Raw genomic sequence first — 72,089 nt, forward strand, 5'->3', positions numbered from 1 at the left:
TATGTACTGGACACACATTGGTTATGTACTGGACAAACAGTTGGTTATGTAATGGACACACAGTTGGTTATGTAATGGACACACAGTTGGTTATGTAATGGACACACAGTTGGTTAAGTAATGGACACACAGTTGGTTAAGTAATGGACACACAGTTGGTTATGTAATGGACACACAGTTGGTTTTGTAATGGACACACAGTTGGTTATGTACTGGACACACATTGGTTATGTACTGGACAAACAGTTGGTTATGTAATGGACACACAGTTGGTTATGTAATGGACACACAGTTGGTTATGTAATGGACACACAGTTGGTTAAGTAATGGACACACAGTTGGTTAAGTAATGGACACACAGTTGGTTATGTAATGGACACACAGTTGGTTTTGTAATGGACACACAGTTGGTTATGTAATGGACACACAGTTGGTTATGTAATGGACACACAGTTGGTTATGTAATGGACACATAGTTGGTTATGTAATGGACACACAGTTGGTTATGTAATGGACACACAGTTGGTTATGTAATGGACACACAGTTGGTTATGCACTGGACACACAGTTGATTATGTAATGGACACACAGTTGGTTATGTAATGGACACACAGTTGGTTATGTAATGGACACACAGTTGATTATGTAATGGACACACAGTTGTTTATGTAATGGACACACAGTTGGTTATGTAAATGACACACAGTTGGTTATGTACTGGATACACAGTTGGTTATGTACTGGATACACAGTTGGTTATGTAATGGACACACAGTTGGTTATGTAATGGACACACAGTTGATTATGTAATGGACACACAGTTGGTTATGTAATGGACACACAGTTGATTATGTAATGGACACACAGTTGGTTATGTAATGGACACACAGTTGGTTATGTAATGGACACACAGTTGATTATGTAATGGACACACAGTTGGTTATGTAATGGACACACAGTTGGTTATGTAATGGACACACAGTTTGTTATGTAATGGACACACAGTTGGTTATGTAATGGACACACAGTTGGTTATGTAATGGACACACAGTTGGTTTTATCACTTTTCCACAGGATAGGTGACAAATGTCTGATCCCTGACACCCCTACCTCTGTAAACCCAATCACTAGAACGGGGGTCCCGAGCCCCCTTTTCCTCCTCCCTGCATGACCGCAGCGAGGAGAACTTTGAATGAAGCGTCAGTTGAGCATGCTCGGGGCCGCTTTATACAAAGTCTATGGGACTGATGTAGACAGCATAGTACAGCGGCTGTTTCTATTAGCCCCATAGTTATTGAATGGAGCGGCAGGGCGCATGTTCAACCACCACTTCATGCACGCTCCTCCTCACTGCAGGTTCTGGCGATTTGTGGGGGTCTCAGGGATCAGACATTTATAACCTATCTTGTGGATAAGTTCTAAATGTTGATATTGGGACAACCTCTTTAAGGTGCAAATTGTAACTATAATTAAAATAAAATACTGGGGCAAACTGACTACTGTTACTGACATGAATAATATATTCCAAATTATTTTATTTACTCCAATATATCATTAGAAAATATGTAAAACTCTCCACACTTAAAAAAAATCATAACTGGAGTAGCTGGAATCTCATACAAAACACAAAAACTGTGTAGTATGTATCTGTCAGTATTTAACCTATTGACATATTGTATAATGAACACTAACATGTAACCATGGGACTGTAAGTCTCTGCAGATCTGATGTCTAGTATTATATATAACTGACATCTATACAGGGCTCGGAGAAGGTATTTAACTGTTCATTACAGTTCCTATTGTTGTATATTGGTCTAATTATTGCTTGTACAGATGAGGAAATGTTTCAAAATGCTCCATTGATTTTCCAAAATGTAAATCACTCTGACTCTGGTGAATCTCTTCTTCCATCTGTAATCACATGTGGATCATAACCAGCATTTCACTGTGATAACATCATGCTATGTCCATGGTCAGCGTCAGCCCCAGGCCATACCTGGACTTCAAAGACTCCAGATAATCTACGCAAACATGCTCTATGTTTCAAGCCAAAGATGGAATCAATAGGAGGCCCACTATGATTCTCTGTTGTTCAAGAGCCCACATAGATCTCGAGTCAGTCCTAATGCCAATAGTGGTGGAAAAGTGATGATTTAGGGATGTTTTGCTGGACCTGGAAAACTTACCATTATTAATGGTGCCACAAGTTCTGCACGCTTGGGACCCTTGTTATAGTGATCCGTGGAGGGCCCGGAGGTGGGGGTTCTAGTGGAGGCGGTCTCACCGATCAGACATTTATCACCTATCCTTTGGCTCTCTCCATTAATTGCTATAGAAGTACTGGAAAAAGTCAAGTGGGACACCCCTTCTCGAGATAGGGGCTTGTCCAAGAGCTGGATATCCCATACATATGTCATAAATGGCTAAGGTGGGAAAGACCCTTTAATAGAGCGAGAATTTGTTCAGTCTCGGTTACAAAGAAAGTCTTTTGCCAGAGAGTCTCAATGGCAACTCATTGATATGAATGGGGAATGTGTAATGCTTAATTTCCCCTGTGGTGGCGCTGCAGGAAAACGAAACATTTACTGCCAGGTTTCCCCACAGATTACCGATGATCGCTGGGGGTCCCATCAGGGGGACTGTTTGTGATGAGCTTACTGTCAAGGGACCAAAGTAGGGATTGTCCAAAGCAGAGAAAAGCACATTGTTTTGGATTGGTCTAGTCAAAGTTCTGATTTGACCCAATAAAGGTGCTGTTGTAGGACCTGAAATAAACAATTCATACATAAAAACCTAGTAATCTGTTTAGATTAAACTACTTCACATGGAAATTCTAGGAAATGTGGTTTCAATAATTCATCCAAAAGTGATCTTTTGATATATCATAGGCCGGTTCCATAAAAGTCATATTGGTGAAATAGGTGAGTTCAGACCTCTACTGGGTCCCAAAAACTACAGAGCACCATAATAAGTTTAACAGGAGATCGTTCTTGGCTGAATTTCCTCTTTAAAGGGGGCAGATACATTTCTACATGAGTGATATACGTGTAAGGGTATGTTCACACGCAGTGTTTTCAGATGTAATTCGGGCGTTTTACACCTCGAATTACGCCTGGAAAAACGTCTCCATTACGCCTACAAACATCTGCCCATTACTTTCAATGGGTTTTACGATGTTCTGTTCCCACGAGGTGTAATTTTACGCGTCACTGTCAAAAGACGGCGCGTAAAAAGATGCCCGGGAAAAAGAAGTGCATGTCACTTCTTGGGACGTTTTTGGAGCCGTTTTTCATTGACTCCATTGAAAAACAGCTCCAACAATGTCCGTGAAATACGCAGCGAAAAACGCGAGTAGTTAAAAAAAAGTCTGAAAATCAGCTCCGTAATTTCAGATGTATTTTGCTAAGCCGTGTGAACATACCCTTAGATAACGTTCTACCTTATAGGGGATCATCCATAAGCCTGACACTAGAGCGGTTACATAAAGTGTCTCTCACTCTGGTGGACCTGGGAACTCTGTGCATTACATGAGCGGTCTATTAATTTAAATGGGAACCATGTAATTCTTCAAATTTCCGTATGGTGGCGCTGCAGGGAAATTTAACACTTGCTGCCAGCTTCCCCATGTATTAAATCAGATCACTGGAGGACCCAATAACCCTATGATCAGTCTACCATTTAAGGATTTTTTGAAGAAAAATGACGTGTCCAAAGTGAACAGCCCCTTTAAATAAATCTGAGTTCCCTTTGTCTGATATTATGTATTAAAAAGTAAAATACAAATCATTCAGTGTGGCAGATATAAAATAATATGGGACATCTAGGAGGGTGCAAATACTTTTTATCATCACTCTCTATTTTAAACCTTTTCTTCCACACAATATATTCTGTGTCTCTGGAGGATTTTATTTTGCAATGTATTCAGTGGCAGAGACAGTAAAATTACAAAGACAGATATACTTAGCCGCAGCAAAATAAATATTTTGTTAAGACTTTAATAAATTCCACATGGCTCACACATTTACTCTCTGCAAAAGACATATTGTCTATATACAACAACTTTTTTTCGCTTAAATGGCTCAAATCAAAACAGATTTTCAATAATTTGCTGTCAGGGGTTGCAAATCTTCACAAAAATTTGCTGATTTAGGCTTAAAAAATATTGCCTGCTTCTCGAAGCTATTTGCTTCAATAAATGGAGCTTGCAGCAGACCCAGCAGCATTGTTGATGTTAAACCTTTGTTCTGGCGATAATGATCTAGTCTAAGATACCTATTGTGCTGTTAAGAGCTGAAAATTCTCAGCCTCCGAGTCACATCTGTCAAATACAAGCATGGTAATCTGTGGAGATCTCTCTCCAGCACAGTATTGGCTTTGTAATTGCAGAAGGATGAGAAATATAAAGCACAAACTAGTGATCACTTACAATTTGAGGCAAGTACTCCTTGAGAATAATTAAGTTGTCTTAAAACACCCTGGACAATACTGTGTAATACAACATATGTTTCAACATGGAGGGTCTTTCAAGGAGATCAATGGGATCTTAATGCTCTAGTGCTCATAACTACGTTCCTCGGGGAGGTATCTTAGAAATGTCCAATGGACATACATCTTGGTGCTGGTTCATGCCACCACATCCTCACCGCTACCATGTCTGCTTGACTCAGGAAAGCTCTTGCATTCTTAAAGCCCCCTCCAACACCTTGTCAAATAAAGAGTAGGACCCTAAGACCATTTTTTTATCACTACTTTTTGACAATTTTGCTGAATTTCTCCAATTTTGGAGAAGATTAGCCAGTTTATGTGCCAGTTCAAAACAACCATCGAGAAAGGAATTCGACAGTCTGTTTTGAGGCCGAATGGAGAAGATAAAGAAAGAAAACGTCTACAATCAGAAAATATATCACCTGTGAGTCACTGGATATAATAGTTATTTAGTGCAGTATTTAAGTAAAAAAAAAATATTGGCACAGTCCCTATAGTAGATGTAGGGACTACTTCTGATATATGTGGTATATTCTTCTAATAACTGTTTGCTATTGATTAGCAATAGAAGGGTAAAAATAAACCATGCAAAAATGCCCACCACACAAGTAATATAGAAGAGGGTTGGTAAGGCAAGAGATTTAATATATGGTTGCACCTTTTTTTTTTACAATTTGTAATATACCTCAATTTAAGTTACTTACCTTTTCTGAAGTCTCAGGCCTTTATGCTAAGTCTAGCCTACAAATCTATGAGTTTGCACATGCCACCATCCAAATTAATTGTGTTGGCAGATCAAGTTTTCTGCAGGGTAGTCCTAATATTTGTTCCTGAAGAGAGTTGAGATAAAAGCGGGAGGGAATGGACCCTATGCTGTTCCTTCTAGCATTTGGACGTACCTAACATTATTGCACTAGTTTCTACCTGGATAGCAGCTTTTTATTTTGCCAACCCACCAACACTTAAAGGTTTTTTTTCATCAGTGGCATTTATGACATATCCACAGGATATGTCATAAATGTCAGATAGATGCGGGTCCCACCTCTGGGACCCGCACCAATCTCTAGAACGGGGTCCCCTTAACCCCGTTCTAGCATTTTGCGCTCATGCTGCCTCCCGGCCACTTACTGATTACATGGTCGGGAGTTACGGAAACAGTATAACTCGCTGAGCTATGCTGTTTTCATAACTCCCATAGAACTGAATAGTAGTTACAGAAGCAGCGTAGCTCGCATGCTATGTTGCTTAAGGAACTGCTATTCACTACTAAGGGAGTTACGAAAACAGCATAGCTCAGCGAGTTATGCTGTTTTTGTAACTCTCGACCATGTAATCAGGAAGTGGCCGGGAGGCAGCGTGAGCACAAAAAGTTGGAACGGGGTTTAGGGGACCCCATTCTAGGGATAGGTGCGTGTCCCAGAGGTAGGACCTGCATCTATCTGACATTTATGACATTTCCTGTGGATGTCATAAATGCCTCTGATAAAAAAAACCTCATGGGAAAAAAAAAACCTTTAAAAGGCAAAGTTATATGTCTAATGTAAAATTATTTTATCTTTAAATTTCCACATTTTGGCCTAGAAGTTTATTTTAATAAGGAAAGCCCAGTATACCGCCTATCAGTGTATATTTTATTGAGACAGCCTATCTTCCGAAGGATGAAATCCTACAATCATGTCACATTAACATTCTACATTAGAGGTTGGCAATCTGTCGATCGTGGTTGACAGGTCGATCACGGATGGGTTCAGAGTAGATGCTTGGCCAAGCTCCAGTTTCAACTCGGCCCCCTTTCGCCCTAACACTGTGCAGCCAGCATGAGTATGTCGCTCTGCTCAGCAAAAATTCTGCCTACTCCTGCCCCCACCTACATTTTTTAGTTCAGGTCAGTCCGCACTGGATGAATGTAGCGCTCTGGAGCATTTTTTTTGGCACTGGTCTGCTAGAGGAGGCTGGGGCGATTGGGTGTGCTTAGTCGGGCAAGTGTCCCTTTTTGCTTTTATTAAATGTTTGGAGGTATGACTATGGGGCACTCTGATGATTTTGTGGATATTTTGTATGTGCAAAATGAGGACAATATCTGCACAGTTGAGTCGTGGCCAAAGAAGTGTTTTCCTGATGATCTTGGCCGAATGGAGAAGATGAAGAAAAAGAACATCTAGATTCAGAAAATTCATTACCTGTGAGTCACTGAATGTAATGGCTATGTAGTGCAGTATTTAATTTAAACAGAAATATCCATCCAGGGACAGTGACCTTTTAGACCCTACCAATGCCCCTGATAAGTTACACACCATTCCACCACATGCTCAAGTTGCAACTCGATACTAGGTAGATCTCAAGACCATCCCAAGTTTTAACACCAGATCTCCACCTCTCTATGGTTGCCTACCCCTGTGCTACATATTCATAAAGTCATGTGCAAGACGAAAAACTTTGAGCAACTAAACCGAATGACTATGTCAACAGAACAAATCTGAAGTGAGCTTAATGCTTTGCATTGCCATTGGTATTCAATATAACCAGATACTCTACCTTGAATAACCACTGATGGACATTGATTTTGTCTTTGCTCTTCACAGCACAGCAAAATTAATGTGAAAGTCAGGGTCAAATGAGTCCCAGCGGTGTCCTAGGCTCTGTACTGAGAAGCACATCTCAAATACTAAAGAACTGGCAATCAACTGAGACCCATCATGCATTGTTACAATTAATGGATATGAATAGATACCACAAGGGAATGTAATTTACCTTTGTATCAACTTTGGAGGTTAGATTCCTACAACACTTGATTGTGCGGTATGATTTACATGCTCTTCAGCCCGGCGTATCAATGTAATATACTTTTATTTTCCTGACATGTCAATCTAACACTTTTCCCCATTTGACCTTGGCTATGCCACTTCCTATGCCACGTGCATTACGCTAAGGGATTTATTGCTACACTAGGCCAAGAGCTTACCCACACGCTTATTCAAGTATAGTATTAGCCCTAATTAAGAACACATCTTTATTAAAAGCATTAATATTCCAAGCTGCAAGAGTGAACTTCTTGGCTTTAAAAACCGTGAAACTTTCAGAATTGAAATTTATGCCTTAAATGATTATAACAAATGTCCATTAGCAGTCAAGGGTGATAAAGTTGCCGCTAATAAATATGAACTAATTTAAAGAGAATATTCCATAATTGCATTAGCCCCGGTATCTTAGTTTACATTCTGTTTGCATTTTCCTTTTGATTTAATGCACAGTCTATGTATAGCCCTGAACATCATCAGATTTGTTTGGATAGAATGGGTATAGCCCATTAAGGGTTTATTTGGACAATTTAAGGTACTCAGAAATATATAGCATGTTTATAGTATGTAACCATTCGGGTTGTCACAGAGTTAAAGGGCTTATCCAGGTTTATAAACACATGGCTGTTTTTTCCCCCAAAAACAACGCCACCCCTGTCCGCAGGTTGTGTGTGGTATTGCATCACAGTCCCATAAACTTCAATTTAGCTGAGCTGCAGAACCAGACACAACCCACGGACAGGCATGGCACTGTTTCTGCAAGACAGCAGCCATTTTTTTCTAATACTGGACAACCCTGCTGGTTTGTACCATTTAACGGCTTGTCATTCTGAGCCAGATTGCTGCGGTCCATTAATTAGGAACCCCTACAAATCTAAACCTTGTCCTAGTCTTTAAAATCCTTTTTTTAATTAAAGATTTATAGCGTATGTGAGATCATCCCTCCACTGACTCTGTGGCCCATGTCTCGCTGATTTTTCTCTGTAAAATTTATAAAAAATAAAAAATACAAGGGAACAGATTTTCTAATCCAAATGCCCAGAAATCGAAGTAAAATTGAGCCAGAACTCTGGTTCACATGCCATGTACCACGTTTATAAAGTGTTTTAGACACTTTTAGCAACTCATTCGACAAGGGAGGGTGGGTTTGCGGGAAAATGAGCGTGGTTTAACATGCATCAAATTGCGCTAAAATTTTTGCGCACATTTTTGGCTAAAGTAAGAGGTAGGCAAAAATGTCTGAAGATGTGTCAACATTATCATCCGGCATGAGCCACCGTAATAAATCTGGGGCATCTAGTCTAACTCTAAACTGTCTAAATTCATAAGTGTATAAGTGATCTGCCACAATGTCTTCTTCTGTGTCTTTTAATCTTCTGTTTACTTCTTATATTAGTCTCTTACATGGGTAGAAGAGGTGGCAACCAGCAATTGCAGCCACTAAAGTGCCCACAGATGTTGTCACTATTGGGCTTCACCATTTACAGAATTTGTATGCAAGAGGGATGGGGACACACATAGTCATAGTACGTTTAGACCAAATGCACATGATGCGTATTACGTGCAGATTTGCTGTGCGGATTTTCGAGCGCCAAATCCAGGTGTAATACAGTACAGCAAGGTAAATGGGACTTCAAGAAATCTCAGCTATAGGTTGCAGATTGTTTCTGCATGTAAATTGACCTGCAGTGTTCATCTTAACCCCTTCCCGTCGTAAACAACTTTCAGATTTACATTTTCGTTCTTTCCGACCCACCTTCCAAAAGCCATAACTTTTTTATTTTTCCGTCGATATAATCCTATGAGCGCTTGATTTTGCGGGACGAGTTGTAGTTTTTCGTAGCACCATTTATGTGCCGTATAATCTAGTAGGAAGCGGGAAAAAAATTATTTGTGGTGTAGAAAATGAAAAAAACAGCGATTCCTCCATTGTTTTTTGCTCTTCGTTTTTACGGAATTCACAGTGCAATTAAAACATGATGTTAACTTTATTCTGCGGGTCAATGCGATTACGGCGATACTAAATATATATCTAGTTTTTTCTATATTTTACTACTTTTCCAAGTAAAAAACAAAGTGTAAAAATGTTAATTTATTTTGTGCTTGTATTGTGTGCCAATTTCTGAGAGCCATAACCTTTTTATTTTTCCGTCGATTAAGTGGTATGAGGGCTTATTTTTTCGAGATAAGTTGTCGTTTTTAATTATATCATTTTGGGGTTCGGGCGTTATTCCGTTTTTTGTGGGAGATTAGGTGACCAAAAAATAGCGATTCTGGCGTTTACAATTTTTTATTTTATGGCGTTCACCGTGCGGGTTAAATAATGATATATTGTAATAGTTCAGACTTTTACGGACGCGGCGATACCAATTATGTTTATTTTTATTTTTTACTATGCTCTAGGGGGAAATGGGAAAAGGTTTTTTTTTTAACTTTTAATTTTTGTTATTTTTTTTTACATAAAAAACTTTATTTTACTAATTTTTACTTCTTTTATTTGTCCCCCCAAGGGGACTTCAACCAGCGATCGTTGGATCGCTTGCACGATATACTGCAATACCAATGTATTGCAGTATATCATCTTTCTGACAGGCTGAGGCAGGGCTTAATAGGAGCACAAAAATGTCGGACCTTGGGGCCTTCATTAGGCGTCCCTCCTTCACCGTTCGGTCCAGCCTCCGTGGATGGTGCTGACAGCCATGTGACCGCTGCAACCTGTAATTGGCTGCAGCAGTCACATGGGATGAAACGTCATCCCAGAAGGCCGGACTGGAGGAAGAAACAGGGAGTTCTGGGTAAATTTACGTGTATTTTTTTATCTGAGTTGCGATTTTTGCGGGGGTAACACTGCGATTCCGCCGTAAAATTTGCAACACTTGGCTATTTGTTTTGGGTTTTGTATCCCCATTAAAATCAATGGAGAAAACCAACAAAAACGCAGCTTAAATTGAAATGCTGCAGATTTAAATTCCGCACCGCAGGTACATTTATTAAAGTTTTTGTTGCGTTTTTTTTCCACAGCGTGGGCATGAGATTTTCAAAATCTCATCCACTTTGCTGCTACTGTAAATGCTGCGGAATTTCCGCACAAATTGCTCTGAAATTTAAAAGAAAGGTGTGAAATAGGTAGATAAATCTAAACCGCCCCTATATTTGTGTGGATTCCTCCTGCAAAACTTCTGTATAAAGAATATGAAGTTATTAATAGATGTGTTTATTGGATGTGTGATGGTCAGCACTCCTCTGGATCAGGGCTATCAATCATGTAAACTATGATAAGGACATTTAAATGTCAGTTTAATTTGGGATTGAGCTTGAGATTATCTTCAGCATTATTTGTTTATCGGAGATCTGACCTATCTCATTTTGGTTATGAGAACACATGGAGGACGATTAATATGCAGGATCAGTTGTCAGTTGTCAAGGTTGCAAATCTAAAGAGTCAGATCTTCTGAGAGTAAAAAGTCAGAGGTTTACAAAACAAATTGGAGATGCCATAATAGTGAAAGTGTAATATTCGAGAATTTATAACCCATCAGACTCCCTACTGAATAACCTCTGCAATGGCCGAGCTTGCGAGGCTCCGTCTGAATGACTTTGGGTAACTGCATTGCTACAAGCTGCCATAGACGACCAAGCCAGGCCTCTGTGTTCTTGTAAAGATTTCGGGATAAAATTTCATATTCATGGCTGGTTTTGTGGAAAATTGGACCTTCGGCAACAAGCAAAGTAGACCCCCCCCCCCATGTCAATTATAGACAGTTTATCACATAACTTCAGCCCACATAATACCACCTTACCGCCATATAGTTCTAACATAATGCAACCATATACAAGTACCATATAGTGCCCAAATAATATATAGTATAGAAATAAGACTTCCTTAACTCCTTTGCGACATGCACTGTATATATATATGGAAAAAATCGAGCAAAGAAGCAGCACTCAATAGCAAAAAATGAAATTTATTCACCCAACACAGCAACGTTTCACTTCCTCCATGGAAGCATTTTCAAGCAATTAGTGAAAAGCACACACAGGTATATATAGGGAGCACAAAGCTCAATTAACAAATCATCTAAATAGCAGCAATTATACACTTCATATTGAAAAAAATACCCCGTGTAACAGTGTAACAAAATATTACATATATGTGTACAAGAGTCAAACATTGACAAATGGTATGAAGAACTTTAAAATTCCAACGAGTGTAATACGTGCCTATAAAATAGTGTAATGCATTAATTGCATATTGATTAATAATCACATTATAATACACAATAGCTGGCACTCACCAATCTGGAGAAACAAGGACATCCTGAACAGAACATGTGTGGAATTAAAATTTCCGGCGTTACAAACGATGCACAGCGACGCAACAGCTGACATGATTACATCACTAGCAGAGGCCCATCAAATCGCACAGTCGTGTTAGGGTCAATGCAACATAATACGCCATGTTTGTTAAGGGCAAATATGCCAGAACTACAGTTTACAGGGTAGAGATACCACTAAAATACCTCTAATGAAGTCGTGAATAACACATTCCGCTAGTCAAGAAGGAGTGTATGAAAACTGTGTATAAGATGCACAGTGGTAGGTTTTGCTCAATTGGAATACCTTATGTCCCAAGAGACAAGAGAACGCCCGCTCACATAGCGTGCAGAACTCAAGTCCCACGAAGAAATACTCAACCAATGCGATGATCTATCATCAACACAGAGGCGCATAGTATTACTCCTATTAAGGGATCTCTGGAAAATGAGCAAAAACCTGTACCTTCAAATCAGAACTCCCCCGTTGCGGAGCTATCATTCACGGCTCAAAACATATATATATAAAAAGAGTCAATAAGCAACCCAAATGATACTGAACAAACATAGATGGCAGATGTTGTGGAGCTGTGCAAAATCAACAACATTATTGCAGTTCACATAGACAAAGAAAAATCTAAATAAAAATTGAAATGAATTTTTTTTTTATTCAATAACACTCTCCTATGACAGAAAAAAAGAGGCCACATGTGTACAGAATTCCTTGTTCCAGTTGGCAAGTGTCTTCCAATATCAATATCGAGACTTCAATCTATAAAAAAGAAGAAGAAAGAAGAAGTATATTAAAAATTACAGTATAATAGCTTTCCTATTCCTATACATCAGACAATATCTAGAGTAGTGAAGGGATCATGAACAGATATCATTAGGCAAAGGAATCCCCAAGGAACGCCGCAGAGGCCAAATCTAAAGGCTGTACATGAAGAGAATGACCTCTCAAAACCATCTGGACCACAATGTCCTAGATGTAATAAAATACTTATTTGAATACATTCAAGGGGTAATCAATATTGAGACCGTTAGGGTAGAGGGAATTTAGTCTATTGATCCAATGAACCTCCCGTTGTTTAAGTATCAATTCCCTATTCCCTCCCCGTTTGAGGGGGGGGGGAACCCTATCAATGATGCAAAATCTAAGTTGTTGTACACTATGACCCATTTTCACAAAATGTCTCGCTACAGGGAGTTCTACCTTCTTTGTACGTATGCTAGACTTATGATTGTTTAATCTAAGTCTACATTCAGTTGTGGTCTCCCCCACGTAAATCAAATTACAAGGGCATTGAAGAACATAAATAACATAGTCACTTCTGCATGTATAGTAGGAGGTAATCTTATAAGCTCTACCGGTAGTAGGATGCAAAAAAGAACTGCCTTTGAGAATAATCGCACAACTATCACAGGACAGGCAGGGAAAACAACCGTTCCGTGTCGAGTCCTGTTGTCTACCTCTGCCCTGAATATTCCTTGTACTGACATCCGTCACGACCAATCTGTCCCTTAAATTGCGGGGTCTTCTGTATGAAAATAAAGGAGGGGATTGAAATTCTATCACTTTATCATAGTAGTTACTCAGAATTCCCCAATGTTTTCTGATAATATTTGCCACATTAGGACTGCATACACTGAATGTGGAAACCATAGGGAGTCTATCCATTTTCTGCTGAATCTTCTTCCTATCCTGCCCTAGTTGGGCCCTATCCACTCGTTTAACTCTTTCCAGATGTGTCTTAAGAAGACGCTCTGGGTATCCTCTGTCTATGAACTTCCTAACCATCGTATTGAGTTTATGGTCTAAACTAATGGGATCATCAACAATCCATTTAACCCTCAATAGCTGACTATACGGTAGGGATTTGATCATCCCCTTAGGGTGATGACTGTCAAAGCTGAGTAGATTGTTGCAGTCCGTGTCTTTAACAAATAAATCAGTTACAAGTTTATTATTTTGTATGCTTACCAAGGTATCAAGAAATTGGACCTGACTATCAGAAACAACCATAGTGAATTGAATGTCGGAGTCTATCAAGTTTAAATGCTCAAAAAAACTGTTCAAACCAAGCAGGTCCCCTGTCCAAATGAGGAAGACGTCATCTATGTATCGCCACCACCCAAGTACCGAAGTGAAGTGGTGGGATACATAGATCGACGTCTCCTCCATGTCAGCCATGACAATATTGGCATACGTAGGGGCCACATTGGACCCCATAGCCGTTCCATGAAGTTGCATAAAATATTCATCATTGAACAGAAAGTGATTACAGGTAAGTACTATATCCAGCAAGCCCATCAAAAACTCTTTGCACTCACAGGAAAATTCAGTTCCATCAAGTGGCACTTGAGGGGTTGATCCATCACGGTGACCTCATCATCAAACCTGCCGATAAAGGGGGTGCGGTCGTTGTTATGGACCGATCCCTTTATTTACAGGAAGTTTATAGACAGTTGAATGACACAGCTGTACATAGGAGGATTTCGATAGATCCTATGAAAGATATTCAGAAACGAATAAGAGTGTTGGTTGACAATGCCTTTGCTAATGATATGATAGACAGGGATCTGTATACCTTTTTAACACCTGCATATCCGATAACTCCTATACTGTACTGTCTGCCCAAAATACATAAAAGTATTGTCAACCCCCCAGGGAGACCCATAGTCTCAGGCAGGGAATCGCTTCAAAGCCCCCCTGCCATTTTCCTTGATAAGGTTTTGAGAAATTTTGCCGTATCTGCTAGATCTTATATTAGGGATATGGCGGATTTTCTGAGCAGAATTAGAGATATTGAGATTCCTAATGGGGCTTTGCTGGTCTCATTTGATGTGACCAGCTTGTACACTTCCATCACCCATACGAGGGGTATGATGAGTGTGAGCAAAGCACTTGATAGAACTGAATTTTCCCGTGAGTGCAAAGAGTTTTTGATGGGCTTGCTGGATATAGTACTTACCTGTAATCACTTTCTGTTCAATGATGAATATTTTATGCAACTTCGTGGAACGGCTATGGGGTCCAATGTGGCCCCTACGTATGCCAATATTGTCATGGCTGACATGGAGGAGACGTCGATCTATGTATCCCACCACTTCACTTCGGTACTTGGGTGGTGGCGATACATAGATGACGTCTTCCTCATTTGGACAGGGGACCTGCTTGGTTTGAACAGTTTTTTTGAGCATTTAAACTTGATAGACTCCGACATTCAATTCACTATGGTTGTTTCTGATAGTCAGGTCCAATTTCTTGATACCTTGGTATGCATACAAAATAATAAACTTGTAACTGATTTATTTGTTAAAGACACGGACTGCAACAATCTACTCAGCTTTGACAGTCATCACCCTAAGGGGATGATCAAATCCCTACCATATAGTCAGCTATTGAGGGTTAAACGGATTGTTGATGATCCCATTAGTTTAGACCATAAACTCAATACGATGGTTAGGAAGTTCATAGACAGAGGATACTCAGAGAGTCTTCTTAAGACACATCTGGAAAGAGTTAAACGAGTGGATAGGGCCCAACTAGGGCAGGATAGGAAGAAGATTCAGCAGAAAATGGATAGACTCCCTATGGTTTCCACATTCAGTGTATGCAGTCCTAATGTGGCAAATATTATCAGAAAACATTGGGGAATTCTGAGTAACTACTATGATAAAGTGATAGAATTTCAATCCCCTCCTTTATTTTCATACAGAAGACCCCGCAATTTAAGGGACAGATTGGTCGTGACGGATGTCAGTACAAGGAATATTCAGGGCAGAGGTAGACAACAGGACTCGACACGGAACGGTTGTTTTCCCTGCCTGTCCTGTGATAGTTGTGCGATTATTCTCAAAGGCAGTTCTTTTTTGCATCCTACTACCGGTAGAGCTTATAAGATTACCTCCTACTATACATGCAGAAGTGACTATGTTATTTATGTTCTTCAATGTCCTTCTAATTTGATTTACGTGGGGTAGACCACAACTGAATGTAGACTTAGATTAAACAATCATAAGTCTAGCATACGTACAAAGAAGGTAGAACTCCCTGTAGCGAGACATTTTGTGGAAATGGGTCATAGTGTACAACAACTTAGATTTTGCATCATTGATAGGGTTCCCCCCCCCCCCTCAAACGGGGAGGGAATAGGGAATTGATCCTTAAACAACGGGAGGTTCAGTGGATCAATAGACTAAATTCCCTCTACCCTAACGGTCTCAATATTGATTACCCCTTGAATGTATTCAAATAAGTATTTTATTACATCTAGGACATTGTGGTCCAGATGGTTTTGAGAGGTCATTCTCTTCATGTACAGCCTTTAGATTTGGCCTCTGCGGCGTTCCTTGGGGATTCCTTTGCCTAATGATATCTGTTCATGATCCCTTCACTACTCTAGATATTGTCTGATGTATAGGAATAGGAAAGCTATTATACTGTAATTTTTAATATACTTCTTCTTTCTTCTTCTTTTTTATAGATTGAAGTCTCGATATTGATATTGGAAGACACTTGCCAACTGGAACAAGGAATTCTGTACACATGTGGCCTCTTTTTTTCTGTCATAGGAGAGTGTTATTGAATTAAAAAAAAAATCATTTCAATTTTTATTTAGATTTTTCTTTGTCTATGTGAACTGCAATAATGTTGTTGATTTTGCACAGCTCCACGACATCTGCCATCTATGTTTGTTCAGTATCATTTGGGTTGCTTATTGACTCTTTTTATATATATAAGTTTTGAGCCGTGAATGATAGCTCCGCAACGGGGGAGTTCTGATTTGAAGGTACAGGTTTTTGCTCATTTTCCAGAGATCCCTTAATAGGAGTAATACTATGCGCCTCTGTGTTGATGATAGATCATCGCATTGGTTGAGTATTTCTTCGTGGGACTTGAGTTCTGCACGCTATGTGAGCGGGCGTTCTCTTGTCTCTTGGGACATAAGGTATTCCAATTGAGCAAAACCTACCACTGTGCATCTTATACACAGTTTTCATACACTCCTTCTTGACTAGCGGAATGTGTTATTCACGACTTCATTAGAGGTATTTTAGTGGTATCTCTACCCTGTAAACTGTAGTTCTGGCATATTTGCCCTTAACAAACATGGCGTATTATGTTGCATTGACCCTAACACGACTGTGCGATTTGATGGGCCTCTGCTAGTGATGTAATCATGTCAGCTGTTGCGTCGCTGTGCATCGTTTGTAACGCCGGAAATTTTAATTCCACACATGTTCTGTTCAGGATGTCCTTGTTTCTCCAGATTGGTGAGTGCCAGCTATTGTGTATTATAATGTGATTATTAATCAATATGCAATTAATGCATTACACTATTTTATAGGCACGTATTACACTCGTTGGAATTTTAAAGTTCTTCATACCATTTGTCAATGTTTGACTCTTGTACACATATATGTAATATTTTGTTACACTGTTACACGGGGTATTTTTTTCAATATGAAGTGTATAATTGCTGCTATTTAGATGATTTGTTAATTGAGCTTTGTGCTAACTATATATACCTGTGTGTGCTTTTCACTAATTGCTTGAAAATGCTTCCATGGAGGAAGTGAAACGTTGCTGTGTTGGGTGAATAAATTTCATTTTTTGCTATTGAGTGCTGCTTCTTTGCTAGATTTTTTCCATATACCTTACTGGGAGAACGTCACTCCCTGTTATTTGAAGCTTAGCACCAGCTGTTTTTGTTTTTTTGCACAGTGCTGCTCCTATTATATGTTTGTTTCTGGTATATATATATATATATATATATATATATATATATATATATATATATCCAAGAAAAAGAGAATGAAGCAGCACTCAAAAAAACTTGGGTTTATTCAACTTGGATGAATAAACCCAAGTTTTTTTGAGTGCTGCTTCGTTCTCTTTTTCTTGGATATATGTTATACTAGGAGGGGTCACTCCTTGTTTGGAAGCGTAGCACCGGCCTTCACAGGCAAACAATGACAGTGCAGCTCCTACTTTTGTATATACTGTATACAAAATCTGTCATATAAGTACAAGACAAGATGGCACGGGTTCAGGAGCTGGGCTCACTCCATCAGCAGCGGGTGTCAGCTCTAACATCCTGGCCGTTAGTTGCGGTATCTAAGCAGGTAGACAGAGAGAGGGGTCTCCATCTGTTACCCCATCAATTGGAGGTGCTGTGGCAGATGGAGGTCTATCAATGGCCCCTAGGTCTGTCATATGCAAAAGCCCCATATGACCCTAATCAGCCGCCTGCCAGTTTTACACCTACAGGCATAATACACTGCAATACAGAAGTATTGCAGTGTATTATTTTAGCGATCAGAGGATTCCACATTCAAGTCCCCTACTAAGACAAAAAGAAAAAAGTTAATAAAAGTAAAAAAAAAAACAGTTTAGGAAAAAAAATTTTTTTCCAAAATCTCCTTTTTTCTTTTCTTTTTTGTAATTAAAATGAAAACATTAAAACACACACATATATATATATATATATATATATATATATATATATATATATATATATATATATATATATATATATTAGTATCACCGCATCCGTAACGACCCATACTTTAAAACTTATGAATTATTTTTCCTGCATGGCAAAGGCCATAAAAAAACAACTTATAAACAATGCCAGGATAACTGAGTGTATCCCAAAATGGTATCAATAACAATGACAGCTCGCCTTACAAAAAGCACGCCATCATAACGGTCCAAAAAAATTTACAAAATGTAAAAGTTATGACTCTTGGAACACATTGCTGCAAAAACAAAAAAAATCCCCAAATAGTTGCGTGTTAAAGGGTCTAAGGAACACATACTACTGCAAATAATATTACCATACAATGCAAAATAATACTGGGGTCTTGTTTGCTCCTGGGCATGCCATCCTTGGGAGAGCCCTAGCAATCAGGGGCTATGGACCTGACTCCTTCCCAGAACATCCGTCCCATGCACTTTGTAGAGAAACATAGCCGCCAGTCCCCAGAACTTGAGCAGGGACAATATTTAGCTGCTGGGGATTTTCGTTAATCTCAGTGGAGTGCCCTATTCTACTTATAGTTAAAATTTAGAGGCTCAAGCCTCCCACACTAATTTCCTGAAATAATCTGTGCTGCTGCTTATTCTCAAATGATCTAAATGACAACAAGTTCTTATTACCGGGTTTAATAAAAACCAACTGTGGCATGAAGATAATTATTGTCTAAGTCATCATCTTGGACGCGTCTTACAAATTAAGCAAACCAATGATCCTTGAACAGGACACTTCATGGTAGTCACACATTTTACAATATAAATGAATAATTTATCTTTATATTGATGGTATAGATTTTATTTTTATATGTAGACTTCGTATGTACAGAATTCATAACAAATGCAGGAATATTACAGTATGATTAATACATGACCTAAATAAGTCTCTTCCTATATATTATATTTGCTTTATATGCAGATCATTATGTTCCGTATGCAAAACCAAAAACAGATTTATTACAAATTCCCATTGACTTTCCCATATATAAGAGAGCAATACATGTTAATTGTTCAGCATCTGAGGCTTTGTTCACATCTGCATCGGGACTCCGTTCATGGTTTCCGTCTGAGCTTTCAGTCAGGGGAACCAATGAACGGAATCCAAACTGATGATCCAGTTCAAAAGGTTTCCGTTTGTCACCATTGTGTAAGGGTTCCGTTGTGTTGACAGAATGAATAGCGCAGTCGACTCTGGTATTGATTCAGTCAAAGCGACGGAACCCTTGCACAACGGAGACAAACAGAAACCATTTGCACCGGATCCGTCACCATTGAAATCAATTGTTTCAGTTTGAATTCCGTACATGGGTTCCACTGACGGAATGTTCAGACGGAACCCATGAACGGAGTCCTGACACAGATGTGAACAAAGCCTAAGACTGGATTCCCACGGGGCGGAAACACTGCATAAAAATCACGCAGTGTATCCGACCTGGAACCCGCAGCACATTCCTTCTAAAAAATCACACCACTTTGTGGTGCGGTTTTTCAGACCGAATATCCGCTGAGGAAGAAAGCCGTTCATACTTATCCCCTCCCTCCTCTGACGTCCGCTCCGGCCCCCCTGGATGACGTTGCAGTCCATGTGACGCTTGAGCCTGTGATTGGCTTCAGCGGTCACATGGGATGCAACGTCATCCCAGGAGGCCGGACTGCAGGAAGAAGGAGGCGTTCTGGGCAAGTATGATTTTTTTTTTCTATAGTTGCGATTTTTGCGGCGTAATCGCTGCGAATACGCCTCAAAAGTGGCAAGTCATTGAATTTAATGAGGAAAACTCACGACAGAAAATCAATAAAAACGCTGCATAAATTAACATGCTGCGGAAATAAATTCCACACCAAAGGTCAATTTTATAAAGTTTACGCTGCTGTTTTTTCCCCCATCGCGGGCTTGAGATTTGCTAAATGTCATCCACTTTGCTGCTACTGTAAATGCTGCGGGTTTACACAGGGAGACGTGCTGCCAACAACCATAATATTTTTTGCTGCATAAACTATACGATCAGCCAATTATGGAGTTTGCCAGTTCATTGGCTGATCGTTGCCCTGTTTACACAGTGCAGGGATCGGGAACGCTCGTTTATCCGATAATTTTCCCGTATAAAAGGGCCTTTACAGTCTTCCCGGCAGACAACCGTTTCCAGTGCAGTAGATAAGCGGCTGCCCAGGAGCGAGTATAATTAATAAAAGCTGAACCTAGCTGCTCAACCAAGATAAGTACTGCCTGATGTGTAGATATATTTCCTTGTACAGTTTCATGTGATCCTGGGCAGCTGCTTCCCTGCAAGCAATGACTGTCTGGCTTGCCTGCCCGGGGAGAGATCAGCCTCTTCAATACCAATTGTTCAGGTCCAAAAGAACAGGATTCCATAAAAAAATCAATTTTAATGTCCACCTTTAATAATATAATCTTAATAGGATTCATTTTTTTAAAATGTACCCATAAAATTAGTAAAAAAAACATTGCTGTTTTCTTCCATTTACTTGAATACAGCTTAGGTGCCATACCAGACATAGACCATGGAAAAGAATAGCACTGTTTCTGGAAGAGGGCAGCCGTGCTTTGCTAATCTCATACATCTTTATAGCGGATAGAGCTCTGTTTTTCCAAAAACAGTGACACACCTGTCAACAGGTTGCGTGTGGTATTGCAGCTCAGCCCCATTCACTTCAATTGGGCTGAGCATCAATACCAGTCACAACCCATAGACAAGTGTGGCGCTATATCTGGTCGACAGTGTCCATGTTTTTCTAATCATAGACAACCCCATTAAATGATACAATTATGCCACCACTAGGGGGAGTTTAGGAATTTACTGTATACTGTTTATATATTGATCTCAATAAAAGCACAGTATGCAGTAAGCTCATGTGCTCCCTCTGGTGGTAGCAGAATTGTATCCTTTAACTCTTCAGCTATGCTGGGGATTTGGAGCTCTGACCACTATAAAGATATATTAAGAAAATTAATCGACATAGAATATTGGACCTAACATGATAAGGTGTTAGAAGGTGGACATTTATTTTAGTTTGTTTACTCATAACAAACAAGTGTACTTTTTATTAATTACTGATAACATACAGATTGTGAATCTGTCCACCCGTGTTTTGACCGAGATAGAAGTCATAGTTCTCAAAAAAGGTCTATAATTTGTACCAACCGAGAAGTTTGATCCCTTGGTTTGGACTAAGGACATTTCCCTATTCATTAGAAAGCTCCAGTGGTTTAAATACTATTCCGCAATGGATAGACCCGCTTGCCTTGAAAATAATCTGGAGGCAAGCGATCTACCTTGGGACCTTTCACTAATTTAAAACAAAAAAGTGTGTGCATGCCACCACAGGCAGATAACATAGACATTTTCCAAAAACTGGTGAACCAGGATTTGGAGGCATTAGAAGGAAAGACAAGGGGTTCAATCATTTAAATAGACTGGAGAGGGAGGCTTCGGCTAATTTGGAAAAGGACAGGACCATCACAATTAAACCCTCAGATAAAGGGGGGAATGTGGTGGTCCTGGACTCCTCAAAGTACAAATCCCTATATCTGGAACTATTGTCAGATGCTACATTCTATAGGAAGTTGGACATGAACCCGACCAGTGCTTTCCTGAAGGAACTTGATGGACTCCTTCGAGGAGCCCTGTCCTCCGAACTGATCAATAAAGAGGAGTATGACTTCTTGTTCCCAAAATTTCCAGTTCTGGCCACATTCTACTCACTTCCCAAAATCCATAAGGGGATAGCACCCCTAAAGGGAAGACCAATTGTATCGGGGATGGGGAGTATAAACCAGAACATTGGAACGAATATAGATGTCATACTACGCTCCTTCGTCAATGCATTACCCTCGTACATCAGGGATACGTCAGACCTATTATTAAAACTAGAGTGGATACAGTTGAAGGACACTATGTTGTTGGGCTCTATAGATGTAAAGGCTCTCAATAGCTCCATCCACCAACACCTTGGTTTGGGAGCGGTAAAATACTATCTGCATACTAGAGAGATACATCTACAGGCACATAATAAATTTGTGCTAGAACTACTGGAGTACAATTTGACATGGAATTTCTTTGTGTTTGATGGCCGATGCTACCACCAGCTCAGGGGCACTGTGATGGGGAGCCCTTGTGCTCCTACATACGCAACTTTGCTCCTGGGTTGGTGGTAGGCCAATGTCGTCTTCTCTGAGGACCTCAGCCGGTGGCAGGTACACATCTGCCTCTGGCTGAGATTCATAGATGACATTTTTGTGCTGTGGAATGGCACCAGGGACTCTTTCCTGGACTTTGTTGCGCAAATTAACTCCAATGAATAGGGTCTAAAATTTACAGCAGAAGCCGATAAACATGTACTGCCCTTTCTGGACGTTCTCATTGAACGTGATCCTAAAGGATATATAAAAACAGAGGAGTTTCGGAAAAGTACTGCAACGAACAGTCTTCTGAGGTGTGAGAGCTCACATCCATATGCTCTTAAAAAGGGTAAATCTAGGGAGCAATACCTCCGCCTCAGGAGGAACCTCAACGTTCAAGAAACAGGCTAAGGATCTCCGTAGTCGTTTTAAAACTCGGGGATATCCTGATCGCATTTTGCGGGAAGCATTTGAAATGGCTGTGGACAAGGAACGTAATTCCCCATTGGTCCCGAAATTTAAAACAGAACAAAAAGATAGACAGTTCAGGGTAATTGGGGTCTTTGATGAGGCTCATGGAGAAATTAGAAAGATCCTTGAAAGACATTGTAGGATTCTGTTGCATGACCAGGACCTGGGTAATATCCTGAGCCCAAGACCTCAAATTACCTTTCGTAGAGGGAGGAGCCTAAGGGATCCCATAGTCAACAGCCATTATGCCCCACCACAGCCACAGGATAATAGGCTATCCAGAAAGCCAATGGGGACATTTAGATGTGGAGCATGCCCGGCCTGTGACCAGTTATTGCCCTCACGCACATTTACCAGCTCAGCAACGGGTGAACAGTTTGAAATCAGAGATTTCATTAACTGTAAATCCAGCGGGGTTGTATAACTGGCTAGATGTGAGTGTCCGATGGACTATGTTGGTAAAACCAAGCACGAATTTAGACGGAGGATGCGGGATCCATTTAATGATATCCAAAATGAGAGAGATACACCAATCTCACGACATGTCCATGCGGTACATCGGGATAATCCTGCTTCTATGTAATTTACGGGAATCCAGGTTGTTCCCAAAAATTGTAGAGGGGGTAACTGGGATAAAAGGATTCTTCAGGTAGAATGCAGATGGGTCCACAGGATGAAATCTGTTAGTCCAGCAGGACTTAATGAGAATGTCAGTTTTGGCTGCTTTTTGTGAAGTGTAGGAGTATAATAGGAGTCCAGACCTCTCCATCATTAGCATAATGCAGCCACTCTATTTTGCGTTGATCCACAGACAGGCATTCAATTTGACCTGATAGTGTCACCCGCAGAAGTGAAGCAAATGGTTTTTGAGATTTCTCTGCTAGAATGTTTCCTGAGCTGTGGGGAAGCCATGTTTGGTCGCCATGGTTACTCTATCTCACACGCCCAGCTCTCGCCCCTCTTACATCAGAGAATAGGTGGCGCTGAGCTCTCTAGCCGCGCCTGTCTTGCTCTTGATTGGATACAGGGGGGGGTGTGAACTGGGAGGGGGTGTGGCTATGAGTATATAGCAGCAGCAATCCCGTATTCTGGTTGCCATTGTCATTACTAAACCTGTCCTGTTATGTTGCCAGTTTGCTCCCTGAAGAGCCAGTAAAAGAGGCTGGTGAAACATGTTGGAGCAGTGGAATGAATATAGGGACTATCTACCAGAGTAGTATAGAAGCTCTGTGAGTCTGGAGGCCGCTCTTGTCAGAGCAAACCAGCAGCTTCCAACATATACAGAGGAAAGGACTACAACGCCCACACAATCAACAGGACTTGTGATCAGGGTCCAGGCTGTGTGTGTGTGAATTGTATAGATGTTAGTCGGTCCCTAGTGCACACAAACAGAAAGTGACACTAGTGGGTACAGTCCTGAGACTCTAAACACTTTCACACCAGGGTGTTTATTTATTTATTTTATTTTTTTGTATATTTTTAAACAAATTCAATAAAGGTTACTTTGTAGATTAAGGGTCATGTCCTGCCACTTTTGTATATTACTTTTTATTACTGCCATTAAGCTTGTTATGTGAAATATACTGAGAGTTGCTTAAACAGCAGATTCTCAATGCAATAATTTGGGATAAATGACTCATTATATGCAATATTTCTCATTACGAGGCCACTCATTGGTTATAATTAACACATAGAGAAATAACAGGGCATTTTGTGCTAGTTATGGCCACGGCGGCTCAGCGGGAGACTGTCAGCACCGTCTGTTATCAGTTGCAGAGAACAGGATCAATCAGGAGAAGTCTGTAAGTCTGTTTGGGATCCAGACAGTATTATTGATGAATCTGTGTCCTCAATTTCTAAAAGACTGTTTTCTTACATTTCCTGAGCCAATTACACTAAGTAAACTCTTCAGTAATGTCAATTCCACTATTCAGCTGAACAACTGGTAAAAGTGCAGGTCACTCATACTAAGAATTTTCTATGTTTAGAGAAAATGTGAGATGTTTTTAAAAGTGCACAAATCCTATATGTCTTATTCTTTTGGAAATGGGCAAAATGGCCAGAATGCTCCCATATCAGACACAATTCCCCCATAACAGTGACAGCCACAGTGCCCCCCATAAGTATTCCAGACACAGGGCCCCTATAACAAACACTGTACCTCCATATCTGTCACAGATGCAATGCATCCCTAACTGTGTCATCCACAGTGCCCCATTGACAGCCCCATTGCCTCCATATCAGTGACAGACAAAATTCCCTCATAGCAGTGACAGCCACAGTGACTCCATATAACTGAAAGCCATGGGTCCCCAAAACAATGACTGCCACAATACCCCCACAAAGTTTCCAGCAACAGTGCTGCTATAACCGACACTGTGCCGACATATCAGTCACAGATACAATGCACCTTTAACAGTGTCATCCACTGAACCCCAGAAAAGTGACAGCCACAGTGCCCCTTTGACAGCCACTGTGACCCCATATCAGTGACAGTCTCAATACCCTCATAACAGTGACAGCCACAGTGACCCCATAAAACTGAAAGCCAGAGTGACCCCATAAAACTGTAAGCAACAGTCCCCCATAACATTGACAGCCACAGTGCCCCCATAAGTGTTCCAGCCTCAGTGCTGCTATAACAGATGCTTCACCTCGATATCAGTCACAGATACAATGAATCCTTATAGGGGTTGTTCAGTTTCGGGGCAGTTTTTCATACTGGTGGTCTGTTCACAGGAGAAGTCATCAGTATATGATCGTTGGGGGTCCGACAACCAGATCCCGCACCGATCAGCTGTTGCGGCTGTTTCCGGATGCCAGAAGCTATGCAGTGGTTGGTGCCGGAAGCAGAAGGCTCTGGTCACAGTATAGCTGCCGTGCAGCAGTACTGCGGTGCTGCTCCTATTCAAGAGAATATGAGCAGATCTGCAGTAACCCAGCACGGCCGCTATACAGTGGTCAGAGCCTTCTGCTTCCGGCACCAACCCTGCATAGCTTCCAGCGTCTGGAGGCAGCCGAAAAAGCTGATCGGTGCAGGGTCCGGGTGTTGAACCCCCACTGATCATTTACTGATGACCTCTCCTGTGGACATGCCATCAGTATGAAAAACTTCCCCGAACCTGAACAACCCCTTTAACAGTCTCACCCACTGCGCCCGCATGACAGTGCCAGCAGGGGAGCAGCTATAGAGGGTGCAGAGGTAGCAGTCGAACCTAGTTTCTAGTTCCTTAGACACCAATATTATAAATGGCAAGTGGTAGATACGGGCCCTGTTATAGATTGTGCGTTGGGGCCCACAAGCTTCACGTTATGCCTTTGAAATTTGAATCCACCGTGCCATCATAACAGTGACAACTACAGTGCCATCACAGCAGTGCCAGCAACTATAGCTCTATAACTGCCGCAGTCCACCCCTAACAATGACAGCAATTAGCTGCCCCTTAGCAGTAAATGCCACATACCTTATTCATACTAACAAGCTGTTGTGCAGGACTATAAACAGAGGAGGGAGCACAGAGGACGGATAGCCCCTTAATGAACTTAAAATGGGCACTTCTTCTCCGTGCCTGTTCTTGCCCATGGATCTGTTGCCTCTGAATAAAAAATTACACAGCCTTGAGGGAGGTGGAAGGAAGAGTGTATCTTGATGCCCTTCTCCCATTGGTCCCATAGCAATGGCATGCCCGTCGTCTATGGTGGATACAGTAGACCACACGCATTGTCTGTAAGCATCGGAGAAGAAAACCCCTTCTCAGGCCCCATGCACACGGACCATAATTACAGACTCATTCATTTCTAGTGCCCACGGACAGCTTCCCATATATTTAAGGGAAGGTGTCCGTGCCATAGAAAGGCTCTGCAAAATATAGGACATGTCCTATTTTGTGCTTTTTACAGACCGTGATACCATACTTTATATGGAAGCATGGCCCGCAAATGTGGTTGGCTGTCCGCGGCCGTCAGCGGCCGGCCGTGCCCATAATCAAGGACCGTGATTATGGGCACGGTCGTGTGCAGGAGGCCTCAAACCTACAGGCACACTTACATTTCATTATATAAGTATTGACTTTGTATATTAATATTGATATATTTATGTTTCGGCAAAATATAGGGAAATATCTCATTATAAACTAAATTAACTGTATTCCCGGATTTAATGTAGATACCTAACATCGATAAAAGAAAGTTACCACACAGAGAGCATGTGCCAATTTGACCATTATTTCCAGTAAGCATCAGTTAACCAATTAAGTGCAATTTCATTTTTCATCCAGGCAGTTTGTTCCCAAGCAATGTCTCACGTTCCAATACACAAATGTTAATTTTGGGCAACGGAAGCTGATTTCGTGTAAATGTATAATTATCACCACTATCGGAATTGTGGTGACTGCCTTAACACTTTGTGGTCCGATCTACTAGGGTCAACTAGAAGCCTAGTTCCTTGGCAAGCAATTGGCTAACTAAAGGGTTAAACCAATATTAGATTTCCATCATGAAAGCAGGAAATTCAATTGATTGGTATTCTGAAAGTCATTTACTGCTTGCATTACCAATTACCCTGTAAAATTTGTAGCAGGTGCATGGTACTTGAATTTTTCATGGGTGATATAAGAATCAAAGATATTCTATTTTTACATTTTCAGCACATCTGTTGTACATATCAAGAGGATGTGAATTTTAAATCCATGTTAATTATCTGAATAGTGAATAAACATGTTATTATACGACTATGAGGATTGCAATCAAATTACGTAGAGTCTTATAAAGGCTGAGAAAGGGAGAAGATGGTAATTGTGTCTTTTTAGTTTGTATAGTCATACAGTAAACTTTCAGCTTTCTTCAAGGCTCCTTATTTTTGGTTCTTGGTCAACCTTGTATAGAGTGAGGTCATGGCCTTGCTATAAGAACCACGGAGAGGGGCCGAGTTCTCATTTACTGAGCTTATTCTCAGCACCTTCCCAACGCCTCGACCCTCCCCGTCACTTCATTGCCTGCGTCTCCTCTTTGCTTCTGGCTCTTGCAATAGTTGACCAGAAGATCTGTTGGTCAACAATTATTGAACGTCTACGTCTATCTTAAAAAGTTTCTTAGTGAATGATTTTAGAGTCACTAGAGATTCATCCACGCTATCATGTTATAGATCTGTGTTGAACATGGTGGACGTAGAAACCTTTGGAACCATACTACAGGGGCGGCTGTTCGGCTGCATAGGGTCCCGGAGTGGGTGGGGACCCGCTCAGCTGCCCTTAATGCTGTGCGCATAGACCGGCACACGGATTGGCATGGACGTGCGTCAGACGGAGGGGGGACCCCTTCCCTCCCTGTGCGCTTTCGGCAACTCACCGATCGGGCGCCCTTCTTTCACATATGTTATTTATGCCATTAATAACTAATAATTAGAAAACATATGGAGGGGAGGAGCCTGGGGAGGCTTGCTCTGTCTGGTGGTCTTGGTCACCTAGTAACCAGCGTCACTGTCAGATGCAGCGCAACATCTGGCAGTGACTGACGCTCACTAGGTGACCAAGACCACCAGATAGAGTGCGCGACACCTTGCAAGCAGCATCGCTATATTTGAACCAGTTATTGATCCTGGATATTGGCGCTGCTGAAATTAAGCCTAATACTGGTTGGCTGAGCCTCTCGGTGTAAGGGTGTCGCCAATCGGTGTTAGGGTTCTTCTTGCTCCGCCCCTTAGCCTGCCGGAGCTTTTACTGTGTGGTGTGGGTTGTGAGCGTCGTGAAGGGAACTGACTGAAAATAAAAAGAACAAGGAGGTAGTGGTTGTTGTCCTGTCTGTAGAAAATTTTGGAGTGGAGTGGAGCTCAGTGGACAGTTAAAGGGGCTTGCCGTAGTCCTGGTGACGCATCTCTCTCTTCTGAACGTAGCCCCGCCTCCTGGGATGACGCTGTAGACCATGTGACCGCTGCAGCAGTCATATGGGATGAAACGTCATGACAGGAGGCCGGGCTGCGCTAAGAATAGAGGATCGCGTCACCAGGACTACGGCCGGGGTAAGTCTAAACTTTTTTATAAATTTAAAAAAGTGCCTTTTTTTTTTCCTCATTTGTGATTTTTGCGGCAGAACCGCAGCATTTCCGCAACAGAGGAGCAGCGATTCCACAGAATAAATTGACATGCTGCGGCTTAAAAAGCCACACTGCAGGTCAATTTTTTTTGCAGCGTGTGAATGAGATTTGTTCACATCTCATCCACTCTGCTGCGACTGTAATACGCTGCGGATTATCCACAATAAAATGTGTTGCATAAAATCCGCAATGTTCATGCCTAATGTGTTCCTACCCTAAGGCCGGATTTACACAAGCGTGTGCTTTTTGCACGCACAAAATAAGTGGCGTTTTGCGCATGCAAAAGGTCCATGACAGCTCCGTGTGTCAGCAACGTATGATGCGTGGCTGCGTGATTTTCGCGCAGCCGCCATCATTATGAAACTCTGCTTGTATGTTTGTAGCACGTGGTGCTTTTCTGTTTTCATTCATAGTTTATACTGCTGCGGAAGTGCTCGGAGTGATTTTCACGCACCCATTGACTTCAATGGGTGCGTGATGCGCGAACAATGCACAAATATAGGACATGTCGTGAGTTTTACGCAGCGGACACACGCTGCATGAAAATCACTGACAGTCTGAACGGCCCCATAGAGTAACATAGGTCCGTGCGATGTGCGTGAAAATCACGCGCGTTGCACGGATGTATTACGCGTTCGTCTGAATAAGCCCTAACAATAAGGCCCAGTTCACAGAGTTTTTGGGCCTTAATATTGACTCGGACACTGCGTCAGAATCAGCACCAAACAACTTCCAAAACCGCCTCCCATTGATTTAATCTGAAATCAATGGGAGCCAGTCGCGGAAAAAAGAAAAGCAGCACATCCTTTCTTGCCGCTGTTCCGCCTCTGACCTCTCATCGAAATCAATGGGAGGCAGAAAAAGCATTTTTCACTGCGTTTTTTGTCTGCTTTCTTCAATCGCTGCAGGCAAAAAATGCAGCAAAAAAACGCAGCAAGATAGTGAGGGCAGGTCAAAATCTGCCTCAAAATTCTTTAAGGAATTTTGAGGCAGATTTTTTTCTGCCTGCAAAATACTCTGTGTGAACAGGGCCATACTTAAACAGTACTTTGAGACACTTTACTCACTGTGTCAGAAGAGCTGCTGACTCCCACTCTAGTCCTCTTCCGGCGATGTCTTCCAGGCGATGTCTTCGGTCCAGACGTCCAGTCCTTCACCTCCAGCCAGGCTCCAGGTAAGTTGTGTCCATGTGTGTCCGCGGCTGCGACGCTTCGTTTGCGGGTGCTCGCGTGCTGTTGCGGGTGCGCACTTCCGGGCATCGGCGGTCGCGGGTGCGCGGTCGCGGACGCTCGCGAGTGCGCATGCGCGGTAGTTTGCGGGTGCGCGCGATCGGTCCCACGCGCGGGCGTGCGGTGTTTGACGCCCAGCCATGACGAGAGGGGGGGCCCGAAGCTCACGACATTCTTTTGTTGAAAAAAACGGGCCCCATTGCAGGGGCCTGTTTTTTTCTACCAAAGGCAAGTCGCGGCAGTCGCCGGGCCCCCTCACATCAGTACCCCTAATACCCCCATGATGGCGGCCCTGCTCGTACCTATCTCAAGAACGGGGCCTCCTAAACCCTGTTCTGCCTTTCTCAGCTACCGATGCTTTTCGGCCACATCCTGATTAGATGGTCGGGAGTTACGAAAACAGCAAATCTCGCTGGGCTACGCTGTTTCTGTAACTGCTATTCACTTCTATGGGAGTTACGGAAACAGCGTAGCTCAGTGGGCTTTGCTGTTTTCGTAACTCCCGCCATCTAATCAGAAAGTGGCCGGAAAGGAGCGGGTGCTGAGAAAGGCAGAACAGGGTTTAGGGGGCCCCGTTCTAGAGATAGGTGCTGGTACCAGAGGTGGGACCCGCATCTATCAGACGTTCACATGTTGACAAAGCGTTTTGACTGTGGGGAACCAATATGGAAGGGCTTTAGTAAACTGGTTTACCTCTCATGATGGGATTGTTTGCTTTAGACACTCAATATTTAATGCAAGTTCAGCTGACAGATAAAGACCTCCTATCTGTTAGCCTGATCTCGAGAAAGCTTGCAGCTCTGGAGGACTGTCAAGGTCCATTGAAAACAATGAAATCCCATTATGGGCATTGTGTAATGCTCAATTAACCTGTGGGGGCGCTGCAGGGAAAATGATCACTGACATAATTTTGAAGTTATGCAAAAAAAACTAATTGTATAACTACTGATACACAAGCAGTGGCGGATTAAGTAGACCATGGGCCCTGGGCTGTTACCCAAACTTGGGCTCCCCTTCCACACCGCCGCCCTGACGCGCCGTAACTAGTTTTAAGACTACCTTTTTTGGCAAGCATTAACAAATGGGTGTTACGATTCTTCTTGTCACAGGGATGTGTCCCTACATACTGACCGTATCACACTGTGCTGGGACACATCCTCCTGACAAGGGGAATTGTCTATCAGTCCTGGACTGCAGAAAGACTTTTTGTGGAATACAAGGATTTCCTATAATAAACATGTCAGGAGAGGTGACAGATTCTCTATAAATCTAGTGACTCACAGGTGACGACGTCTCAGATTCTAGTATTTTTTTTCCTCTTTTCTTCTTCATCCAGTCCAGAGCTCATGACGACTTCTCCCAGCCATAACTAATTTCTGCAGAATTTGCCACTCAGATGTCTTCGGCTCCTCACTTTTCCAACATTTACACACCTATAAACGAAAATAAAGTTATCATGGTGTCACATACTGTGCCCCTAAATATAATAGCACCAAACACTGCGCGCCTGAATATAATAATACCACACACTGTAAAACACCACATACACACAGCCCCCTGTACATAGTGCCACACACAGCCCCCTGTACATAGTGCCACACACAGCCCCCTGTTGATATCACACATCGCCCCGTAGAGAGCATTACACACAGCCCCCTATAGATAGTGCCATACAGCCCCCTATAGAGAGCGCCACACAGCCCTCCCCCTCTTGTAAATAGCACCAAAAAGCTCCCCTATAAAGAGTGGCACACACATACCGCTGTGGATAGCGCTACACAGTTCTCCCTTGTATATAGTGCTACACAGTCCTCCCCTTTGTACATAGTGTCACACAGCGCTCCCCCTTGTATATAGTGTCACAGAGCGCTCCTCCTTTGTATATAGTGTCACACAGCACTCCCCCTTGTATATAGTGTCACAGAGCACTCCCCCCTTTGTATACAGGCCCACACAGTGCTACCCTCTCCCTTGTATATAGGGCCACCCAGCACTCCCCCTTGTATATAGTGTAATGGAGCAATCCCCCCCTACTTGAATATATACACAGCGTTAGTCCCCACCTAAAAAAATATATACAGTTTACTTAGCTTACACCGTGGCGGCCGCTCCAGCTGGACGCGTGTAAATCCTCCGGACTAGAAGCATGCGCAGACCAGCAGGATGCAGTACCTCATCACGCCGGCCTGCGCATGTAGTCTTCCCAGCGCCTTATAGGCTGCAAGCCGAACGTGACATGCAGCCTATAGTATTCATTTGTATCTAAGTCCTGAGGACTCAGATACAAATGAATGTGGCTGCCGCTAGCACCGGGGCCCCCTCCAGTGCTAGCGACGCCCCCGGGCATGAGGGGACCCATGCGATCATGTGCAGTTCAGCCGGCCATGGGCCCCTCGGGAGCCTTGGGCCCTGGGCTGCCGCCCGAACCGCCCTAATGATAATCCGCCATTGTACACAAGAGATACAGGATCTATAAAGGCAAAGGCAGGTTAAGAGCAACCAGAGCCTGGTATCAGAGGTTACCCAAAGTTTCTTCTGCATTAGAAAAGCAGTACTATATAGGGAATGTGAAAGTTGGGGTCCATATTGACGACTGTGCATGGAGCTTCAAGCTTTTATATCTGCACACACTGTCCAAGCTCAGATTAATGTGTAGAGCAGAAAGTGATTTTTGCCTCTTTAGGAAAAATAAAAACATTGCATCTGCACAGATTTATACCACCACCGCTGCTCCCGATGATTCATACATACAGTAGCCCCATTGGAATTGCCTAATTAAATATAGTATGATTTGCTTGCTAGGAAAAGAACAATTTTATAGTTTTGTTGCATCTGGAGACTATAACTGTAATGTTTGCAAGATAAGCTTTATGGAAAATAATGTGGTTTATAGAGCCATAGATTTAATTGGTATTTGGAATGACATTATCAGATAAGTCGATAGTACATTGTTACCGAGACCTTTTCAGGGGCAAAAACTTATGTGGATTAAAAGGATAAGTTTGAACATTTCTTTAACTCAGTTATTTGCACAAGTAAATGAATAAACGTCCAGAACTACAGACATCTTTCACTATGTCCTACCTCACTCTAGAACAGGGAGGCACAACTTTTTCTGGTCCGAGGGTCAAGTTGTCACATTGTACCACTCCCAAGGACTGAAGTAAACCTTAAAGGGGTTTTCCCATCTTAAACATTTAAGGCATATTAATTAGTAGATGTCATACGTTTCTGTTAGGGGACTTTTACTTTGGGATTCTCATCTATTGGGAGAATAACTGCCATAAACTGCAATGGAAAGAACAGCTTGCCTGTGCAGCCACTTCTTTTCATCGTCTCTTCGTCTCTAGATCATGGGACCCCATTCTCCCGATATATAATGTTTGCAGAGACCCCACTGATCAAATATTGATGGCTTATCCTACGCAATGGCCATCAATATGAATGTCCCGGAGAAAAACTCGATACTGTAGGTTGCTTAAAATAAAACTCATACAGCCACACAGTTTCTTTCATAACAGTGGCAGTCACACATTGCCCCTTATACAGTGCTCCCAATAAACAGTGCCAACTATACTGTGCCCTCCAATACTGTCTCTACACAGTGCTCACCCGTAACAGTGCCAGCCAGACAGTGTCCACCCATAACAGTGCCACCTATAAAACCAACAGGAACACAGTGTCCTCTTCTATCAGTGTCAGCCACTCAGTGTCTACTATTACTACCAGCCTCCCAGTGGCCCCTCTACCAATATTACCAGTCTCCCAGTGCCCCCCACTACTTCTAGCCACACTGCACCATTAGAACTTAACTGTCCATGCTCTTGCTGTATTTCCCCACTCCTTTACAATCATGGCCATGACCTTGGGGGAGGGGGCCTGAACGGCATCACAGGCTTCATGTGGCCCCTGTGCGCCCCTTTTTTAGACATGTGAGATACTTATAAGGATTGCAGGAGAAGTAAAAAACACTCAAACAGAACCCTGTACAGTGCCAAGTGGTATTAGACTAAAGCAATGGGGAAAAAAATACAAATTGAGGCCCCGTGCACTTGACCGTATTCTTCATCCGTAATTACGGACCCATTCATTTCTATAGGCTACGAACACCTTTCCGTATTTTTACGGATGGGTGTCCGTGCTGTAGAAATTATAGAACATGTCCTTTTTTTGTCCGTAATTATGTCATGGACTCCCCATAGAAGTCTATGGGGTGCTTCCGTAATTGCGGATGGCTACGGATGTAGCCGTCCATAATTACGGAAGCATTGCTAGGTGACGCCAGGTTTGCAGATGTTACACATCATTTGTGGTTTTCTTCTTCTTTTTGCGGATCCGTATACACGGCTGCTAAACGGATGAACAACGAAACCGTATATGTGGGTACTTTTCCGTATCATGGAAGCATTCTTTATATTTAATAGATGAGATGGACGGTCGGTCACAGCTTTTATTGAACCCTTAAAGTCACATACCACATCTTTACCAATGGATAACCCTATGTAAATAGTTAACTAACATAAAATGAATAATTTTACAACCATACAAAATCCATTAAAAAGGATGTCTCTGCAACGCCTTTGTAGATAGAAGCCGGACCATCGATTTTCTGAACGCCGCAGGTCTTGTGGGGCACGGGGCATACTGCTGACCATATATTTCTCCTACTGTGGCCAGTGCAGGGAAAATGTAGTATTATATGCTGACCATTCAAACGAATGCTGTTATCGGCTCTCTGCTTGGGACCCCTCTATAACATGTATATTCACTAATAGGTCACATGGAATGGGGTTGTCTTCATGAGACAATATCTTTAAGACTTAAAGGCTACTGTATATACACCTTCGAAAGCAACTTTCTAATTAGGTCCGCGGGACTTACGGGTTCAGTGAAAGCGGGTCCTGCGTGTCTCTGATATGCACGACCCATCTGTAATCGATCGAATATAAGTTATGAACTTAGATGTGATCGTTAACAGCTTGATCCTGCGTGTCAGAGATGCCAGGACCCGCCAACACTGAACCTGTCAGTCCCCGGACCTGACAGATACAGGATTCAGCGCTAGATACAGCTGCTCTGTATACAGAATACAAAGCAGCTGCATCTCAAAAAGTAAAAATTATTTTTTTATTAAAAACTAATTATAAACACACTGATACACATTTTTATAAAAAAATAAAAAAATAAAATAGCTTTCAAAGGTGTACATAGACTTTAAAAGACAGCCCCAGGGTTGTCCGGTCATTACCTCCCAGCAGGGATGCCAACCGCTTGCTGTCCATAAACAGAACACCCAAAAAGGATGGTTATCCTCTGTGCTTCCCAACTATATAGGATCCATTAAAACCACCCCCCGCCCCAGAACCGACCAGGACATTTTAGACCTGCTCCCCTCCTCAGCCTAAATTTAGATAGATGCTTAGGACTGTACATTGGTTCCTGCCCAGCACATCACTCCTGCCCAACCTGTGTGGGTGTCAGTATGAATTATAGTTTTGGCATTCTAATCATGAATCAGGGTGATCAGGATGAACAGTTCAAGCATTTAATACTGAACATTTGTGCATGAAAGAAAAAATAAATGTAAATGGTACAAGGCTTTATTTATGGCTATAATCTATGAGATCTTCTCATATAAATGTGAAGCTAGGTATGAAACAGCTCAGATTTTCTACCAAGCTTTGCACTATCTGGCCAAAAGTATGTGGACACTTGACCAGCACACCTATATACAGTAAGTTTGTTGGACATATCGTTTCAAAACAATGGGTGTTAATATAGAGTTGGACAACCTTTTGCAGCTTTAACAGTCTCAAAAGGCTTTCCACAAGATTTTGGAGTGTGTCTGTGGGAATTTTCGCCCATTCAGTCACAAGAGTATTTGTTAGGTTAGACACTGATGTTGGAAGAGAAAGTCTGGCACGCGCATCCAATTAATCTCAAATGAGTTGGATGGAGTTGAGATCAGGACTCTGTGCAGCCACTCGAGTTCCTCCACAATACACTCCTCACACCATGTCTTTATGGAGCTCGTTTTGTGCACAGGGGCATATGGTAATTTTAGTCTCGTATGCAGCTTCTCGACCATGAAAACCCACCTAATGAAGCTTCAGATGCACAGTTCTTGTTCTGATGTCACTTTCAGAGGCAGTTTGGATCTGTGTAGTGAGTGATACAACATAGGATAGGTAATATGTATTCACCATGCCCTTCAGCACTCGGCGGCTCTGTTTTGTGAGTTTGTGTGGTTTGCTGTTTCATGACCGAGCTGTTCTTACACCTAGACGCCCCCACTTCACAATAATGGCACTTACAGGTGACCGGGGCAAAGCTAGCAAATCAGAAATGTCACAAACTGACTGTAACGGCCGCGGTTCCCTCACCTCCCAGTCGGCCGCGACCGGAGACCTCTGTCTTCTTGCCGGCATCTCCCTCCCTAGAGACGCCAGCACATGTGCCCGTGCTGCTCTGCAGTGTCCGCTAAGTTGTATAAAAAGTTCCCTAGCCAATCCCCAGATCATCCTGGACTATAAAAAGGGCTCTGCCCTTCCACTCCTTGCCTGAGCAATGTTGTAGTCTTCCCATGTTCGTTAAGCAAATGGTCCCTTAGTTGTATCCTGTTCCCAGTGTTCCCGTATCCTGCTTCCCGTATCCTGTATCTAGTAACCGTATTTGTTCCTGAGCTAAAGTCTAGTGTTGGAGTTCTGCCACGTTCAGTGTCATCTGCCACGCCAAACATCACCTGCCACGCCAAGCTTAATCAGTGCCACGAATCATCTGTGCCAAGGCATCTGCTACATCTCGTGTCTGTCCGGACTTTCATACAGGTACTCTTGTGCTTAGACTTTCCATTGACTGTTGTTTGGTCAGCTGCCACTCCGCTATGGAGGAGCGGCCCAGTGGGTCCACATACCCTGGAACTGTGATACTGACTTGTGGCAAAGGTGGCATCCTATGACAGTGCCACATTTTAGGTCACTGAGCTCTTCAGTGTGACCTATACTAGTGGCAACATCTGTCTATGGAGATTACATGGCTGTGTGCTTGATTTTATGCAGCTGTTTGCGATGGGTGTGACTGAAACATCTGAGCTCAATAATTAGGAGGGTTGTCCACCATATCATGTATTTAGGTATTTTATACCAATGGATCCCTATATAGAGTGATCTCCTCCTTGGCACTCACTACAACTGTTGCAAAAGTAGAACTTCCAGCATACCCTGATAGTTGCGGGCTGTTACAGCATGCTGGGAGTTATAGTTTTGCAACAGCTGGAGGGCCATATGTTGGACAACACTGCTATATGATATAATGACAGGTTACCGGCTGTCTTATTATCTTAATGAAGCAACAGAATTCCTGATCATTTACTAGTAACTTTATTCCTAACTTTGCATGCACGACACAGAGCTGCAGCCATATAAGTCTTTAAAAATCATTGGACCCATGACTGTGCCGATTTATTCAGCTAGTGTCCATCATCACACAAGCATCTATGACACAAGAAGAGCGAAAAGATAGATCTCACACTCAAAAAGCTCCCATGGGTTGAAGACTCTTCATTAGCGCTCTTGAAAGTATTTGCTTTGTCAATAAAATATAATAAGCAAATGTCAGGCTGGAAGGAATATGAAGATGATTTATAAATCTCTTTTTGAATATCTAAAATGAAAAAAAAAAAAAAACATAAATGAAGTCCTCTGCGCTATATTAAAATATCAAATTGGCATCATCAGACTTGAAAAAAATAGTTAAACAGTTTGAGAAATAAAGTCAAGTTATTAATTCTTAAAGGTTATAAACTTTTCAGTTTATATTCTTTCTCTCCTCCCAGCTTCCTACAAAAACAAATCATTAAGATAAAAATACATAATACAGAGAAAGTCAGTATTAGGACTGTCACTCATCTCCCCCCATTGCATTCTGGGACTGGAAGTGCTGGTGGTGCATGATCAATGTCACGATCTCTGGGTATGTGGACCCACTTTGCCGCACCGCTGTAGCGGGGTAGCAGCTGGCCAAACAACAGTGTACCAACTCAATATAATTGTCCGAGCACAAGGGTACCTGTAATAGTCCAAACAGTAGAAACAGCTTAGGCACAGATGGGACCTTGGCAGCAGGTAATGCAGACGTGGTGTAAATCAGCAGGCGTAGTAGACGGCGCAACACGACGCCAACACTAGAGATGGCATAGGAAAAAATACAGCACGGGATACAGGGCACGGGAACACAGGGAACAGGGTATGACTAAGGGACCATTTGCAAGACTAACATAGGCATACAAACAATGCTTAGGCAAGGAGTAAAAGGGCGAAGCCCTTCTCAAAGTCCAGGGTGATCATGGGCTAATTACGTAGTGATGTTTTACATGTGCGCGCACTGGCCCTTTAAGGCAAAGTGGAGCGGAAGTGAGCGCTGGCACTCACAAGTCCATGGCTGCAGCTGTCGAGGGATGAGTAGTCCCGACGGTCCAAGGCCGTGTATGTTACAATCAACACACACGGTTTTACCTCCTTCTGAATGCTAAGTGGAGCCACCTGTATCGTAAGTGGAGCCACCTGTATCACTCCCTGGAAGTGGAATCCTAAAGAACCCCCTGAACATATGAACAGCCAACATGAAGTACTCCATAATGAATAAATATTGTTATTGGGATTGTATTAATGTTAAAGGGGTTTCTGAGAAAAAAAAGTGGGTCATCTTTTTCAAAAGCGCCACCCTTCTCCATGTATTGTCTCTTACTTTTCAACTTAATGGAACTGAGCTGCACCACCACACACAGCCAATGGGCAGGAGTGGAAAACAAAAGGTAAGCTGCCTCCACACGGAGCAACTTTTCCAAACTGAACAAATGATACAGTACAGAACAGCAGTTCCGCGGAGAGGCAGGGAAACTGCTGTTCACCTGGTCCGTGGTCAGGCCGGGAAATCCAGCCGAGACTCGGACCGTTTTTCACGGCCCGAACACGGTCGTGTGAAAGAGGTGTAAAGGGTGGAGAGGGTGTTTGAAAAGTGAATAGCTATACACATCTGGGCAGCAAACTCTGCAGGAACGAATCATGTCCGGGAAAAGTTGTCATAGCGGTGTGGGTCGGATGAAGAAGAAAAGGGAAAGTGAACGAATCCAATCCGAGAAGTTGTTATCTATGAGTCACTCGATGTTATTGTACTGTATACACAGCATGACTGTTATCTGCAGAGCATAAATGTAGAACCGGTATATAACCACTGTATGAACACTGTATGGTCTATGTGCTGGATACATGTAGTAATGGCGTGGAGGTATTATTTGGCTCTTGCATAGTAGTATTATTTGGTAAGTGTATGACTCTATTATTGAGATGTATACTATGATGCATACATTAGTGTTTATAACGGGCATTTATGGATACAGGTTCCAGACACGGAATAGCGTACCATGATAGTATATCTAAGCCGATCATGTATTCTAAATGTTGTCTTAGAACCCTTGGGTCTGTTCCTCCTGAAATTGTAGAGAACCGAAAAGACCACTGAGACCAGTTTATTGGGGTCTTATTTTGGATCTAACTTTTTTATTTTTTGTTTTGTCAGAGGTCTGATCATTAAATGCAATGAAAGTCTTAACTTTTACATAGAGCTGGTAAATGTTTATGTCGAGGGGGGAGGGGTCGACATTCAAAAGTTTTCTATGGGGCCCAGCCTTTTCTAGTTACGCCCCTGCACATATACAGTATATATTCTCTGGGCCATGAATGAAGATTCGTAAAATTATTTAAAAAAAGGGAAGCTTTTCATTGTCATTTAGTTGTCATTGAGTTCCATTGCGTAAGTTAGATAGGACCATATGTTCACACTGCATTTTGCCTGTATGTTTGTAACTTACCCATAGGTTCCCATTATACTGACGCAGGCCAAAAGAGTGTTCGGGCAGTTTATGTCATGAATACAGTTTTTTTGCTGAAAAGAATAGCGCAGTCAACTACTCTATGCTATCCAGAGGCATTCAGTAAAAAAAGTAAACGTCCAACGTATTTTTTTTAACATGGTAGCCTATACGTGACAGATGCCACTGTATGACATTTGTCACTGACCTCTGTTGAACGAATACATCGGGAAGCTCCAGTGATGTAACTAAATATATATATATATATGAACAGTTATATCATTGGAGCTTTCTGCACAGGGCCACAGGCAGCACTATGACATTAATCTTAAACCCAGTGTAAGGAGGTAGAAGTATAAGGGGAAAATGTCAAGCTACTGCCTCATACTGGTCCCTGCCAAGACCTTCAAGTAATGAACACCTGGGAGCTCACTCAACTTCCCCATCGTACTCGTCCATGCTGCCTGCACTCCGGACTCACTTGATTTCCCAAGCCCCATGCCTACTCCAACAACAAGGTACCCTACAGCCACCTACATGACGGCATAACTATCCCCCATTCAAAGCAGAGTTCACTGCTGCTTTTTATCTCCACCCAGGGAAGATACATCACTGAATCTTTCCTGGGTTAGCCCCAGTGACATCACAGTTCGTACAAGGCCAGTTGCGTCACTGGAGCTTCCCTGTGGTAGCCCTACTGATGGCCCCAGGAACGATTGTGAGGCAGCAGCCTGAGAACTTACCATGTGTTTTCCCGTACTCCTAGCGCTGGGATTAATGTCGTAGTGCTGGCTGCAGCCCTGTCCAGGTAACTCCAGTGATATAACTTCATATATGAACAATAATGTCACTGGAGCTCCCAGACGTATAATGGAGGCTGTGATGGATGCCTAAACAGTGGCATCCGTTAGCCATAGTCTTTAATAGTATCCTCTTAACTCCTTCAGGACGCAGCCTGTTTTGGCCTTGTAGACACAGCTGATTTTTTTAAATCTGAGATGTGTTACTTTATGTGGTAATAACTTTGGAATGCTTTTACCTTTTCCAAGCGATTCTGAGTTTGTTTTCTCGTGACACATTGTACTTTATGATAGTGGGAAAATTTGGTTGATAAATTCAGTATTTATTTGTGAAAGACCAAAATTGTTAGAAAATTTGCAAAAATTAGCATTTTTCTAAATTTAAATGTATCTGCTTGTAAAATAGATAGTAATACCACACAAAATAGTTACCCGTTAACATTTCCCATATGTATACTTTAGATTGGCATCCCTTTTTGAACATCCTTTTAGTTTTCTAGGACGTTACAAGGCTTAGAACTTTAGCAGCAATTTCTCACATTTTCAAGAAAATTTTGTTTCTGCCCACATTTTGCAGTTTGTAGAAATATCCCACATGTGGCCCTAGTGTGCTAATGGATTGAAACACCGGTCTCAGAAGCAAAGGAGCATCTAGTAGATTTTGGGCCCTCCTTTTTTAGAATATATTTTAGGCACCATGTCAGGCTCGAAGAGGTCTTGTGGTGCCAAAACAGTGGAAACCCCTAAAAAGTTACCCCATTTTCGAAACTACACCGGTCTAGGAATTTTTTTTAGGGCTATAGTTAACATTTTGACCCCACAGGTTTTTCGCTAAATTTATTGGAATTAGTCTGTGAAAATGAAAATCAACTTTTTTTCTGAAAAAAACGTAGACATTTTTAATTTTTACAAGGAATAAAGAGAAAAAGAACCCCTACATTTGTAAAGCGATTTCTTCCAATTACGGCAATACCTCAGATGTGATAATAAACTGTTGTTTGGACACACGGCGGGGCTTAGAAAGAAAGGAGCGCTATTTGGCTTTTGGAGCTCAAGTTTTGCTGGAATGGTTTTCGGGAGTTATGTCGCATTTGCAAAGCCAAAACAGTGGAAACACCCCAAAAGTTACCCCATTTGGGAAACTACACCCCATAAGGAATCTATCTAGGGGAGCATTTAGACCCCCACAGGTCTTTCGCAGAATTTATTGGAATTAGGCCGTGAAAAGGCATATCAACATTTTTTCCACTAATATGTTGAATTTTTTCATTTTCACAAGGGATAAAAGAGAAAAATCACCCCAACATTTGTAAAGCAATTTCTCCCAAGTACGGTACTACCCCACATGTGGTCATAAATGCTTTTTCCATTAGAAATGAATTAACCCTTTCAGGACTGATCGATTTTTTATTTTTGTTTATCACTCCCCGCTGTCCAAGAGCCATAACTTTTTTATTTTTCCATCAATAGATGGGAAGGGCTTATTTTTTGTGGGAGGAGTTGTAAGTGCTATTGACACCATTTAAAGTACCAAGTAATGTACTGGGGAACAGAGAAAAAATTATTTGTGGGCTGAAATTGTAAAAAAACTGTGATTCCTCCATTGTTTTTTGAGTTTCGTTTCTATGGATTTCGACAACTTAACTTTATTCTGTGGCTCAATACGATTACAGTGATACCAAATTTATATAGAAAAGGAAGGTTGGATCCAGCATTCGTGAAGATAAAAGGAATCTTTTTCCAAGTTTTAATTGTTCTTGTTTAAAAAATAAGAGGTTCGATAGCATGTATAATATCTTGCAATGATAGAAGTAATGGTAGGTAGCCTACGCGTTTCAGACGGTGTCTCCGTCCTTATTCATGGCTAGGAGAAATTCTCCCTATATTACAAATTTATATAGGTTTTATTTATATTTGACTACTTTTACAAAGAAAAAATTATTTGTTTAAAAAAAAATGTTTTGTTTAACCACATCCCGAGAGCCATAACTTTTTTATTGTTGGTCAATTGAGAGGTATGAGAGCTTATTTTTTGCAGGACGAGCTGTAGTTTTTGTTGGTACCATTTTTCGGTACATATAACGTTTTGATCGCTTTTTATCACAATTTTTTTTAGCGCCATGGTTTTTTATTTTTTTTACGGCTTTCACCACGCAAGTTAAATAATGGTTTATTGTAATAGTTAGGACTCTTATCCACGCAGCGATACCAATTTTGTTATTTTTTTATTTTTTACATTACTTTAGTTTTTTTTTTACTTTTAATAATTTTTTCACTTCTAATAACTTTATTTAACTTTTTTTTACACATTTTTTTTACACATTGTTGTATCGCTGGTACAATACACTTCAATACTAATGTATTGCAGTATATTCTCATTTTTACAGGCTCCTGTAACAGTGCAATTCCTGCTACTGTTCGTTAGTCCCGGGTGTCAGCTGTAATACACAGCTGACACCCGCAGCGTATGGAGCGGGATCCGCACATGAGCCAGCTCCATACATCACTCCCACACCACGACATGCTATTACGTCATGGTCCGCGGAGGGGTTAATGCGCAGCGGTTGGTGTAAAGTGAAAATTGCAATTTTCCACTGATATGCAATTTTAGTGCACAATATGTTGTGCCCAGTTTTTGCCACGGAAGACAAATACCTCATATAATTTTAAGCGGATTCTTCCGGGTATGGCGATGCAATATATGTGGGTGTAAACTGCTGTTTGGGCACGCTGTAAGGTTCAGAAGGGAGGGAGCGCCATTTGGCTTTTGGAGCGCAGATTTTGCTTGGTAGTTTTTCTGGTTGGGGTTTTACTGGTATTTCAGTTAATAATGTGGGGACAAATGTAATCTGTGTAGAGTACATCAGGGCACAATAAGAGGGTATAATAATGGGGTAAATAAATAATAATCGGCAGAAGTGTGGCCAGTGTCGCACTGATAAGTGGTGCCCAGTCTTATTCACTCATTTTGTGTCGCTATATTCTGAGAGTTAGAACTTTTTTATTTTTTCTCCATCGTGTGAGGGCTTTTTTCTTGCGGGCAATCTGTAGTTTTCATTGGTACCATGTTGGGATACATGCGACTTTTTAATCACTTTTTATTCTATATTTTGGGAGCGGAGGTGACTAAAAAAAAGTGATTTTGGCACCAATTTTTATTTTATTTTTTTGCGGTGTTCATCGTGTGGGAAAATTAGCATTATAGTTTTATAGTTTGTGTCGTTACGTATGCGGTGATACCAAATATGTGTAGTTTTTTTTTAAGTTTTCATTTTTTTCCTATAATAAAAGACTTATTACAGGAAAAAAAAAACAGTTTTTGTTTTTTTAACTTCTAACATTTATTTTTACACTTTTATTTAAAAAAATTATTTGTATTTTTTTTGTCTCACTAGGGGACTTGAAGACATGCAGCACTGATCGATGCTATAATGCATTACACTACCTACGTGTATGACACTGACAGGAAGCCTATCAGGACCTTGCCGGAGGTTGGTCATCATAGGCTTTCATACATGGCAGACCTGGAGGCCATTGTCTGGCCTCGGGGTGCCATGCCAACCAATAGCACTTCCACGGTCGCATTGTCGGGGGTGCCGATCTGCTACAAACCCCTTAAATGCGGCGATGGCAATCGATCCCCACATTTAAGGGGTTCATTGTCTAAACCGCTGGCCGGCAACAGTGTAGTGTCAGCTGTCGGGGAGAGCTGACCCCCCTGTGCATCGGGAACGGCTCAGTAACTATACATCCTGGTGCTGGAAGAAATGTCCCACGAGTAGACGTACAGTTGTGTCATCGTGCGGTTAGGGGAAAATGGATTTGTCATGAAAAGGGTCATGAGAATTTATGACACATCAGCTAAATGTATACCATTATAGCCTATGGATGATGAATGCCTAAGGCCCTTTAAAACGGATAAACTGTAGATACTGCATTTATTTTATGTATCTTGTATATTTTTAGTTTTCATTGGGTTCTGTTATTCCATATGGAGGCAGCATGTTCCATAGATTGTTACAGAACATTAATTTGCTCATATAACCCACATGTGTGTTTTATTTCTTAATGTCATTAACATTATACACCATAATTTTTTTTTAATGTAGTAACATATGTTTCGGAAGTAATAATGGGGTGCTAATAAATTACACCCATGTCAGATTCCCTATGTTCATTTTTCAGGTCGATCACAACAGAGTTCAGTAACTGAAGTTGTTGAATATTTCTACATGGTGCCTTTACTAGCCAAAGTCTCATGCAGTATTTATGCATCTATTATCCGAAAGTCTGTCTATGGGCATCATGTAGAGATGACATAAGGTAAAAAGGTATTTAGAGTATTTCCATATACGTAGGCTCCTAGCAGAAAATGGCAGAAGAATGTCTTTACATAGTTTGTTATTTTCCAAACCATTCAGATGTGTCATGAAAAGATGTAGGACCTGCCAAAAACTAGCAAAATATTTGACATCCCAACAACCGTCTCAATTTAATTCGACATATACCAGGATGACATGGAAATATAGATGTAAAAAATCATGGTATACCCTACAAAGGGAGCCATATTATTGAGAACATGATGATATCTATATATATCTTTATCCATAGTCTTCCTTCTCGAGGGGACCACAAGGTGCAATACCCAACATGACAGTTCAGTTAAGTTCACTGAGCTCATGTGTATAGCAACATGAGAACAGTTCGAGTGCAGTACTTTGTAAGGAGTCCAGACCAATGTTCAAGTTCACTTTTGTGGAAGCACCCTCTTACATGCTCAGGGGTTAATGAGTTCATGTCATGAATATATATTGTGTTGCACTGTTATTTTGTTTTCTAGGTCGGCTGGATGACATGTTGCAGTGCCATGCAGCACTATTGCATGTGTGTGGTACTGTAACTGGGCAAGGAATGAGAGTCTTCTGGGTGACAGTTACAGGGGAGATATGCAGGACTTGCGAAGCCTAAGAAAAGTCTGGTGCTGGTAAGGGACTGAGCGTAGTGACGCTGATGCGCTGCGCCACCATGCTGACGGAAGGGGATAGAGTAGAGCCCATATAAGGAGGAGGTTTTGCGCCAATAGAAGGAGAACGAGAGAACTGCATGAGGTGTAAGACCTGAGAGCTGTTGGTCTGCGTGAAATTGTTGGTCTGTGCTTAAAGGTTCTTTCCAGTCCCAAAAAATGAATGGCCCATCCTAAGGATAGGCCATCAATACGTGATCGGTTGGGGTCCTATTCCCAGCACCACCGCCGATCAGCTGTTTTGAGGGGACAGCAGTGAATGGGAGAAGGCTGTAATACTGTGAAGCACCGCTGCAAGTGTGTCGGCGATTCACAGTATGAGCAGTAGAAATTAAGGGGAAGCAGCGCTCGTACAAGCGCTATGACCCCTTCAAAATGACTGATCGGCGGGGGTGGCGGGAGTCGGACCCTGACCGATCACATATTGATGGCCTATCCTGAGGATAGGCCATCCATTTTTTGGGACATAAAAACACTGTTAAGTTGGATCCGAATCTCTTTACCATTGGGTGAGAACTTGTTCCTCTGCGATGAGGCGTGTTAAGCAGGACGCTGAAACTGCAGGGTTGGTAAACCGAAGGTCAGGAGACGTGATGCGGGTTTATGTGGAGCGGAGAAGGTCATCTGCTGGGAAGTGAGCAAGTCCTTGAAGGGAGCTGTATGACTGCTATTCTGAGCGGAGTCCGAAGCATCTGTCACTTAGCCAACGGGGAACCACTCCAGTTACACTACAGTACAAATCTCTTCCAAAAATGTAATATGTTGTCATGTGTTTTTAATGGTTGGTTCATGGAATTACCATAGGTTTAAATAAGAAGGCCAGACATTGGCAAGTACTTGTGATATGGTTTGGTCCATGCAGTCTTGAATGGGATACATTGGGTATGTCGAAAACATAAATCAACTGTAAAGGATCTGCCAGACACAGCTTCTGTGTCGACGCCCGTGGTTAGTCAGTCTGCACCTGCTCCTAAGTCTGATCGAGTGACCCCCCTCCTTCTACCAATCAGGCTGGGAGGCTGAGGAGTGGGAGAGCCTATCACAGCCTGGCCAGACGGAGCTAGCTCCTGCCCTCTGTCTATTTATACCTTCACTTCCTGCTCCTCCTTTACCTGTGATTCTGTCTGTTTCCTGGCTCTGCTGCTGCTGCTTGTACTTTTGTCCTCTGCTCCATATAGACCCTGGCTTACTGACTACTCTCCTGCTCTGCGTTTGGTTCCTCGTACACTCCTGGTTTGACTCGGCTCGTTCACCACTCTCCTGTTCTGAGTTTGGTACCTCGTACACTCCCTGTTTGACTCGGCTTGTTCACTACTCTTGTTGCTCACGGTGTTGCCGTGGGCCACTGCCCCGTTCCCCTAGCTTCTGTGTTCCCTTGCCTGTTTGTCTGTCGTGCACATAGTGAGCGTAGGGACCGTCGCCCAGTTGTATGCCGTCGCCTAGGACGGGCCGTTGCAAGTAGGCAGGGACTGAGTGGCTGGTAGATTAGGGCTCACCTGTCTGTCTCCCTACCTCGGCATTACAACAACTATATGGACTGTGTGAGCCATGATTGCCCCTCCTGCCAGAGAAATGATAACTACGAAGGCCACATTTTACCGGGGTGTTTATACGGTTATTTTAGCACAATTAAAAAAGAATCCAGATAACCATAAAAACCATAAGAATGTAACCTAACAAGAGCTTGTGTGTGTTCTGGTAATGCAGCATGTACTGTATAGACCTATCTCCTTTGTAGCAGCCTCGACTGTCTAGTACATAGAGATAGGTATCAAGATGTCACTGTGATTCCTCCCAGGGGTATGTGATCCAAAGTATTTAAAAATCAATGGCACATCTGCCTGATTGTTCATGTTTTTTAATAAAAAGAAGGTAGTAACAAGGGACTTAGCGAGGCCTAGGAGCCAAGTCTGCTGTGCTAAAGTTGATACATTACACATAAGACGTAAAGAATATACTTCTCACTTTTAGCTTATGATCTCTTGCCAGTACCAACTGCGTAGCAGAAATAGAGGATAAGAGATGCTGACAGCTGTGCCCTATATGGAGGCTGCCAAAAACCACGGCATGTCTTGTTAGTCTGCCACGTGGCTCCAGGCCAAGCACAGATATCAGTAACGCATAATGAGCTGCAATAAGGAATGGGTATCTTATATTTTAAATCACAGGTGGAACCTGCAGAACTCGATCTATCTATCATCTAAATGCACTATATGGACAAAAGTATTGGGACATGCCTCTTAATCATTGAATACAGGCATTTCATTCAGTCCCATTGCCACAGGTGTATAAAATCCAGCACTAGCCATGCAGTTGCCTTTACAAACATTTGTGATAGAATGGGTCATTGTAAAGAGCTCACTGAATCTGAGCGTGGTCCTGTAATAGGCCGCCACCATTGTAACAAGTCAGTTTGTGATATTTCTTTCCTCCTATATATTCCACGACGAACTGTGAGTGATATTATTGCAAAGTGCAAGCGTTTAGGATTCACAGCAACTCAGCCATGAAGTGCAGACCACGTAAAGTTACAGTGCGGGGTCGCCGAGTGCTGAGGCACATAGTGCATAAAAGTCGCCACCGCTCTGCTGACTCCAAACCTCCTCTGGTATTAACATCCACACAAAAACTGTGCTCTGGGAGCTACATGGTATGGGTTTCCATGGCCGAGCAGCTGCCACTGGACTCTGGAACAGTGGAAACGTGTTCTGTGGAGTGACACTCCTCTATCTGGAGTCTGATGGACAAGTCTAGGGTTGGTGGATGCCTGGAGAACGTTACCTGCCTGACTACATTGTACCAACTGTAAAGTTTGCTGGCGGAGAGATAATGCTATGGGGTTGTTTATCAGGGGTTTTTCTAGGCCCCTTAGTTCCAGAGAAGGGAAATCCTAATGCTTCAGCATACCAAGACATTGTGGATAATTGTAGCTTCCAACTTTGTGGAAACAGTTTGGGGTTCGGTCTTTTTCTGTTCCAGCATGACTGTGCCCCAGTGCTCAAGGTCCATTAAGACATGGTTGGGTGAGTTTGATGTGGAAGAACTTGACTGGCCGCACAGATCCCTGACCTCAACCCCAGGTCCTCTCGTCCAACATCAGTGTCTGGCCGCACAAATGCACTTCCGGATGAATGGACAAAAATTCCCACAGACACACTCAAAAACTCTTGTAGAAATACTTCCCAGAAGAGTGGAAGCAGTTTTAGCTGCAAAGGAGGGACCAACTCCATATTAATGCCTATGGATTTAGAATGGGATGTCATAAAAGCTCCTGTAGGTGTAATGTCTAGGTGTCCAAATATTTTTTTCTCCATATAATGTATCTTCTGATCTACCTACAGTATGTCTGAATTGCATAGGTGCTTAACTCAAAAGGTACGCATCACAGGTCTAGGAGTTATGCATGTGCCCAAAGATTTATCTTCTGTCCCAGCTGAGGTGCTTGGTCATAGATGACTTTAGCTGGGCACACTGCTTCCTCCTGGGCCGATCTCTGTCACACAAGCTAGTTATATGTTAAACTGGCTGCTTACAATAACTTAAAGTTTAGACAAACTAATGACAAACTTCTGACATGTCATAGTGACATGTCAGAAGTTTGGATTGGTGGGCGTCCGAGCACGGAGACCCCCATCAATCACTAGAACGTAGCAGCTGAAGCGTTCGTGTGAGCGCTCGCCGCTTTGTGTCTGTTCGGCTGTATCGTGTATGGACTCAATAGAAAGTCTATGAGCCTGTACTCCGATACATCGGCTTTCCGGAAAAAGCCGAACAGACACAAAGCGGTTGAGCGCTCACACAAGCGCTTCAGCTGCTTCTCTTCTAGGGATTGGTGGGGGTCTCAGTGCTCGGACCCCCACCAATCCAAACTTCTGACATGTCACTGTGACATGTCAGAAGTTTGTCAAACGTTTAGCTACACTTTAATACTAGTGGAGAAGAGCAAACCAGCATAATGGAGGAGGCAATTTCTTATCTGTGTATGCCCTATTACAAAATCCTCTTAAAAGTCTAGAACAGTAATAAGGTATCACTAATAAAAAAAAAAGAAAAGGAATTGTGCATTGACTTTTAAGACATAAGCTTCAATTTTGCAGCATTTAAATTAAAAAACAAAAACAAAACAAAAAACATAAAATAGCAAATTTCCAGTGAACAACCTAAATGAATTTAAAGGTAAACAGAGCTATTCTGACATCTACTGGAAATATACCATAAAGGAATACATATAAAAAAAATAGCAATGAATATTTAAAAATACAGATAAAAAGGAGTTAATGCATTTTAAGCCTAAAATGGAAATCAGAGATTTCGTTTTAGCCCCGTATGGGAACAAACACCTAAGAAAATCCCAAAAATTGTACGAAAGATTGAAAGAGATCAAGATGGAACAGAAAAGCTTCAACCTCAAAGATTTCTTATTTCCCAGAATTCCAATCACCTTTCCCAAGGTTAAGTGCAATGCCTCCAGGCAACTGCTTCTAATGATGAAAGGGACACTATAGGAGGGTAATGCCCTTTGTAATGTTAATAAACCTTTATTTTGATATCAGATTCAGCTCCGGGGAAAGAACTGCCAGATTTACATTTCTGGTTCAGAATTTGACAGTTTTATGATATTACAATGAAGAGTGTCGATTTCTATAAAATTGTGTTAATTTGACAAGATAAAGGAGCTTAGTTGTGCTCGCTCCATCCCATGCCATTCAAAAGTCTGACACCCTCTGCAAGAGAATGCAGTACGGATAGTTGTGTCCGTTACAGATATCATCGTTTATCACCACTTTCCATTGTTGTTTCATTAAATTGTCACTTCTATATCATTCTGAAGTCATTATAAAAACTTAAAGTAACAGTGTCATATTAATAAATTATTGTTATCTTAGCCTGAAGACCTCTTGGTGCATGTAGAGGCAATTGTCCTTGGGGCTTGGGGATAATTTATTGGTATAAGCTCTGAAAACTGTCTACATGTCTGTGTTTTATGAAAGGCACAGGAAAGCATACATTGAGTAGATCCATAGAGTGTGCTTTCCATTGGTAACAGTAAAATCTTATCTCTGTGGTTCAGGAGGAGTAGTATCTTATCTTAAAGGGAATGTCCACCTTCTAATCCAATTTTTTTTATTGCTCTAATGCGTCTAAAATTATAATAGTCTCAGGCCTCCCACACACGAGCGTGTTTGGTCCGTGATATACGGTCCGTATTTCGGCCGCATTTCTCACACTGAACACACTGCAGGGAGCCGGGCTCCTAGCATCATAGTTATGTATGACGCTAGGAATCCCTGCCTCGCTGACGGAAAACTGTCCCGCACTGTAATCATGTTTTCAGTACAGGACAGTTTTCCGCAACGAGGCAGTGACACCTAGCGTCATAGATAACTATGATGCTAGGAGCCCGGCTCCCTGCAATTTGTTTGGTTCGGGAAATGCGGCCTACATACGGACCGTATATCACAGACCGAACACGCTCGTGTGAATCAGGCCTTAGGGTCCTCTTACATGGCCCAATGTGGGCCGTGTAAACAAGCACCAATCAACGAAACAGCTCATTGATCGGCGCTCGTTTGCTACTTTCATAAAGAGCTATGTTTGAGGCCGAGCGATCATTACTACGATCGCTCGTCCCCATACATTTCTATCATATTACACAGGGAGATGCGCTGCGGACAATGATAATATTTTCGGCTGCATAAACGATATAATCAGCCGATGAACGAGCAGTTGCTCGTTCATCAGCTGATCATTGCCCTGTTTACGCTGGGCAATGATCGGAAACGAGCGTTCTGTGAATGCTTGTTCGCCCGATAATTGGCCCGTGTAGAAGGGCCTTTAGTTACAAATCTTATATAATTTTGTGTCTACAGCTCCTATGCTTACCTATGCATCTCCATGGTAACAGACTACAAACAAACCCTGTGTAGTCTGATCCTGCAGTCACATTCCCTTCCATATGTTGCCTATGTTTTACTAACATACATTTAACAATGACTGTCAGGAAATAAAGGGGGGAGGTGACTATTATGCAACTGATTTACAAAATCACTACTTTTCCATGCAGCGCATGCTACAATGTAATTGCATACTGGTGTACCGCTCGGCCGTATGCCAGTTTTAGTAAATGTGCCTGAGAGTATATTGGAAAACCGCATATCTTTTCACTATACAATGATGAAAAGGGTATTCTGGATTCATCAAATAAGGCCTACTCATTATATGATGAAAAGTTATTACATTTTAAAAGATACTTTGTGTATTCCTCAAGGTTTATAATATCTATGCTTGTTGCCACTGAATAGGAATCTTTATTGTTTACTTAATAAATAAAAATCTGTCCTTTTATCTATTGAACATACATAGCCAGCCGAGCACCTGTGTGATGAACACATGGCCAGAAAAGGTTGTCATCTCCTGAAAGTAAACAATGAAGGATTCCATTCAATGACATCAAGCAAATATCTTGAAAAACTTGAAGATTGAGGATTGAAACACAAATGTTCAAAGTAACTTTTCATTATATAATGAATAGGTTCTATTTGCTGAAACTAGAATACCCACATAAAACTGGAAACCCCCTTTAACGTCCATAGATCACATTGTGTAAATAAATAAATAAATAAATTATTGACTTAAAAGCTCCCGAAAAATTGTCATCTGTGATAATTTGTGAAAAAATTAGAGAGGCCACACACAACCCTCTTGTAGATAGCACCACACACAGCCGTCTTCTAGATAGCGCCACAGACAGCCCTCCTGCACATAGCGCCACACACAGCCCCCTGTTGATAGCGCCACACACAGCGCCTTGTAGATAGCGCCACACACAGCCCCCTGTAGATAGTGGCACTCAGCACACCTTGTAGATAGCGCTACACACAGCCCCCTGTAGATAGTGCCACACACAGCCCCCTTGTAGATAGTGCCACACACAGCCCTCTGGTCAGGTGACAGGTCAGGTGACTGGACTGGTCCACTCCCAGGTGGTACCGACCCCAGTCAGAACACGGCTGCAAGACCTCCTGCCTCCTCCTAACGCTGATCGCTGCTGCAGCCCTTTGGCATACAGGGCATCTGTCAGCAGCGATCAACTGTTTTGATACAGCTGCTCTGTGGTGCCCTCCCCTTCCCTACCCGAGTTGTGCCCAGGGCACATGCTCTGTGTGCACCCCCCTAGCTATGCCCCTGCTTAAAGGAGCAGGGCTCATACTCCAAATTTACAGTAGAATCCGAAAAGATGAGAGGATGATCTAATTAGTATAAAAGCCTATCACCACATAAAAAAGCATAATAGACAAGAGAACCGGTGGCAATCATAGGAGCTGTAAGACACCTGGATTCTCATAACTTCTTGTGGCAGAAAATCTTTCTGTACTTTAATGCTACTGTCTGAACAGCGTGGTCAGTTCTGCATCATCAGGGGTTTGTATGTGCCAGATCTTTTCCCTTTTTTATGCTTTCCTATCAGGGCAGTCCTTGAGGGAAGACATGGTAAATATCAAAAAGCTTGGGTTAAAAGCAATGATCAGTGAGACGCGTCTTCTCCTTACGTGACCTGTTTTGGAAATTGTATGAAAAAATTGGATGACAGCATCCAATCGGGTATGCAAATTCCAAAGACTTCCAGTATCAAAATCATACAATGTTTTGACCCAAGCAGAAATATTTCTCATTTATCTAGAGGCATAAATTATTTGGATTTTCTACACCAGATTGGATGTTGTCACCCGTTTTTTTTTTTAAGGTTATTTGCTATGGGGGTATTTCTGGAAATTCCTAAAATTGGAACTCACACTATATCAGTTTCTAAGGCACATTGACACTCATGTAAACAATCTATAGAAACCTATTCAAAGTCTTAATACGTCCCCATCTTTTGATACTTCTCAGTTTTGGACATCTAGTTCTCACCCCTGTTATATAAGATGATCTGCATTTATGAGTGTTGTCTTTATTAAATTGAATAAGTGTTACCAAGAAAGACATTCTTAAAGGGAACGTCCACTTTCGAACAACCACTGTCTATATGCTCTCTTAACTCATAGAAGGAATAACTGCTGCAAAGAGTGTACTAGAGGACTGTTTGTGACCATGTCTTAAAAAGTCATCCATTGACATTGGGTAACCTCCGTGGTCGCTGACCACAAACCCCTTCCCTCCAGAGATGTCTGCACATACGACCGTCCTGTTCCACAATGACCACCAGGGTGTGCTCGCGATCTCAGTCCACACTTAAGAAGCCAAAGCGCACGCAGGTGGGAGATTGAGCTGATTGCTCCCAGAGCACCCTGGGCTATAAGAAGGGCCAAGCCCCTTCCCCCCATGCCTGAGCGTTGTTGTCATACCCAAAATTTGTCTATGCAAATGGTCTCCTAGTGTTTTCCAGTTCCCAGTGTTCCCCTTACCTGTATCCTGCATCCCGTGCTATCTTGGTCAAGTGCTGTGCTGTATTCCATGCCTGTCCTGCTACTCCATGGCTGACGTCTACCTGCTGCTTAGTCCCAGCTGAGCCTGCCTTGCTACTGTCCGAGCTGCCACAGGTACACTATACGAACTATAGACTGTGACCTGCGCCCTGTTGGCCAGCTGCCATACTGACCAGTGGGTCCAAGAACCCAACATGACACATTGCTGTTAAAGCTTTTCTCGGTGACAACAGATTATATCTAGGGATTTTAGCAAACAGACACCCATGATCAGCTCACCTTTGGAAGGTCTGCTTTAGAAAAGGGTGTTGAGGCTTCTTACTTGCTTCCCTTAGACCTATGATGGTCTAAACATTCCCTTAATGTGGCCCCTGACTCAATTAGAGGGCTATATATCATGTTGAAACAGGACAGAAAAAAGAGCAGGTATATACGAAAACATACAGTGTTCATTTACATATCCATACTTGTTCTCATAGGGTCCATATTTGCAAAACATGGGATTAAAGTTTTTTTTTACACTGGACGATTATCGGGCATATAACACTTGTTGCCGATAATTACCCAGTGTAAACAGGGCAATGATCAGCAGATAAACGACCAAACGCTCGATCATCTGCTGGTCGTATAGGTTTAAAAAAGTTAAATATTATCGTTGTCTGTAAATAGGGAGACGCGCTGTCGACATGATAATAATGAATGGGGACGAGCGATCGGAGTAACGACCGCTCGTCCCCATCCATAGCTCCGTGAGACAGGAGTAAACGATGTCTCGTTGATCGGCGCTCGCTGCACCTGGTGTGAAAGGGCCTTAAGACCCATTTAAAGCAAAAAGAAAAATCCCAATATGGCTGTCTTCCCCATCCCAATATAAGAACATGCGGTCACTGAACCGCCTGCTGTGTTTCAATTCCTTAGACCAAGCAAATAGTTTGTTTCTGGCCTGTTAATAATGTTCGAAAATTACTATTTACACAGATTGAGAGGTTGTCAATTATCAGTCAAAAACATTCAATAATTGTGGAATCAACCTTTCAATTTGGAAGTAAATCTTCCTGGTCATGAGTTGTTCTGGGAGCATGTACACTGTCTCATTGAGTCAATCTCCAATACTGAAGAACGAATGGCCAACAGCAGGCTACACATATCTAGGAATAAAACAAAATCTCCCAGAAGCTAAACCCCCGGAAAGAATACATGGAATTTTTACTACAAGCAAGAAAATATTTTTACCCTCAATGCCCGGGCTCTATAGGTCAGCCATGACCTGCTAAGATAACTATGAGAATAATTAAACACGGTGTCCTTTTCCATCTCTACAAACCAGAGTGGCATAGGGGGCATTACCTCTCCTACCTCAAAACTATTCATTAAAGATCCTTTGGGAAAAACTGTCACATTTTTCCTCATTTAAATGCCAAATGGAATCCTTGATCATCAAGTCTTGGTACCGAGATGACTTAAGTCTGATGTTCTTTCACTTAATAACCAAAAATTTAACCTCCGATGCTTAAACGTGCCACGTCCTGAGTGCTTAAATAATAATAACAAAACATTTGATGTCAAATAATTTGAAAAAGGGGAAAGATCAAGCTTTCATCCAGGAATACTAAGATCACAATCAATGCTGCTGTTTTATTAAGAGAAAAATATACAACAAGGGTCATTGCAGTTGAGATCCATAAATAATAGATGGGCCCCTCAGACATACATCGGTGAACGTCTACAAAGCAGCTCATGGGTGTTTTGTTAATGTAGCCAGCCACATTCATGGAATAGATTTCATCATCTAGACAATTAGATTGCTCTTAGAAATTGGTAATATACACGCATTCACTTCTGTACCATAGGTGTCTATACATCAAACAATTCATGAGATGTACATACGTTATGTTTATTTTTTTCCCGACTTAGATGGTGTATGCCACTGTTTGTAGAACAAACTCTATAGATACTCTATAATTATAAACACTGTTATTTCTTTGCCTTTGTGATTTCAGCACAATAAAAACTTTGACAAAAATACATTTCGAAGTGTGACCATTTAAAAAAAAAATTATAAAATATAGATTTTTTTTTCACTTTCATCGTTATGCAGCCAATAAGTATCAAAGCCTAGCAGATAAAGTGGAAGGTCTAAGCAGCACTCTACCACATATAAACAGAAAACGGAATGCAAAGTATGGGAAAAAAGATAAAGGGCATCCAAACACAGTGACTTAAAAGCTTTATGAGACTATTTCATGAGAGCAGTATATGGTTCTCTTAAAACCTCAAGGTCAAATGCATTGAGATGTGATGCCTCTAAGACAATTAATAGCATTGTACCCAAGTGACTTGTATGAACAAGGAACATACCAGTTATATTGTACAGCGTTTAAATCCCATGACCCATTGTTTATTTACAGCAAGAGAGAACATTTCAGTTTCTGTGGAACTTATACTACAATGTCAAATAACATTTAGTATCCAGTTTAATGGGTGATGAATTCATGTTCACATGTAAAATGAGATGATATACTGAAAGGCAGAGCAGGTCCATTTAAATTGGTGTAACAGGCACAAAGCTGATAATATAATTTACACATATGTGTTACAATCCGTTTTTTACAATATCCAGAGATAGAACCTACAAGTTGGCACAATCCACCCATAGTCCCCCCTATACCTGCAACTTTGGTTAGGATCTAAGGTACTCTGTTGGTGCCAGGACTTAAGGGGGCACTAACTTGGCCGGAGGTTGAATTTCTGGATATGTATTGGTGATAGGTGAACACCGAGGGCATGGACTAAGTTTATAAGCATAAAAATGGCAAAAGACTTGCAAAAGTAGCAGAGCTGGGTATGCTGTACAATGGCAGTAAGAAATAGTGTAGTGAGACAGCAGGGCAGCATAATCCAAAAACATAGTCAGGAACAGACCGGGTCATCACTGTAGATCAAGTTCAAGTTACTTATTTAGGGATAGGGAGAAAAACAGTTAGGTTAAACAATTTTAATAACTGGCAGTGAGGCACGCACCGATCAGCATCCCTGCCAGCCCCACCGAGAGACTAATAACGGTGGCGGCTGGCAGGGATGGATGGCACTGGATTGAGTCGAGGTAAGTATGTTACAATAAGTTTTTAAAAGTTGCTGGAGGTTCTCAGAACTAGATATATGTGCGATGTAGCAGTAATCATGGGCTGCGGGCATTGTTCTGGACTTCCAGTCAGTAATTTCATTAAAAAAAAGTCTACAGAAAGTCAATCCCTTACATGAAGCAATACTTTGCTTTCAACTGCACTGGAAAAGTAGGATATAAAACATAGACTTTACTTTAAGTGTTCTGTGAGTTCATCTAGAGGAGAAATCTGGTCAATCTGATGGCACAATAGTCAAAGGTCATCATAGTTGACATTAGTTGAAAAAAAAAAAAATTACCAAAGAAATTTGGTGTATCTTTTAGGGCACGTTCAGACGTGGCGGATTTGCTGTTGAATTCCGCGGCTGACTTTCCGCAGTGGAGATCCGCTGCAGCTGTTTTTCCCATTGTTTTCTATACCTTTTTAGGTAACTTAGTTCAGACGCTGCAGGAAATAAGAGCGCGGAAATTAGGATGCGGTGCAGAATCTTCAGTCCGCAGCATGCATGGCCGCCAACGGAGAAGCAGCAAGACAAAAACTGAAATCTGCAGCAAGTCCGCTGTGATATCCGCAACGTCTGAATTACCTGTCAAATATGAAAATGTTGCTGCAAATTCGCAAAGAATCTGCAGCAACATTTGCAGCGGAAAAATTCTGCCACGTCTGAATATGCCCTTACTCTTTTTTTCTCCTCTAAGCAAGGATTGCTGTCATCACTAGAATTAAGTTTGATTTAAATTTATTGGGTCATTAATTGTTCCAAAGGATACATAGAGTAATACATCAGAACAAGACCTGACAGTTCCAGGTGTGCATTAACAGTGTGTGTCCAAAAAATATTGCTGCAGGTTATCACATAATCGCTTTCTATACTGATATAATATCCAGACACAAAATAAGCGCCATATAATTTAGCATCACAATCAGACAGACTACGTAGGAATAGACAGAGCTATCCTCCCTTATAATGAGAGACATCTCTCAGTATGACTCCAGCGATCTTTCTTTTATTGTACAGGTATGAGACACTACTACAGTCAAAACATAGTGATAAGAATGCTTTAATAAACTCTAATCACCTCTAATGGAATTTCTCCTTAGAGAGTGTTAAAAATTGGAGAAAGGATAGACAGAGGCATTATTCGTAGCCATAAGCAGTAACTTGTTAATTAAATGCAAATTTATTCAAAATTAAGAGCCCAAATAAAGGTTGAAGTATTATTGGTTGTTTAAAACATGGATATTCAACAGCTAAGAAATGACCCCTTCAAATTAGGAAATGTATACGATGTCCTAATAGACTTGTTTTCCCCATGAAATAACAATTCTGGAACATATTTTCTTATTTTGCCATTTCTCTGTTTTATTCCTCCAAGAAATTTATGAATAAATTGATAACTGGGTGTTATCATACCCCTAGTCAAAGGGGCGTGTCCCTACACAGTCTCACTCTGTCAGCACTGATTGGACAGTGTGAATCTGTGTAGGGACACACCCCCAACTAGTAACACCCAGTTGTCAATTTATTCTAGGAGGAATAACAGAGGAAAAGATCAACACAGAATTCTATGAAAAGACGCACGAGAATTGTTATTTCATGGGGAATGCAAGTGTTTACTAAGACGAACATGTCAGGAGAAGTGACAGGCGCTCTTTAAGGCACGTCTGATTTTTGCTGGAACCTGTAGGCATATGTTCGGCACGCAAAAGCTCATCTATTATCTTTATGAAATACCCCCATATCATATTTTTTCCTCCAACCAATCTACTTTGTGAAAAGTTGTTGCAAAAAATACCAAATATAAAAGATAGCTCTCTGATGTATGGCTTGCCATACTCCTTCTGCTACCACCATCATTATCTTCCCAACACACAAGGACTGCCAGGCCAAGAAAGCCAACGACTATAAGATGTTTTAGTTTCTGTTGAAATCTATGTAATAAGTATGTAGCATATCAAGATTTCAGTGTCCAAACCCTTTAAGAATCCATGCTAATAATATAATTAAAGAATATTTTCACCTAAATGTATCCATAGCACACAATTTTTAAAAAAAATAAAAAAAATGGAACCTAAATGATTTTGTCATGGTCCAATATTAAAAGAGGCATGGACTCGCGGGACAGGGATGTAATATTACCACTTTACAAAGCATTAGTGAGGCCCCATCTAGAATATGCAGTTCAGTTCTGGGCTCCAGTTCATAGAAAGAGTTGGAAAAAATACAAAGAAGAGCAACAAAGCTAATAAGGGGCATGGAGAATCTAAGTTATGAGCAAAGATTAAAAGAATGAAACCTATTTAGCCTTGAAAAAAGACGACTAAGGGGGGACATGATTAATTTATATAAATATATGAATGGCACATACAAAAAATATGGTGAGATCCTGTTCCATGTAAAACCTCCTCAAAAGACAAGGGGTACTCCCTCCGTCTGGAGAAAAAAAGGTTCAACCTGCATAGGCGACAAGCCTTCTTTATTGTGAGAATGGTGAATGTATGGAATAGTCACCGCAGGAGCCGTCACAGCAGGGACAGTAGATGGCTTTAAAAAAGGCTTAGATAATTTCCTAGAAAAAAAAAAAATTATAAGCCCCTATGTGTAGAAATGTTTACCTTCCCTTTTCCCATCCCTTGGTTGAACTTGATGGACATGTGTCTTTTTTCAGCCATACAAACTATGTAACTATGTAATATATGTAACTATGTAACTATGTAATATCAGCAATATCAGATTCTACGCTGGTTCTTTGACCATTGATTTCAATCACTTCCTATATGGAAAATTCTTATGCTGAGCTAGTAGCTTCAAGTAATCTGACCCAGTAGAACGCAGTCGACACCTGGGTAAAAATGTGCTCAGTGAGACGCCGCCGATGTCTTACAGTTGCAGTACAGCGTGTATATAAATATTAGCAGGTTGAAATTTTGGCTTTTATCAAAAAGATTAATATCATATCAGATAAAATACAAAATAATTCAGATATCACCCAAAGTGTAAAAGTTCATAAGTTATCCAGATGGATTCTTTCTGGTGGGTTTTATGCATCGTTTGAGAAACGAGATGAACCCCCATAACGTTGCATCGGCATAGCATGATGCCAACCGCCCCCTACTCATGGAGTCTCTGCAAAAAGATCCATAAAACCTAGCGGAAAGAATCCATCCAGATACCTCATGAATTTTGACACTTTGGGTGATGTCTGAGTTATTTTGTATTGATATAATCTGATATGATATTAATCTTTTTGATAAAAGAAAAAAAATTTTTGCAAAGAAACAAAATTGCAACGTGCATATTTCCATTTATATATGAGTCAGTAGCTTCTCTAACCTAAAAACTCTGTGGGGGAGGAGTAAACTCAAATCCTGCAGCACTGTGGTTGATGGGTTGGTGTGAAGGATTTGCCTGACACAACTTCTGTGTCGACACCCGTGGTTAATCAGCCTGCATCTGTTCCTAGGTCTGCTAGAGTGACTCGATCTGCTACCACTCAGGCTGGTAGGCTGAGGAGTGGGAGAGCCTATCGCAGCCAGGCCAGACGGTTCTAGCTCCCGCCCTTGGTCCACTTATACCTTTATTTGCTGCTTGTCCTTTGCCTGTGATTCTCTTGTTTCCTGGCTCTGCTGTTCCTGCTGTTACCATTGACCTCTTCTTCATATTGACCCTGGCTTGACTGACTATTCTCCTGCTCTGCATCTGTTACCTCGTACACTCCTGGTTTGACTCGGCTCGTCCAGTACTCTGTTGCTCACGGTGTTGCCGTGGGCAACTGCCCCACATTCCTTTGCTTTTGTGTTCCCTTGTCTTGTTTGTCTGTCGTGCACATATTGAGCGTAGAGACCGTCACCCAGTTGTACGCCGTCACCTAGGACGGGCTGTGCAAGTAGGCAGGGACTGAGTGGTGGGTAGATTAGGTCTCTCCTGTCTGTCTCCCTATCCTGACATTACAGTTGGATTGGGTTACATAGGCTTTTCCATGCCAGCTGCTCTTAATGTGGAACAGGCATGTCAGAGAAGAAGACACTCTGATAACACTACAATTACAACTTCTAATAATCTATCCATCGGCTCTAACAAATCAGATCCTATTAAAGCTGGGTTAAGAGACTTTTACTATACATTAAGAAATGCATGTTGATGAATTTCAATAATAAATTAGTTTCAAATGGTTTCAAATCAACCAAAAAAAGCATCATGACTGTGACTTACCCGATCACAAAAAGGGAATTCACTACATGTTTTTAATATCATTGTCACAGGGATGCTGATTACATCTGTATACAAATACATTTATGGAATTGCCCTTTAATTCCGCCTGGCAGGGGACATTCCCTCATTGTTCTGCACACAGTAAGTGGTGGACAAGAAGAGATGGACAGTATTTTTTTTCAATGCTAAATGACCTTGAGAGAACAACTGTGAAGAACTAAACTAAGTACAATTTAATATACAAAAGTGATCATTTAAACAGCATCGCTACGGTCTGCCTCAATCATTCTACTTCAGAACGCTGAGTAACTGAGCAGATGTGAGCCATTCTCTATGTGACATTTAATACTGACTGTTAGCACTGCATAGCTGTAAAACTGTTCAGAAGTGATATTTTCCGAGAACAAACACCAAATCATCTCTATTAGGTCAGTAAATTCTGATATGTTATTGCTCGGAAGCCGAGAGCCTCTCTAATTGGACATGAGACAGAAAGCTTATTCATTGCCTATTGAAAAGTTATACAATTTTCCAATACATGTTCTGTATCGATTTTTTTAAGATATCTGCTTGCTGTAATTCACCTTTATTGTACATTTACTAAATGACTGCAAGCAGAGGTCTTGATAATCGTGAGGAATTGATGCAGAAAGTGGACCAGGGAATTGTATAACTTTTCATCATACACTGAATAAGCTCTTTTTGTTGAAGCTGGAATACCCCAGTAACCAGAAATATAATTCATGAGTTTGTATTATGTATTGTCTCATGTATTTCATTTTAGTGTTAGTAATTAGATGTAAGTCTCTGGAGGAGATATGTGTTTGTTCTTTTTAAAAAAATATTATTGCTCTTTATTTTCTATTTTTTAAAAATTCCCTGGGGGCGACCATAAGGGGGCACACACTTTCTTCCTGTATTGCCTGTGTAGACATTGCAGCAGGAGGTGTGTGCTTTATGGCAGCTGAAATCAATGAGAGTCAATTGATAGATAAAATGAGAATAGTTGAAGATTTTTTCTTTTATATTTTAAGTGAATGTTTTTTTTTAATAAGAATCAAAGAATCTTCATGGTCAATATAGATGGGGTAAATGTGATAAATGCTAAAGGATTCTTGGAGTCTCTTATGGTAATCCTTATTTAGGATTACTGGAATAGATTGGGTTGTAAGTTTCAGGACTTTATGTACCTTAAACTTGCCATACACATTAGATGTATGTCAGCCAAACCAACCGGTTCTAACAGGAACGGCAAACTATCTAATATGTTTGGTGGCATCTCGATTCTCTCCTAACGGCAGATGTTTGAGGAGAGAAGGGTCGGGTCTGTTAAATTTCAACATGCCTGATCCTTTGGTTCCTCAGTAGATAAGCCGCTGCCAGAGAAATCTGGCAGTGGGTTTCTTCCTATTGAAAAAATATGCATGATCGGATGAGCCATTGGGATTGGGGCATGGGGAGTCCAGAAGAATAGCTGTTGACTGAATGATTGTTCAGCCGACAGCTGTCTAAAGCATATGGCCCAGTTTATACCATCTCTAAATTCTATAGAAGCTCTAAGGAAGATGTTAGAAGGTAAAGAACATCATTAGGCTTCATTCACACCTGTCAGGCAAGTGATCAGTTCCCTTTAAAAAAGAATGGCCAGATGAAAGTCATGGATGTAGGCATGTGGCCTCTCCATTGAAGTCTCTGGGGATTTTAGAATTGCCGAATGCTACGATATTGGAAAATGATGCCGATTTTCCAATCAAGGGCTTGGATAAGCTGGATGAATATCCTTGTAGGAACAGTACCGATGAAGAGCCAATCTCTGAAAATTTGCTTTGCTGGTATTTTGCTTGCGGCACATTTCCTATTATGGAGGAATATTTCCTTTATATGAGACCATTTTTCCACTATAAAATTTTCACACAAAACTTTCTGCTATGTGGGTAATAGGACTCCGTAATAGGAAATTCACTCACGAAAAAGACAACTCAAGGACTTAGTGATTTTTGTCTTTAGGGGGGTGGGGGGATTATATAGTTTAGTAGTTCCGGTATTGGTACGTTTTTATAGTCAGCAATCTGATTAAACATTAGTGGTAGAGAGATTCAGCAACACTTGGAAATTCACACTTTACCCATCTCTTTCTATAAACTTGAAATCTCCTCTATGAGAGCCAAACTGTTAACAGCAATTATTGGGATGATTTGTCTTACCTGTTCGGAAGATTTGATTACACATTTGCATAAGCAAAACAACACTGACTAATGAGAAAGTGATCGGCGTTGGAAAACTGCCTTTTTTCTGAATTGAAATTGACTGCACAACTCCTTGTACTACCCCCGTGAATGCAATTGGTGCAGTGCATATTTGTCGACTCTATAATTAAATGTAATTTCCTAAACTGATTTCCAAACAGGCAGAATTGATGGAAGATTACCATTAGAATATCCTTTATGAGAACATGTAAATAAACGTCTCCTCATATGACATAAGATAATTACTTGAAGAAGGGGGATATAAGAGAAGACAACTGCTATCTGATAGAGGAATACCCTAAAGCTCCTGGGGCAGGCAAAATATGTAACAGCCCCTCCAACTATCACAGGTTTTTTAAAGTACTAGTGCCCTCATATGGGGGTGAGGGACTATTTGGGTTTCCTCAGGTTCCAGGGCCCGACCTCGCCCTACAATTCTTTTCTGGAGGAGACCTTTTAAAGGGATATGTCCTAATACAGTGGAGTAGACCTCAGGAGATATTTTTGGGGCGTGGGAGGAAACCAGAGAACCTGGAGGAAACCCACGCATATATGGGGGGAACATACAAACCCCATGTAGATGTTGTACTTGGCTAGATTCAAACACAGGCCCCCAGTTCTGCCAAGCTTAGATATGTGCAACCTGTGCAGTCGCACAGGTCGCATCTCCTGTTATTACTAGAGAGGGAACCTCCTGTCCTGAAGGGGGCCCAATCAGCCAAGACCTTCAACATATTTCATTATAACCTTTTCACACCATGATCTCACATCATGTCTAGAGCTATTAACCCTTTAAAGACTGAAATTGCTCATTTATCTTATAGTATCATGGTATTTGTCTGATATACTTTTTACTACTTCTATTACACCCTTGCTTCCTTGCTATGTCTCATATCTATAAGTATTTGTATTAGGCACGGGATAAACAGTAATCTCTATCATGGGATCCTGGTTGCAGTAGAACACTGATATGTTAAAGGCATATCTTAAACTTTAATTCAACTTCAGTTGAAGATCTGGTTGTGCAATGGTGTACTGTACAGCCATGTAGCGTCTATAGGGAACCCATTAGAAGGGGGCATGTAAATCAGACTAGGCTAATCCCTCAATTTTTTTCTTAGGTTGTATGAACCTGCATGGAGATCCCCTATCTATAATTACAGTAACCATTGCAAGTTAATAGGATGGGCTGGGGCCCCCCTATGGTCTGTGTAAAAAATAATTAACTTTTAAAGGGGTTGTCTCATGACAATAGGCTGATCACAATTTGTCCCCCTGTTGGGACTCCACAGTGATCAGCTGTAATCTGCGGTGACAACTGGCAGTGAGTGTTTCATTTCCCTGCAGTGCCACCACAGGGGAAATTAAGTATTACACACTGCCCATTGAAATCAATAAAATGTCTTTGGAAAACAGGACAGGACAGGCCCTCCAGAGCGAGAGATGGTCTTTTTTACCACTCTGGTTGAGATAAGGATCCTGAACACAGGACCCACCTCTGTTATCTTACATTTCCTAATAGGATAATAGACCTGTAAAGAGGTCCTCCCACACATAATAATTATCAGTTATCTATAGCATAGGTGCTTGATGCTGGATTGTAGTGGGCTTCAACACTGGGACCCCTACTGAACACTAGTGCAGGGGAACTCAGTTTATTTGCATATTTAGGATCAAAATAAGATGTGTGGTAGAATTTTATAAAAAAATATATATAAGTTTTCATAAAGAAATTTCCTTCCCGATTTTACATTGGGTGTGGAGGGATGCAGGTAGCATGCTGGATGATGCCGCTACCGAGGTATCCATAAAATGCCCAAAGAATCTAATGCACGGATCCCATTAATTAAAATAGGAGCCATGCAGAATATTTCCATCTATTGTATAGTTGCAATTGGCAACTGTACAGCCCTGAATTCTCCCTGTAAAATCTGGCTGGAGAGCACAATTATAGGGACACTTTAATATCCAATCGGCTCTGAGGATTATGTTGTAGATGACTACTAGGTGGGCATTTCTGCTTGCCTTATAATCCATTCCACCATGCAGTTTGACACCAAAGACTGATTTAGTAATTGCTTCTAGCATAAAAGTCTTTTCTGCTAACGTCATAGGTTAAAATATTCACAACACATCCACTTTGTGCTAATTAGAGGATTCTGTGGAGTCTGTCTCGGGAACTTGTAATTCTCTTACTGGCTCCCCTTTTACGTTCTGCTTTTATGTTCAATGGCCAATATTTCTGCTCATCTAAACTCTGTTTTTAGCCTCTTCTCAATCTCTTCCCTTTCACTCCTCAGTGAATTTGCATGTCCAGTTCTGATAATTTCTGGATTGCTTACATAGAAAATTTTCATCAAGCAGCTGAGAGATAATCAGATCTCTGGCTTGTGCCAACTCTTTGTTGGATCACACTGTTGGAGAGTGCTGGGGGAATTCCAGGTGGTGCAAGCCCCCAGGAGATAGTTCAGTGGTTGCAAAACAGGTCTTGGAACCCGTTCATACCAGATGGTCTCACAGGGGCTCTAAAAAGAGGTTTGATATAAATTATTGAAGCAAATATTGGACTTTTTGACTTTCGATACAACATTGCCATTATGACTCTATGAGGAAAATGCATAACTTTCTTTTCCAATATTATAGAATAAAAAAAAGTTTGCTGAATTTCTGTTTACTCCTTCTCTTGTTGTATTGTAAGGTCACAAGAGGGGCTAAAGATGAAAAAGCTAATTCTGTTTGCTGCGCCTTTCATAGCTAGAGGTTGAGGAACTATTTCTTTGAAAAGCCAACAACTGCATTGTTAAACATCAGAGCAGGACACGAAGAATGACCCGGCTTCTTCAAACACACAGGACTTCATGGCAGGAGGCTTCTAAAGTGCTTGATTTTCTTGCAGAAATCCTGTTTGTTAAATATATTTATTTCCTAGAAACTGTTATTTTTAGACATACTCTACTCTAATTTTTGTAAGGAAACAATTTATTTACCATAAACGTGTCAACCTCTATTTCATCAGATGCCCTTTCTCTCCAAATCACAAAGTGGGGTGTTTCACTTTTTTAAAAATAACATATTAAAGCAGATAAGAAAAATAAAATCTGAAAATGTTTGTTTCTTGTCTTCTTATGTGAAGTCTTAAGATTCTATTTGGCAATAATCTTGGTATAAAATTGCACATACACGTTAGAGGAAAGTCGGCCGAACCTGTCAATTTTGGCGGGACTATCTAATGTGTGTAAGGATGTCCCGATCCTCCCTCAACATGATGATCCTATAATCTTGTGGGCAAAGGGTTATTCCATACCTCCCAACTTTTGAATTCGGAAAAGAGGGACATTTTAAGCCACGCCCCTAACCACGCCCAATATCCCGCATAAACACATCAAATCACGGCCAGATCCTTCTGCAAATAACGCGCGCGCATTCTCACTGCGGATCTCTAGATTGTCTGGATATCACAGATATTATGGATGCGGTTATATCGTCTTTATGTTACTTTTCCTAACTTGGGTATAACATTTGCTCATCACGACGTCATCAGCTGCAGGACAAACCAAAAGGCTGAGAACAATGAAAGTCAAGAGGGAGACCCTGTGGTTGATGACTTTTCAATTGACAGGTAGCAGAGTTACATGATGGGGATTTTATTTTCCAGTTGTGTAACTCTGCTACCGGTCAATGGAAAAATCATCCACCAGAGCCCCCTTGTAGATCGCGCCACACACAGCCCCCTGTACATAGCGCCAGACACAGCCCCCCTGTAGATAGCTCCAGATACAGCCCCCCTGTAGATAGCGCCACACACAGTCCCCTGTACATAGTGCCAGACACAGCCCCCCTGTAGATAGCTCCAGACACAGCCCCCCTGTAGATAGCTCCAGACACAGCCCTCCTGTAAATAGCACCACACACAGTCCCCATGTAGATAGTGCCACACAAAGCCCCCCTGTAGATAGCTCTACACCCAGCCCCCCTGTACATAGCTCCACACACAGCTCGCCTGTAGGTAGCGCAACACAACCCCCTTATACTTTGTGCCACAATGCTGCCCGGGCGGAGAGAGCGGTAGAGGTAGCCTACTGCTGCCACTCTCCGCTCTGCTTTGACGTCACTCACCGTCAAAAGAAGGCAGGAGTCTTGCAGCGGCGTTCTCACTGGTGTTGATGCCGGCCCGGGAGTGGACCAGTCCAGTCACCTGACCTGTCACCTGACCGGTGAGGTCAGATGACAGGTCAGGTAACTGGACTGGTCCATTCCCGTGCCGGCATCAATCCCAGTGAGAACACCGCCGCAAGACACCTGCCTTCTTCTGACCGCTGCAGCAGTCATCTGGCATGCAGGGCGCCTGTCAGCAGCGATCAGCTGCTTTGATACACCTGCAGCGCCCAGCGGGACATTTTGCAGACCGCCCGGGACGGCGGGACGCCAGTGAGAAACCGGGACTGTCCTGCCGGATCCGGGACGGTTGGGAGGTATGTTATTCCCATCTCCCCAATGAAAACCGAGCTTAGTGTGCATGTGTTTGGAGGAGTCGGTAGGAATAGCTGAAAGCTATTGTAAATGTACGGGCTGCTTAACATAGGGGCAGACATAGCACAGGACTTTGTTATAGGGGGTTCAGAGGTAGCAGTCGCACATGGGCTCTGGTGCCTGAGGGAGCTCATAGGCCCCATTGCCACATAAGATACACCAGTATTATGAATGGCACATGGTAGTTAGAGCTTCTAATACAAATTTTGCATTCGGACCCAGGAGCTTTGAGTTAAACCTCTTAGGCCCAGTTCACACAGAGTTTTTTTTACATTGATTTTGATGCAGAAACCGTGTCAGAATCAGCCGCAAAAAAACGTCCAAAACCACCTCCCATTGATTTCTTGCCGCGGTTTTGGCTCTGATTTCCTCTTTGACATCAGTTGACTACCCTATTGATTCCATCAAAACGACGGAGCCCTTGCACAATGGAGACAAACGGAAATCATTGGCACAGAATCCGTCACCATTGAAATCAATGGTGATGGAAACGGAAACCTATGGTTTCCGTTTGTGTGAGTCAGGGATCTGTTCCAATGGAGCCCTGACGGAGATGTGAACAAAGCCTTATAGCTGCTTTCACATGTTAAGATATTTCTAACATACATTCAGTTAGGGTGAGGGCACATTGTAAAATTCTTGGAACTAGGAACTGCTATTGATCCCCATGCTTAAAGAGGTTTCCCAGTTTCAACAAACCGAACGTATTACTTGTATAATGAAAAAAGGGTACAATTTTCTAATACACTTGGTGCATGAATTTCTCTTGGATAACAGCTTGCTGTCATTGAATGGGAATTTTCATTGTTTACTTCCAGGGGATGAACATCTGTCCTGATCATGTGATGATCACACAGTTGCACGGCTGGTTAGAGGAAATAACATTGACAGACGGTACGGTAATGAATCATGCAACTGTGTGATCATCAACACACAGTATACAGTAAGCTCCTAAGCTCCCTCTAGTGGTGGCTGAAGTTAGTCAGAAGGCTCTATTTATAATTCACAGTTGTCACTGAGATAGTGGGCGAAGCCTAATGACTATCATGTCTTCTATACGCTGTACACATAGAGGAGGAGAATCCTGCTCTTTTATGTCTATCACAATATATATATATTTTCTATATATATATATATATATATATATAAACTGCAGCAGCATGGAGGACATTAGACAGCAGTAATGTCTAGTTTAGCTGAGGATCCAGCACTGGTGTGACGTAGAAATCTTACCAGCAGCCTCTATCTTTCTCACTCTTTCCATGCTCCTTTCCCCTGCACTACCCTCCATAGCCTTACATGGAGCGTGTGTGTTGCTGACCCACTGTCTTTGCTCCATCCGCCTGCTCCCCTACCCTCTCCATAGACTTGTGTAGGCAGACATTGAAGAGACACACCTCCACCTGTTGCAGCCCGTCTGTAACGTCTAAGGCCGAGGGCCGTCGTTTAGACTTACCCTCTGACGGCCCCGGCCATGGACATCTGTGTTCTCGGCGACATCTCCCTCCAGGGAGACACCGCACTCACTTCCGGGTTCTGGGACTGTTTGCCGCAGGGCGCGCACGCCCCTGCGTGTACGGCCTTAAAGGGCCAGTACGCGTCCAGCTGTCATTATTCAATAATTAGCCCAGAATGCTGCTGGACTATAAAAAGGGCTCTGCCCACTTGATCCTTGCCTGAGCATTGTTGTATACCTAAAGTTTGTCTTGGAAATGGTCTCCCAGTGTTTTCCAGTTCCCAGTGTTACCCGTTCCTGCTGCCTGTACACTTTATCCCGTGCTATTGTATCTACAGTGGGAGTCAAGTCGTGTCTTCCGCTGCATCTACAGTGCCTTCTACAGTGAGAGTCAAGTTGTGTCTCCGCTACTGTATACATTGCCTCATTTACCCGTTCTGGACTATAGACACTGTTTTGTACCTAGTTGGCCAGCTGCTATCCCGCTACGTGGTACAGCCCAGTTGGTCCACACCCCGCGCCGTGACACAGTCAATGCTGCTTTGTAACCAAGGATGGACTTTGCTTAATAACAGGGGGTGGACAGCAGATTACAGGAAGGGAGACACCAAGTGTCAGTAACTTCACACAGAATTTGCATGGATAAAACAATTAAAGTTTAACACTAAGTCAGTTACAAAGATGACATATATCAGGTATACTGTACTATTAAATTAGCATAAATTGTTCTGTTCATTTAAAATCTTTGTCTGTGCACGGAATTTGGAGCACTATACCAGAAAAACAGAGCTGCGACTACTACAGATAAATATTAAGAAACTAATCAGCACAGAATTTCGGACCTAAAAATGACATGATGATAAAAGTTGAAGATACTTCCAGAGGCTGGAAACCCATTATGATCTTGTAATGATCATACAGGTGCATGGCTCGTTACAGTAGTGTATCAGAGTTATTTCTTGTAACACGCCATGCACCTGTGTGATCATCACATGATCAGGACAGATTTTCATCCTCTAACGCCCCATGCACACGACCGTATGTTTTTCCCCCTGTAAATACTGGCCTTAAATACGGGTCCTTTGTCACACGTTTTTAACCCGTATTCCATCCGTATTTATGGACCCGTAAAAAAAGGGGGGCTGGAAATTATATCACAATAATGTCCAAACCCCTTAAAAGGGTCATATGATCGCTCAGACGCCATTTTCTCTGCTTCTCTTTATTCAAAAATTGAAATCCCCTGACGTCGCCTAGCAACGCTCCCGTAATTACGGGTGCACACACATAGCCACCCGTAATTACGGGAGCCCCATAGACTTCCATGGGCCTGCCCATGCCGTAATTACAGCCTGAAATAGGACATGTTCTATATTTTTCAACGGCCCGGGCACCTTCCCGTACGCAAACGGGAAGGTACCCGTGGCCAATAGAAGTCTATGGGCCCGTAATTACGGCCCGTAATTATGGATGTTTTTACGGTCCTCTGCATGGGGCCTCAAGGAAAGCAATTAAAGTTTGGCAAAACATTTAACCTATTCCTGACATTTGACATATAGTATGTCATAGTTGGGAGGGAGTTACTAAGGTGTGTGCTCACAAGCTGAGCCCGATTCATACAGAGCAAGTGTCAGCTGTATATTAGAGCTGACATGTTGCTCCAATGGCTAGAATGGTAGGTTACTCAGATAACAGCAACTGTCCCGTACTGTAATCATGTTTTCAGTATGTGACAGTGGTCCTGCAGCGAGGCAGGGACTCCTAGCATCGTACATAAGTATGATGCTAGGAGCCCGGCTCCCTGCACTGTGTTCGGTCCGGGACTTGCGGCCGAAATACGTCCGTCAATTACGGACGTAATTAGTGTGTGTGCACATACCCTAACCGTTTAGATGCCACTGGCAATAGCGACTGCAGCATCTAAGCCATTAGACAGAGGGGGCCCTCTTTGTGATGCAATTGCGGGGTTCCGATAGTTGTCATGACAGCCTGGGGTCCAAATGAAGGTCCCCAGGTCTGTTATGTTGGTCCTCCTATTAAGCCCGGCCAGATGCACAATACGCTGCGATACGTAACCCAACATCCCAAAGATATGGAATAAAATGTAATCAAAAAGTCCTATGTACCCCTAAAGTGGTCCCAATAAAAACTACCACAAAAAACAAGCCCTAACCCAGGGCATCAGAAAAGGAAAAGTTATAGGTCTGAGAATACGGCAACACAAAAACACTTATTTGAATAATCTTTTTTTATTTTGTAAAAGCAGTAAAACATAAAAATAATTATATAAATTTGGTATCGCCCTAATCGTATTGACCCGCAGAAAAAAGTTAACAT

This window comes from Rhinoderma darwinii, chromosome 9, assembly GCF_050947455.1.
Source record: "Rhinoderma darwinii isolate aRhiDar2 chromosome 9, aRhiDar2.hap1, whole genome shotgun sequence".
Classification (NCBI taxonomy): domain Eukaryota; kingdom Metazoa; phylum Chordata; class Amphibia; order Anura; family Rhinodermatidae; genus Rhinoderma; species Rhinoderma darwinii.